Below are 72089 nucleotides of genomic sequence, written 5' to 3'. Positions count from 1 at the left end.
AAGTGACATCAGGAAAATGGGTTGTGTCTTTTTCCCACCAACTGGCAGCCACATTCTCTACAGAGGGAGCCAGCCTGTCGCCCAGTGCAGCCTGTAAGGTAGGAGCCATGGGAGGCCTGGCCCTTCTACCTGCCTAGGGAGGCAGGCGGTTCTCATCTGGTCATGACACCACCTGAGGGTATGACTCTGGGCTATTCCATCCCCTGCTTGAGCCTGTCTCACCACTGATAGGACAGAAGGAGGGGTGAACCAGAGGATGCTGAAGGTTCCCCTGCAAAGTATGATTGCAAATCCAGATTCTGTGCGTAGTGCAGTCAGTGGTTTGGATGCTGGGGAGCGTCCATAAGACACCAAGCAAGATGGAAATCAGCATTTTGCAAGCAGAGGTGTTAGGTAAAGGATGGTCAGAGGAAAGGTATTGTTTGGGTTCTCAGTTTCTCAGAATAGGTTTCTGTCTCTTCTAGCTCCTATCCTATTGTACATATACCCTGACAGAGAGTGAGAAGAGACGCTGGGCTGTTGTCTGACATTGGACCTTTTGGATTGCTAGAAACACAAATTTTTTTTTTTTTTAGTCTCTAAGACCACAGTCCAGAAAGGGAAGTGATGCACCTGGGCCTGAGGGACTCCTATCCTTCTTTGGATTTACTGGACATAAATTTCAGTCTCTAGGACCAGCATCCTCTCATAGCCAGAAATCAAATGAGCAGTGCAGGGTAGTGGTTAAGCACTTCAATCTGCCTGGGCTTAGACTGAAGCTCTTCTACTTATTAGCTTTGTCCCATTAGCAGGTCTGTTAATCTGTCCAAGCCTCAGCACTCCCAATTGTAAAATGCGGATAATATATGAAACTACCCCATAAAGAGTTGCAGATACTAGAGTGTTCAGTAACTTTTAGCGATGATGACGATGTCACAGCTTTGCCATTCAAGCCACCAACAGTCTTCCTAATCTTTAGTCTAATTGTTACAGGTTGGTTTCAAACCATTCAAAGCTGGTCACATGGGAGGTTACTCTGATTGACTCACCCACGAGCCAGTCAAGAGAAAGGGGGAATGAGGAGAGGTAGGACTTGGAAGAAGATGATGGCTTCTCACTGCAATCATGTCTACTAACAGCAGAGCAGCATGCATAGAAGAAATTCTGTTTTTGCAAATAAGATTGTAGGTATCCACTACAAGATTCGGTAGCAAATTCCCTGTTAACTAACAAAACCGCCATTTCAGGATCTCTCACATCTGAGTATGCTTGTAAACAAGGCTCTGGGTGGGGCATAAGCAATGTATTCACAGGGCCATAGGTCTGGTGAAAGTAATACATTTAACCTCAATAGATTAATATTGCTGTCTTTTTCCCATCTGATTTCCCCTCCATCATACCTTCCTCTGGGTCAGGTAATATTGGAGTGGCTGTGAGCATATTTAGTATCTGGCTAAAGGGATGTTGAGTTAGGGACACATTTATTTTTAGTTTTGTGAAATAAATTTATGTCATTCAGTCTCTTTCATATCCAGTTAAGCTATTGATAGCTCACTCCATGCAGGAAGAGTTTCCAGGAAAATTGTCACTCATTTAACTGACTTAGCTGGCATTATGACTAAAAGTACAAGGCCAGAGATAGATTCTTAAAATGAATATAACCCATGGCACCCAGCACCAGAAATATGTGGTTAACCAAGGAGGAGAAATAAAGTTTGAAAAATACAAGGAAGACGCTTATCTGGAAAATATCTGATTCCTTCAAGCTCCCAGAGCCTCATAGTTTGGATGGTTTTAAGCACACATGACAACTTGGAATTTAGAGTAGGAGTAATGAAGCCTGCACATGATAAAACTGTTTAAGTCTTGCACTGCAGGTGACATCTCGACATCTTAAAGGGTCTAGCAAATATTTTGGAAATTCGGAAGACATAAGATGCAGAAAGTTTATCCTAAATGTGGGTGTGTAGTTGGCATTTAAAAATTTCATTTTCCTAATGATTAATGACATTTTCAAGTGCTTATTCCTCATTTGTACATTTTCCTTTATGAAATTTCTATTCTAGTCTTCTGCTCATTAAAAAAATGGGTTCCCTCACTTTTTATTAGTGAACTACACATGATCTTTGTGTATTCTGATGACAATTAAATTATTATGAACATTTTCTTCCAGTCTACTTCAACTTTTCTAATGGTGTCTTTTGATGAACAAAAGTTTTAAATTTTATGAAGTATAATTTATCAGCTTACTGTTTTCTAATGAGTGCTTTCTGTGCCCCATCTTGGAAACCTCTACTGATCTCAAGATTGAAGTATTCCCTTTTTTTTTCTTTTTTATTTTATTTTATTTTATTTTTAATTTTATTTTATTAGTTGGGGGCCAATCACTTCACAACATTGCAGTGGGTTTTGTCATACATTGACACGAATCAGCCATAGAGTTACACGTATTCCCCATCCCGATCCCCCCTCCCCCCTCCCTCTCCACCCGCCTCCTCTGGGCGAGTGCTCGGGCCTGGTGCACTGGGAGGACAATTTTTTTTTCTTTAGGAAACTTTATAGGTTTAGCTTTTTCATTGGGCTTAGACTCATATCAAGTTAATTTCGTATAATCTGTATGAGACAGGGAGTAAAGGTTCATTTTTCCCCTCCATAAGGAAATTCAACTGATTGATCACTATTTGTTGAAAATATTTTAATTTCCCAATTAAACTACACTAGAATTTTGTAAAAAAAAAAAAAAAAAAAAATCAATTTCCATATTAGGGATGGGCTCATTTCTGGCTTTTTTATGCTTTTTCATTGATCCCTTTGTTGCTCTTGACATCAAATACCAACACATCTTGTTAATTCTAGCTTCTGAGTGAGCCTTGAAGTTAAGGGATGTAAACCCTCAAACTTTGTCTCTTTTTTTTAAAAAAATTAGTTTAGTTGTTATATGTCCTTTGAATTTCCGTATAAACTTTAGAATCAGATTGTTTATTACTACTTAGAAAACCTACTGAAATTTGAGAGGGATTGTTTTAAATATATAGGTCAAACTTGGGAAAACTGAAATCTTAACAATATTAGCTTCTGGGTCCATGAATATACAAGATCTATTTCTTTAGATCTTTAAAATGTCTCTTAGCAAGTATCTATTGCTTTGATCACAGACCTGACATATACTTTTGAATTTATTTTTAGTGACATCATACATTTTCGCATTAGTATTTTGTTTCCAATTATTTAGGGGAGGGAAGCATTCAGTTTTTTACCATTAAGATAATTTTAGCTATTGTCTTTATTTATGGATATCCCTTAGTACTTTAAAAAAGTTATGTTGTGTTCCTGGTTTGCCAATAATTTTTATCACAAATGGGTGTTGAATTTTGTCATATGGTTTTTCTGTCTATTGAGATGTGACCTTATGTTTCTCCTCCTTTATACCGGTAGTATGGTGAGCCAAATGGATTGATTTTCTGTGATAAACCTTGCTTTGTCACAGCATATTATTCTTTTTATATATTGCTGGATGTGATTTGCTAATGCTAAAAGGATTTTTGCATCTATGTCTATGAGAGATAATGGTGTGTAGAGTGGGGTTTGCTGTTGCTATTGTTTTTTAAATGTCTGTCTGATTTTGGTTCAGGGATAGTTGGCCTCATAATGAGTTCGTAAATGTTCCCACCTACTTTATATTCTTCAAGCTTTTGTATCATGTTATCTTTTCTTTTTTTTTTTCCTCCCTTGTGTCTTTGACAGAATTTACCAGAGAAGCTACTCAGGCTTAAAATTTTCTTAGTGGGGAAGTATTTAATTTCAAATTAAATTTCCTTAATATATATAGGGCTTTTTAGTTTTTTTAATTTCTTTTTGAGTCACATTTGACAACTTGTGTCTCTTAGAGAACTTATCCATTTCATTTAAGTTGTTAAATTTCTTGACATGTAATTGTTCATGCATGCGTGTGTGCTAAGTCGATTCAGTCATGTCTGATGCTTTGCAACCCCATGGACTGTAGCCTGCCAGGCTCCTCTGTCCGTGGGATTCTCCAGGCAAGAATACTGGAGTTGGTTGCCATGCCCTCCTCCAGGGGAACTTCCCAACCCAGGGATAGAACCTGAGTCTCTTATATCTCCTCCAGATTCTTTACCACTAGCACCACCTGGGAAGCCCATAATTGTTTATAATATGCCATTATTATCATTTTAATGTCTCTAGGCTACATAGTGATATCCTTTCGTTCCTGATACTAGTCAATCGAGTCTTCTTTTTTTCTTGATCAGTCTCGCTACAGATTTATAATTTTATCAATCTTTCCAAAGAACCAGCTTATAGTTTCACTGACTTTGTTTCCTATTTTTCTGTTCTCCTACTTCAATGACTTTGCTCTTACCTTTCCCCCTTTCTTTCTACTTACCAGGATTCTTCATTTGCTCGTTTTTGCATCGCTTCTTTGTTTTATTTATTTATTTATTGGCCGTTCTGTGTCTTCACTGTTGAATGGACTTTTCGCTAGCTGTAGCAAGCGGGGCTAATCTCTCATTGAGGTACAGGGGCTTCTCATTGCAGTGGCTTTTCTTGTTGTGGAGCACAGAATCTAGTGCGTGTGGGGCTTCAGTATTTGTGGTTTGAGAGCTCAGTTGTTGCAGTTCCCAGGCTCAAGACCACAGGCTCAGTAGCTGTGGCACACGGGCTTATTTGCTCCTCGGCTGTGGGATCTTCCCAGACCAGGGGTCAAACTCGTTTCTTCTGAGTTGGCAGGAAGATTCTTTACCACTGAGCCACCAGGGAAGCCCTCCGTGTAGTGTAGCTTCTTCGTGTGGATGCTTAGATTATGTGAGTGCTTAGATTTTCTATTGAAGCTTATTTTATGTTTCTGATGCAAATAGTAATGTTATGCTTAATATCATTTTCCATTTGCCCATCTCTAGCATATAAACATTTTTGTGTATCAAGCTTACATCTTGCAATCTTATTAAATTCACTCATTATTTCTAATAGGTATGTTGTGAATCTCATAAGATTTTCTATGTAAACAATAGTATTATTTGTGAATGAAGATGGTTTTACTTTTCTTGATCCAGTCTTTATAACTCTTATTTATTTTTCCTTCCATTGCACTGGCTAGGACCTCTGGTATGTGGTATGTCTGCATGCTCAGTCACATCTGACTCCTTGACCCCATGGACCTGCCAGGCTCCTCTGTCCATGGGACCTTCCAGGTAAGAATACTGGAGTGGATTGCCATTTCCTTCTCCAAGAAGTGACTAAAACTTTCTTTCACTTTCACACTCCAGGCTTTTCTGGTGGCTCAGACAGTAAAGAATCTGCCTGTAATGCGGGAGACCCAGGTTCAATCCCTGGGTCGGGAAGATCCCCTGGAGGAGGGCATGGCAACCCAGTCTGATATTCTTGCCTGGAGAATCCCATGGGCAGAGAGTCTGGCAGGCTACAGGCCATGGGGTCACAGAGTCGGATATGACTGAAGTGACTTAGCATGCAACATGCATGTCAGCAAACATGCCAAGCTCTTTTCACTCCACAGGGACCTTTGGTACCCCTCTCTTGGGGTGGCTTTTCACCAACTCTTTGCTCGCTGATTCTCTCATTTTGCACCAGAAGTATTGGCTCCATCGGAGGCATTCATGACTACCAGGATTAGATTCATCCCACTCAGCACGTAGAGGTTTCAGAGTGCTATGATATGAGCTGTCGGTGTCTCCACTGTTACTTGTGGCACAAATACCTCGTTTAGTTTTACGCAGAGATTTGTTTCAGATTGTCTGCTGTTTCTCTGTTCTTTGATCTTGTTTTCTAAAGTGGGAAGCATAAATTACTCTCCCAAAAGATGAGGTCAGTGTGTTCAGTTGGGAACACAGACAGCTGAAAGAGAAGGCTGCCCTTTTATGTGGTCATTGCCAGGAAAATCTCCTCCAAACCACTAAAAATAGTCATATTATATATTCCAGTCTATGGAGTAACATCTTTTTGCTATCTTGCCAAGACTAGGGAAACAGTACAGCAGTGATTTCTTTATAAATATTGATAGAAGAGTTTGGCATAGAATATTTAAATTATATCTACGACAAGGCACTTGGTATAAATGCCTAGAATGTGAATTGTAAATGTAGTTATAATAATGTTTACAAACAGTGTTTCCAAATTCTATTCTAACTTTATGCTGATAAATAAACTGTGGATTTAGTTTTGGAATTGAAAACTTAAAAAGAACAGCTATCGGCCCTAACAGTGAGTCTAGCCGTGCTGGTGTCTACCAAAAAGACCAGCTCTGAAAGGGGGAGAGGAAACTGGAGGGAGGATCTAGAATGAGACACCCAAATTATCTTGCACCCAAATCATTGAAGACATAATTAGGATTATATTAATATATTTCATATATAAAAGTGTTTAAATTTAAAATACTTTCCAATTATATTTCATAAATGGAAAATATTTTAAATTTAAGGAGGAATAGTAAGTTCTGGGGTGTTACTATCTATGCTTGGAGACTTTATTCAGATATCATTGCCTCTAAAAAAAAAAGTGCTCATACAAAAAATTTGTCTCAAGGCCATACAACTAGTAAGGAATAGAACTCTTCAACTCCTTACACTTTTCAATGCAAGATCACTTTGCAAGAGGGGTCTAGAGTGTCACGTTAGAAGAAATGGTTGGTTGGGACTATTTCCAACCAAGCAGTGCCTAGGACTCCACGCTCCCAATAAAGAGGGACCCATGTTCGATCCCCGGTCAGGGAACTAGATAGATCCCAAAGGCCACAACTAAAGACCCTGCATGCCACAACTAAGAGCCAGTACAGCCAAAGAAATACATATTTTGTGGTCATTTATTTATTTATTTGACTGCATCGGGTCTTGGTTGGTTACTAAGGTGGTTACTAAGGCTGATTTCAAAGGAGCTGAGGAGCCCTGTACTCCGATGTCTTGGGAAGTAAGACTCAGTAAGCACCTTCTGGGTAAAAAGCACCATGCCAGGCACTGGACACACATGAGCCATAAACCTGATCAAGGTTTTGCAAGACAGCATCCTAGTTCATAGATAAGAGAGCTGAGGCTCCCAGACGTGAGCTGGGGCTCCCAGATGTGAGCTGAGGCTCACTGTGTAAGAGCAGCAGAGACCAAGAGCCATGGCGACCTCTTCCAGCAGCCACGACTGTGACTCTGTCTCCTGGAAAAGCAAAGAGCCAGCAGAGGAAGGATGTGCTCGTATCTGACTGAGACTGGAGGCTGGTCTCCATCTGCTTCATCCATTCCGCAGAGACTCTTCTGAGCCTGGCCTGGAATACAGAAGCTTAGAGTACAGGGCACATTCTGTCTGCACGGAAGAGTTTTAAAATTTCCCATTCTCCATACTGTTCATAACACATTCACATACATACCTTTGTCTTTCTAATGAACACTTCTAATTTTCTTTTTGAGTAGAAGACAGAGCTAAAATTTCAAATTACTGAAGAAGAGCTGATTATGCTTTCATTTTAATATAGGGCTACTTCCAAGTCTCCAATACTTAGTTTTTCAATTAAATAGACCTTTGCATCATCCCGGGTGAAATGAATCACTTAATATTGTCAGGAAAAGGATTCTGAAACACCGCTGAATCTGATTTTTGTGTCCTTATTGTTACTCTTTAATGGGAAAAGATTTTTAAAGGCATGCTTTTTAATTGCTGCTATTAATAGCTAATGGGCCTCCCTGGTGGCTCAGAGAGTAAAGAATCTGCCTGGCATGTGAAGAGACCTGGGTTCGATCCCTGGGTCAGAAAAATCCCTTGGAGAAGGAAATGGCAATCCACTCCAGTATTCTTGCCTGGAGAATTCCATGGAAAAAGAAGCCTGGTGGGCTACAGTCCATGGGGTCACAAAGAGTCAGACACGACTGAGCTAACTAACTATTAATAGCTAACTATTAATAACTATTAATAGCTAATAGAAGCTTACATTCCTTAGTTTCTAAAATGCTATTACATAAAAATGTAATCCCCTGGAGTAGGAAATGGAAACCCACTCCAGTATTCTTGCCTGGAAAATCCCACGGAAAGAGGAGCCTGGAAGGCTGCAGTTCATGGGATCACAGAATCGGACACGGCTGAATGACTGAGCACACAGCACAAAAACGTAATCTACACACCAGCATTGAGAGATCAGATTTATTAAATTCATGACAGGAAAATGAAACATTCTTTCAGAAATATTAAGGATCCATCTCAAGATCAATAGTCAATCAGTGGCAGAGTTGGGACTCAAACACAGATTTTCTGGTTTTGAGCCCTAGCCCCATTTCTGAAGGTCATCCTGGCCCTTAAAATAAATGAGAGAGTGGTCCCTGATGAGGAATGAGTGACAGATTTGGTGCTCATGCTTACTGCTCAAATACCCACAGGCGATGGAATTGTCCACCAGCTTTTCTGGAGGAAAGTGTGGGAGGAAACACTTTATTGCCCAGCTCTGGTGGCCAAGCCCACATCAAACCAGATTGTCCCACTGAAGCTGAGTTCACACATCTCTTTAATACAGAGGCAGAAGCTTTAGAACTTCAGAACCCCGAGTTCTACAGCAGAGTCATCAGAACTAAAAACACTAAAGTTGAACTCTTTAGAACAGAAAGCAAAGAGACCAAGGAGAAAGCAGGGCCAGTCTGATCAGGTAATGTCTCAGAGGCCAGGACAATAGAGGCTCAGATGGTGAGAAGGTAATACAACCAGGAGAAGGACAAGCACGTTGGGCTGTGTCCCCTGATTCCTATTCAGAATTATAAATACCAGTCGCTGGGAACTGACTAAGGGGTTAGCTAAGTTAACGATGTATGAACTCCAATGGAACCTATTAGTTTATCCTGGAATATGCAGGTTTGTGAAGAAATGTTTGAAGTCCACATTTCCTGGGCTGGAGGTCCCAGAGATTCAGAGACCTGTAGGCATTCCAGGAGCCCTGATTTGTGGCTGGTCCATACCAGCGGATCATCGGTTTGTGCTTTTGAATTTTCATGATAGAAGCATCTTCCTGGTTTAGAAAGAGATGTCAGCTTACAGGTCAGGGAGATGTGAGGAGCAAACTTTGGATCACCTCTGCTTGGTCTAACTTTGATTCCTTTAGTCCCAGTGGGTGCTGCATGCTAAGTCGTTTCAGTTATGCCTGATTCTTTGTGACCTCATGGACTGAAGTCCGCCAGGCTCCTCTGTTCATGGCATTCTCCAGGCAAGAATACTGAAGTGGGTTGCCATGCCCTCCTCCAGGGGATCTTCCCGACCCAGGGACTGAACCCACATCTCCTACGTCCCCTGCATTGGCAGACAGGTTCCTAACCATTAGTGCCACCTGGAAAGCCCAGTCCCATTGAGTTAGATACTAGTTTAAAATGCTGTCCTTTTATTGCTGACTAGCTACTTCCAAGTACCTTAGAACCATTCAGCTGTTACCCTTTGGCTTCCTGCTGTCTGCTGAGTGTAGGGAGTGGATGGGATGCTTTGAATGTCTGAATAGGACGTTGGGTTGTGCTGTCCTCCAGCAATTAGGGGCAGGTGGCAGAGGTGAATGCCCAGGATTTGGAGCCAAGTCTCTGCATACCTGGCAGGCTGCTGTCCCAGGTAGGGAGAGGCATGCTGCAGAGACATCCAATCATGACTCTTACCTAATTCTGCATTCCCCATTATTGTCTAATAGAAATAGAGTAAATAAGCACAACTCTTAACAATGAGTCTTGTAGTAAAAAATTATATATTCTGTGATCTTATTTCTCATGGCAACATGCAGCCATTCTATGAAAAGCATACCCCAGTTTTATACAACTTGTTTACAAACAACAGAAAATATTAAGTCTGTCCATTCCATCTGCTTCCCACAAAAGGAAAGAATCATTATGTAGTGAGGTCAGAAGGTAGCCCGGTCCACAGGGGCATCTTTCTGGGGCCGGCTCACATAGAGGTCCTTCCTTTAGGAGGTGGGGCTACAGGGCACTCCAGGAGATCTCTCAGAAGAGAAGGCAGGAATTTGGCCTCTGCAACTTTCTCTTCCCAAAGTGTGACATGATCATAGCCAGTCTGGGTTCCCAAAGTAGCTGCTAGGAAATTGTTTAAAAAGCCAATGAGATTGTCTCTATGAAGAACAGTGAAACAAGGAGGTGGGTGGGCTTTCTGGTGTTCTGCAGGCAGTTGACGGGAAAAGGGGAGCCCTTAGACTATAAGCATGGGTGATGTCAACAGTGGGAGACGGTGAGCTGGGGCCCTGGGACTTTGAGGGGGAGAGAAAGGGAGAAATGAACAGAGGACGGGAAAGAAGGAGAGAGAGGAGAATGAGAGGGGAATGTGGGAGAGAAAGAGACAGGTAAGAATAGTTCCCACATTAGAAACACACGGGTGTTTGTTAGAAGCAATGTGAACGTAAGTTTTGATCCAGTATTTCTTGAGTAAATGGTACTCACTCATACCCAGGGGCTTCCCAGGTGGCACTCACGGTAAAGACACCTGCCTGCTAATGCAGGAGACATAAGAGACATGGGTTCGATCCCTGGGTTGAGGAGATCCCCTGGAGGAGGGCATGGCAACCCACTCCAGTATTCTTGCCCTGAGAATCCCATGGACAGAGGAAGCTGGAGGGCTACAGTCCATGGGGTCGCAAAGAGTAAGACACGACTAAAGCGACTTAGCATGCACACACGCATGAACAATGACATGGGGGTTTAAGTGACATTCTTTGGCTGCAAAGGTGAAGCTAGCAGCTTCTGGAGCCCCGGCCACATGACGTCATGGTCCCCAAGTCAAATGAAATTGTTATCCGCTCAGTCATGTCTGACTCTTGGAGATCCCATGGAACCTGCCAGTCTCCTCTCTATGGAATTCTCCAGGCAAGAATACTGGAGCGGGTAGCCATTCTCTTCTCCAGGGGGTCTTCCCAATTCAGGGATCGAACTCGGGTCTCTCACATTGCAGGCAGATTCTTTACCATCTGAGCCACCAGGGAACCTCTGCTTAAGTCAATTCATCTTTCCAGGCCACACTTTCTGTATCAATAAAAATGAGGTTAAAGTTCCTGATGAGACTTGGGAGGCTATTAGCACCCCCTGTTGACAGATGAGGAAAACTGAGGCTCAGAGAGCTGGTCCTATCGATCATACAAGGCAGATGGAAGTCAGGCCCAGGCTGTTTCTGGCCATCGACAAGCACCTTGCGGCCCCCAACCACCAGGGGCACACTGCCACGGGGTGCCTGGCCCTTCCCTACCAGAACCCAGGCTTTCTGAGTCGCTTTCTGGGGTAGAAGTCAAAGGCATGGATTCAGCCATGCTGGCCAGACCAGCTCTGTTGTGACCAAGGAGAGGCAGGTGCAGTGGGAAACTGTGTGATGTAACTGGACTGGCCCAACGCCGCCAGCAGAGCACAGACCCACAGCCTGGACCACTCAAGGCCTGGGGATGGCACAGAGATGCGGACAGGTCTGATTCTGCTGGTTTCGAGCTGTGTGACCTTGTGACCTTAGAAAACTCGATCAGCCTTTTTGAGCCTTTCTCCTCATCTTCTAGGGCTTCGCAGGTGGCTCAGTGGTAGAGAGTCAGCCTGCCAATGCAGGAGATGTGGGTTCTATCCCTGGGTCAGGAAGATCCCCTGGAGGAGGGCATGGCAACCCACTCCAGTATTCTTGCCTGGGAAATCCCACGGACAGAGGAGCCTGGCAGGCTACAGTCCATGGGGTCACAAGGAGATGGACACACACTTCATCTTGTGAGACAGGGTCAGCATGGACATCTCACGGGTTGCTGTGAGTGTCCCTGAGGATGGGTGGGAAGTATCAGCCCTCGGGCTGGTCATTTGGGTTTTTGCTACTAATGCCAAGGTTGGGCTCGGCACACCAAGCCCCAGGGCCACCGGCTGCCTCCCCATCACGTCCCCACGAGACGCCTTGAGATCATGGAGGAAACTCTGAGTTTGCCCAGTCCGTGTTCTCGGGCTTTGCTAAATGAGGGCAGAAATGAAAGGCTCTCTCTGCAGGAGACAGCGCTGCCACTTGGGTCAGCAGTCACTGAACGGGAAGCTTTATTTCCAGGCTGTGGATTAGGACAATGTAGAAGGACCATCGGGGAGCTGTTGAGAGGATCGGAAAGGCAGTTTTCCCCCTCAATAAATTTCAAATTAGTACACTTGAAAAATCACCAGGGCTTCCACAGCCCAAACAAAACACTTTCAGTGGAACAGAGTCACAATCAGTTTTGTCCGCTTAAAAAAAAATCAGGACCTCCCCGGTGGTCCAGTGGTTAAGACTTCACCTTCCAGTTCATGGGGTGTGAGTTCAATCCCTGGTTGGGGAGTTAGGATTCCCAACCAGAAAAAAAAACAAAAACCCAGAAAACAGGAAAAACAAGCAAACGTAAAACAGAAACATCACTGTAACAAATTCAAAAAACTTTAAAAATGGTCCACATCAAAAAAAAAAAAAAATCTGAAATAAAATAAAACAAAAATACGTACAGGTAGAGGAATGACATGAAGGTTTAAAAATACCCGGATGCTGGAGGAAAAAGGAAAAAAAAGGACGTCGGTAGATTTTTTTTTTCCATTGCACCTTTATTGTTTACTCTGTTCACGGTTCAGAATTCTCACACAGTCTTTCTAGAACCACACGGAACCTGTGAGATGGTCCCTCCCCCAGCAGTCCATGATATGTCTAAGCAGCCTCCTCTTGGGCCTCCTCCTCAAGTCCTTACATGTACAACGTTCTGCCAGGGTGCAAGGAGTTCCCAGGGGTTATTTATTCATGGGAGGGAAGGAGGGCGGGGAGCAGAGCTGGCCCTCAGCAACCCATCGGTGAGCATCCGGCCCCCAGGGCCCTTTCCCGGCCAGTGCCTGTCTCCATTCCCTCTTCTCCCAGCATTTGAAGCCCCTCACTGGGCTAGGGAATCAGACAGCTCTGGGAACTTGCGTTCTGACTCACCGCTACCAGCTACCTGACCTCGGGGAAGTTTCCCCATCTGAGTCCCCCTTTCCTTCTCTATGATGTAGGACAGAGACTCTCCCGTTCATTTCCTGTGAGCATTCAATGACTGAAGGAATAGAGTCTGGCACAGTGCCTAGGACACACTATGTCCTGAACACACATCAACTTCTGTTCCTCCTGGTGGGGAAGAGAAGACTCCTGATGAGGGCCAGGTGCTAAGGGCATCTGCTTTAAAAAGAGCCTGGTCCCTAACACAGACCAAGAAGTGACTCTCTAAGGGTGAAATTTCAGACACCATGACATCAGAGGGAGAGAGACCTGGCCGTGATCTCCTGGACATCATTCGACTCCACCTAGGTAGCCTGCTGCTTCTTTTGCCCACAGGCAAGGCTGGCGCTGGCAGAAGAATGCTAACCTTCTTTATAAGGCCATGCCACTGCAGCCAGTGAAAGGCCCCATCTCAGGGAGGCAGGAGAACAGGGCACATTCATCCTGATTCAACTGTCCCTGCCAGGGAGGAAGTCGCTTCATGTGGGTGCAAATCAGGAGCCTGAAGAAATGTAGCAATCTTTTGGGGTGACCGTTGCATCCCCTTCTAGTGTTCCTGAAAAGTCACCTGTTGCAGGGGTGTCCTCCCAGCCTGAAACAGCCAGGTGAGCTCTTATGGTGGGGGGAGTCCAAGTGTTATTTACACCCCCACCTACTTTGCAAAGGCTCCCAGGAGGCTCACGAAGGGAATTATGCTCCTAACACTGAGCTTTCCCCCCCCTTGTCCTTCCCACCCATCTTTCATGGAATGTGGCCATTAAAATCAAATCTCATCGACAAATGGTCACAAGAATGAAATAATGCTGCCAATGAGAAGCTGAATACTCCATCCTATAGTTGATCCATAGATGTAGCTGCGCCCTTCCTCCATGGTATTCCTTGTAAAAAAATTTTTTTAAAGCTGATCTATATCACTCAGCCCTGTTCATGCATAATTCTCAGTAAGGATACAGTACATCCAAAGTCCACATGCCTACGACCGTTTTACATCTCCAGTATAACAACAAAAAGTCGCTCAATGGACAATCTTAAAACATGCACCAACCAAGATCACAGCTGGTCTTACGGGAAAATGTCCTCCAGACCGAAAAGCACGGGAGGGAGAGAGAAGGGAAACGATTCCAAATGAGAGAATGAGGACTAGAGCGATTACACAAAATAACAACTACAGTCTAAGGTAGATACAGCAGGTAAAACCAAGGAAAGCTGTATGGATCCAGGAGCGCCTCTCCAAATATTTGGTTCATGCTAAAAAATAGAGCACATTTATTAAAAATATATATTTATAAACCTTGATATGAACAGATACACACATCAAGCCAATGGAAAAAAGAAAAAATAAGTTATCTCCCCAGTATCAAATAGTTAGACACTTTTGATGAATGGGATGCTTGTTAAGGATTGTCCCTGTGGTTTTTTGGTACCAAACAGTTCATCGAATTAGGAGGAAACACATGTCCTGGGAGAGAGGCCAAGAGCTGTGTCTGCTGTGAGCTGCATCCACCCCTGTTCCTCTTTTTGAACACGTGACATCCATCAGCGACCTGGGATAACCCATCTCTGCACCCGTCCACTCAATGATGGTGTCAAAGGGCGGTCTTCCAAGCGTCCTTTCAGGTCCCCTGCCAACGACGTTGAGTTCCTTGCTGTGTGAATGAGTTTTGGTGGATTCATTGTGCTTTAGTGTCTGCTCCTCGCAGCAGGGTTGGTTGATTTTGGTGACCCTTTATCAAGTTCGAAGGTGCATCTGATCGAGCGGTGTGTGTCGGTCAAGGCTGCTTGTTGGCGCAGTGTCCAGTCACTGATCTGCCAACACACAGGACTCCTCCTGTCTTTTGGCCATCCCGAGGCCTGAGGACCCGCTGGGCCATTCACAGAGTGGTGTAGATGTATACAAATATGATAACGATCAGGTTCAGGATGGTCCCAATAATCCCCAGCATCGCCAAGACACTCTCTTCTTTACTCTCCTTTTCCTGGCCTCCCCTGTCTTCGTCATTTCCACCCGTGATTACCATCTTGGTGGCAAATGTCTTTATCTTCCTCCCCAGACTAACCTGCAGTTGGAAAGAGGCAGCACAAAAAAAATGACGGTTTATAAGCATCCTCTCCAAAGCCTGGCAGACTGGGTGGGGGAGTGAGTTCATGTCTGGGGACGAGGTCTTGGGTGGGCCCAAAACGCTCATGGAGAAAACCTTGGGACGCACTGCTCTTTGGCCATGGAGAAATGGCAGGGCATGGCTGATCAGTTCCAAGGATGAAGATCGTGATATTGGCGTAAGGAGCTCACCCCCGGGGTTCAGCTTGGCCACCACCCACTCTACTGGGATTCTGTTTTAGTCCTTTCCCTTGAAGCAGAGACAGCTGCACAGTCGTCCAACAAAAGCACGTGGGCTCTCCCACAGCAGCAGGAATTTGACACGCGTTCACGTACTAGATCCCACCCTAGACAAGTCCGGTCCTGCACGTGCATGAAGTGGGCAGGCCGGTGTCACGGTCATACTGTACTTTAAACACTGGCCACCCTGCGAACAAGGGTGACCGAACATAGGGAAGGCAATTTACTGAGACCAGAGAGGATGGAAACGGGGGACGGGGAGAGCATCATAAGAATCCCACATCACCACCAGTGGGAGCACACACTGGTCAAATCATTCTGGAAAGTTCCCTGGCATGACCCAGAGAAACAAAGAGATATTCCCCAACGGGGCTCAACACCTGACCTCCTAGGTGTTCATCTTAGAGAAATCTCTGTACTGTGAACTTGGAGATGGTGACAGAAATGCTCCTGAAGGCTTCAGCTGTGACGGCAGAGGACCAGAAGTTACCCAAACAGGCATCAAGAGTTGAAGAGACAGACACGTGGCTGTGGCTCCTACGATGGACGCATCCACACCAGAGAATATGACACGGCAGTGAAATGAACGCACAGCGGCTACACGTGACGGTGTGGATGAGGCCCCATCTCATATGAAGAAGCGTGGTGCGGAGAACGCCCACAACACGTGTCAACTCATAAAGACTCAACCAGGGCACAGCAAACAAGTACATTTAGACACACACACTTTGGCGTTTGTAAAATGCAAGAGAATGACCAGCAGAATTCAGGAGAGTGGCTACTTACAGGAAAGGACAGAGAGGGAATCCCCTCGAAGGAGCACCGAAGACCTTCAATATGCTGGTCATTTTCCATTTGTGAGGCTGTGCGGGAAAAATGTGGAGGTTCGTCCTTTCAACTGTTTCAGAGATTGCCTGATGTATATGATATATTTTGTAATAACTAAGATATTTCTATTTATTCTTTAAAATCATAAATATGACCATTCAGGGGGCCTGGGGAGCAGCTGAAGCCTTCTTTTCCACTGATGACTAATCCAAACAATGTGGTGGGGAAAAAATGACTAATGAGTATGAGGTGGCAACAGCAATAGCCTGTCCTACTTGATGAGATGGACAGGGACCAGGCCTGGCCCCTGGCTGCACCTCTTCTATTAGAGAGCTGTGTCTTTTCAAGCTAGAAGGCCTTTCAGGCTCCAGAGTGGTGACAATTCTTTTTTTCCGTCAACCTGACTGAGTCCTGAATCCTGAGGTGCCCAGACATTTTTAAAACATGATTCTGGGTGTGTCTGTGAGGGTGGTTGCTGGATGAGACTGACATCGGAATCGGTAGATGAGCAAAGCAGACTGCCTTCCCCAGTGTGGGTGGGCCTCATCTAAGCAGCTGAAGGCCTGAATAGCAAAAAAAGGGCTGAATGAGAAGGAACTTCTCCTGCCCGACTGCATTTGAGCTGGGACATCAGCTGTTTCCTGCTTTTGAATCCAGACAGAAACCTAGGCTCTTCCTGGGTGTTGAGCCTGCCAGCCTTCAGACTGAAATGAAACCATCAGCTCTCCTGAGTCTCCTGGTTGCTGACTCACTCTGCAGATCCCAAGACTTGGGGGGTCTCCATAATCACATGGGGCTTCCCAGGTGGCACTAGGGGTAAAGAACCTGCCTGCCAATGGAGGTTAGATGTAACAGACACAAGTTCGATCCCTGGATCAGGAAGATCCCCTGGAGGAGGGCATGGCAACCCTCTCCAGTATTCTTGCCTGGATAATCCCACGGACGGAGGAGCATGGTGGTCCAGAGCATTGCACAGAGTTGGACATGACTGAAGTGACTTAGCGTGCATAACGATATAAGCCAATTTCTTATAACAAACCTCTATCTCTCTTTCTATCTATCTCTGTCTCTCTCTCATTGGTTCTGCTTCTCTGAAGAACTCTTAACAAGTCAGTTCAGGGGTCAAAGGATATTTCAGGACAAACATATGAGAAGAATCACAAAAAAGGACTCCAGGAAGGCAGAGAGGGTGGCTGCCAGGTGAGACGCCCGCACATCTCTTCCTTCCTCTGGGCACACGAGCCCCTGCAAGGGCCAGGTCACACCTTGGGAAGCTAGTCTGGGTTCAGGACACAGTGTCTGTGGACAGATTTCTGTGTGAAGACCCAGGGAACTGACGCAACAGGCATATGTGCACAAATGAACAAGCGTGTGCCTTAAAGGGAAGTCTCGTTCCCTTCACAACTTTGGTTTCCTTGACAGACTTAGAGTGGGTTCCCACCACCCTAAAGTGGTCAGGGCAAGACTTCATCTTTTCAGAGCTCTCCACTCTGTCCTAGCCAATGGAATGAAACTTCTTGGAATAACATCTGTATACAGGATGTAACTTCTAATTAGAATTGCTTTTTAAATGAAAAAAGTAGCTTTGTCTAGGCAAAGCAAGGCTGGATATGTTTGGTTTTCTTTCTTTTTCTTCCCAGTACAGTTTTTTTAATGATGTGTAATACCCAAACAGAAAGGCGCACAGACTTTACACATACTTGATGAATATTCATACCTGTTAGCTGTCACCAACATCAAGAAACAGAACCTTCAAGTACCCTAGGAGGCTCACTATTCCATTCAATCCTGTTCCTCCTGCCTCTTGAAAACCATTGCCTTGATTTCTAACATCCTAGGCTAGTTTTGCCTGTTTATGGATTTTATAGAAACAGAACCATACAGGATGTCCTCTTTTGAGTCTTTCCCCCTTCAATGTTATGTTGCTGAGACTCACCCATGTGTGTGCAGCTGTAGATTGTTCACTCGCATTGTGAACAGTACTCCATTATATAAACAGACCCACTATGTATGCATTTATTTTACTGCTGATGGGCATTTGGGTTGCTTTCAGTTTGAGGTCATTATGCTGTTCCGAACATTCTTTTACATTTCTGCTGGCAACACCCATATGCATTTCCCCAATGTTTTAAATGAAATTATTCACATACAGCAAAAACAAACAAACAAACAAAAACTTTATACTAAGCACCCATACACTCAGCAACTAAATGTCACTATTAGCATGTTACTATACTTGCTTTGAGTCACTCACCTAGAGCCAGACATCCTGGCGTGTAAAATCAAGTGGCCCTTAGGAAGCATCACTACGAACAAAACTAGTGGAAATGATGGAATTCCAGCTGAGCTATTTAAAATATAAAAGATGATGCTGTTCGAGTGCTATACTCAATATATCACCAAATTTGGAAAACTCAGCAGTGGCCACAGGACTGGAAAAGGTCAGTTTTCATTCCAATCCCAAAGAAGGGCAATACCAAAGAATGCTCAAACTACTGTACAATTGCAGTCATTTCAAATGATAGCAAGGGTATGCTCAAAATCTTTCAAGCTAGGCTTCAGCAGTACATGAACTGAGAACTTTCAGATGTACAAGCTGGGTTTCAAAGAGCCAGAAGAACCAGATATAAAAATGCCAACATTTGCTGGACCATGGAGAAAGCAAGGGAGTTCCAGAAAGCCATCTACTTCTGTTTCATTGACTATGCTAAAGTCTTTGAGTGTATGGATCACAACACACTGTGGAGAATCTTTAAAAGATGGAAGTACCAGACCACCTTACCTGCCTCCTGAGAAACCTGTATGCAGGTCAAAAAGCAACAGTTAGAACCAGACATGGAGCAATGGACTGCAAAATTGGGAAAAGAGTAAGGCAAGGCTGTATGTTGTCACCCTGCTTATTTAATTTATATGCAGAGCACATCACGTGAAATGCCAGGCTGGATAAATCACGAGCTGGAGTCAAGATCGCCAAAAGAAATATCAACAACCTCAGATACGCAGATGATACCACCCTAGTAGCAGAAAGCAAAGAGTCTCCTGATGAAAATCAAAGAGGAGAGTGAAAAAGTTGGTTTAAAACTCAACATTCAAAAAATGAAGATCATGGCATCTGGTCCCCTCACTTCATGGAAAACAGAAGAGGAAAAAGTGGAAGCAGTGACAGATTTTACTTTCTTGGGCTCCAAAATCACTGTGAATGGCCACTGCAGCCATGAAATTAAAAGACACTTGCTACTTGGAAGAAGGAAAGTGATGACAAACCTAGACAGTGTATTAAAACACAGAGATATCACTTTGTCGACAAAGGTCCGTATAGTCAAAAAGTTACGGTTTTTTGCAGTGGTAAAGAATCTGCCTGTCAATGCAGGAGACACTGGAGATGTGGGTTTGATCCCTGGGTTGGAAAGATCCCCTGGAGTAGAAAATAGCAACCCACTCCAGTATTCTTGCCTGGAAAATTCGATGGACAGAGGAGCCTGGCTGGCTATAGTCCATGGGGTCGCAAAGAGTCAGAGATGACTAAGAACACACATCATTTTTCTAGTAGTCATGTATAAATGTTTCAGTTGAACCATACAGAAGGCTGAGCACCGAAGAACTCATGCTTTCATATTGTGGTGCTGGATAAGGCTTTTGAGAATCCCTTGGACTGCAAGGAGATCAAACCAGTCAATCCTAAAGGAAACCAAACCTGAGTATTCATTGGAAGAGCTGATGCTGAAGCTGAAGCCCCAATAATATGGCCATCTGATGTGAAGAGCCGACTCGCTGGAAAAGGCTGATTCTGGGAAAGATTAAGGGCAGGAGGAGAGTGGGTGGCAGAGGATGAGATGGTTGGATGGCATCACGGACTCAATGAACATGAGCCTGAGAAAACTCCAGAAGATGGTGAAGGAGAGGGGAGCCTGGTGTCCTGCAGTCCACAGGGTTGCAAAGAGTCACACATGATTTACTGAACAACAGCATTTGTTTTCTCAGATACCTATCCCTGGATCTATCCAGCCATCTTTTTGGGGTGCATTTCAAAGTAAACTACAAATATTATCTATATCAGTCGCTCAGTCATGCCTGACTCTTTGCGACCCCAGGTACTACAGCCCGCCAGGTACCTCTGTCCATGGGATTTTACAGGCAAGGATATAGAAGTGGGTGGCCATTTCCTTCTCCAGGCAAATATCATCCCTTTAAATACTGCAGCGTACAAGTATTAACTAGATTCAATGTTTGTTTGCAATGTTTTCTTTTGATGTAAATCTGTGCCATTTCCTATTGGCTCCATCCACCTAAGAGGACTGCTAGGGTATAAGGTATAAGTGGTTGTATCCACTCACTTGTTTCTGAGTGCGAGGCTGGCCCCTTCTTTTATCTTGGTGATTCCATGGCCTTTTCATGAGGTCACAAGAAGGAAAAGGGACATCCGCTCCCTTCTCTGCCCTGAACAGACATCTACCCAAGCACCAGTTATCTTTCACGGGTCTCCTGTTTCTTGCAGTTCCTTTCGCTAGACTAGAGACTAGTTCCTTTACCTCTCCCTGAGAGAGCAAGCTTCTGAACCTCCAACCCCAAGCACAGGGCTTGGCCTGGACCAGGCATTCAGGTAAGGGCACTGCAGGAATGTGTGAGTGGGTACTGCGGCGGAGGGGGCAGTGGAGGTTGGGGGGTGAATCTGGCCATCCCCGTCTCCGCAGGGCAAGGAAAAGATCACCAACGTCGGTCTAAAGAGACACAATTAGTGCTGCCCTTAAAACCCAACACCCATCATCGCGGTCACTCAAGCAAAACAAAGTGCCAGTCACGGAGGCTGCTTGGTTTCAAGGCTTAATTTAGCCTCTTCCCCGAGTTAACCGAGACAGCTCTGACTCAGGAGGAAGTGGAGGAGAATAATCAGGTCGACTGTGTTTACTTTCTGAGGTCTCTGCAGCAAACCGAGAGCCCAGAAGAGGCCTTCTCCGACTCCCAAGAGCTGCATTCCCAAAGTCTGCCTCCAAGCGGCTTGAGTCATCAGCCTGAAGTTCCCCAGAGAAACCTCGTTGGGGGTGCAGCCGGATTCCCAAGGGAGCCACTGAGGGTTTCCTCGGAGACAAGTGATTGGAACACGGTTTTCCTTGGGAAGAACTGTCTGGCCAGGGAGTGGAGGAGAATGAAAGAGGTTGGGAGATTAGCTGAAAACTAGACCAATGACAGAGATGGGAGGGGAAAATAAAACCAAAATAAAACAGAAAGGAAAGGTGGGGCCTAGGCAACGTCTGACGTGAGTCCAGCTGCACAGGTCAAGTTCATTCATTCAATCCCTCACTCATTCCTTCCTGCCAGGAGCTGGAGCGGGGAGAGGGGAGTGAGAGTTAACTGCTAATGGGAAAGGTGTTTTTGGGGGGCATGATAAAAATGTTCTAGACTTAAATTTTGGTGATGGTTGCACAATTCTGAATTGTATACTTTGAAGAGGTGAATGCGGTGGTTTGTGGATTTTATCTCAATAAAGAGGTTTATCTCAAAAAGAGAGCATTTGCAACAGTAGTGGAAACATAAACTACCTAAAAATCAATCTAACAAAAATATGTAAAATTTTTTGAAAAGAAAAGTTTGCAGACATAAAGTTGCACCTACGTAAGAAGGAAGACACACCATCTCCAAGGAGTGTGAGAGTCAATATCTAGAAAACATGAGTTCTTCCTAAGGTGATCTATATACAGAGCTACTGCAGTTAAAATTTCTACAGGGTTTTTGGTGCTTCCTAGCAGGCTGATTCTAAAATGTATATCAAAGTGCAGAGAGATAATAATAGCCAAATTATTTATTAAACAAAAATAAAGAAGGGGAATTTGCCTAATAAGACGTCATGAATTATTATACAGCTTTAGGAGTTAACCCTTAGAAAGATAAGTCAAAAGAACAGAAATAGAGCTACACATACATGGACACTGCTCATCACTGGGGAAAATGGGCTTCTGGATAAACAGTGCTAGAATAATTGGGTAACCATATAGAAAAAATCAAACCAAATCTCACCAGTTCCAGGTGGATTACAAACAACTGCGAAAAGGAAAACTTAAGAACTTTTATAAGACTGTATAAGTGAATATCTTTATGACCTTGAGGCAGAGGATACATTATTGAGACCTAACAGTTCAAACTATAAAGAAAAATAGTAATAAATTCAAAAACATTAAATTTAATACCTCTGTTTATAAAAAAAATCATAAAGTTAAGCCATAATCTGGGATATATATATATACACATATGTGTATGTACTGTGTGTCTATCATATACATACTATATACACTGTATATCATACATATCATATTAGTGTCACACCAGTAAGAAAATGATAAAACTCCCAGTAGAAAACTGGGCAAAAACCATGTTCAGTCACTTCTCAAAAGAGTAAGTAACCATCGAGAAGCTAAACCTCAGTAATCAGAGAAATGCAAATTAAAATACAATGAGAAAAAAAAATAATAAAATACAGTGAGTTACTACCCAACAGCCATGATGGACAAGAGGTGAAAAAATCAGAGAAAACCATTCAATACTGACAAAGGCTGTAAAGCAACAGGGAGGCTTGTTCACCAGCTTCGGGAGTACTGGGGCCTTCCAGATGGCTCAGTGGTAAAGATCCTCCTGTCAATGCAGGAGACGCAAGAGACACAGGTTCAATTGCTGAGCTGGGAAGATCCCCTGGAGAAGAGGATGTCCTCCCCATGGACAGAGGAGCCTGGTGGGCTTTGTCCACGGGGTTGCAAAGAGTCGGACATGATGGAGCGACTGAGCACACGCAAAAGTGGAACTTGGTCACTGTCACTTTGTAAGGCAGGATGCTATCGTCTTATAAAGATGGATATGCTCAGACCCTGGTGACCCACCATCCCACCTGTGGGCACACACCTGGCTAAACCTGCACCAATGGCCCACAGCGGCCAAGCATCTTGACAGAGAGCAACGTCAGTGTTAGCAACATGTTGGGAACAACACAAATGTCCATCCACAGTGGCCTGTCATATATTCTGTACGGCGTGAAAAGGAGTGAAATGCTGCAGGCTGCAAGAATAAATCACTAATACAACGTAGATTAAAAAAGTAAGCCGCCAAAGACTACACAGAGGATAGTTCCATCTATATAAAGTTCAAAAACAGGGAAAACTGAGCAAGTTGTTTAGAGGTTGAGTGAGTGAAAGTCTGACTCTTTGCCACCCCATGGACTTAGATAGTCCATGAAATTCTCCAGGCCAGAATACTGGAGTGGGTCGCCTTTCCCTTCTCCAGGGGATCTTCCCAAGCCAGGGACTAAACTCAGATCTCCTGCATTGCAGGCGATTCTTTTACCAGCTGAGCCACCAGGGAAGCCCAATAATACTGCAGTGGGTAGCCTACCCCTTCTCCAGAGGATCTTAAGCCCAAGAATACTGGAGTGGGTAGCCTATCCCTTCTTCAGAGGATCTTAAGCCCAAGAATACTGCAGTGGGTAGCCTACCCCTTCTCCAGAGGATCTTCCCGACCCAGGAATTGAACCATGGTCTCCTGCATTGCAGGCAGATTCTTTACCAGTTGATCTATCATGGATAAAATTACAAAGAAAATCAAGAGGATAATAAACCAAAAGGCCAGGGGAGCAATTACTACCAAGTAGAGAGGGGAGTGGATGGGACTGGGGACCCCTGAAGTACTGGTAATATTTCTTAAGTGGGGAGGTGGGTACATGGATGCTTGTTCTTTACACCTTACATTTTCTAAATAGACTTTTGATATCCATCCAAAAATTCACACAATTAATTGATGAATAATTATTTCAACTGAATACTTACTAATGAAACAAAGCTTATAATAAAAACAAATTTATAATTCATTAAAACAACTTAAAAAAAAAAGATCCACAGGGTTCTAAAGACTAGAAGTATTGAATGCTATGTAAATATGTATGTGTAAATTCCAGGAGGAGCACTGTGCTCTGTAACCAGGGAGAGGCCACCCTCTCTGCAAAGATCAAGGTGATGTTATGGTACTCTGCTCAATGTTATGTGGCAGCCTGGATGGGAGGGGAGTCTGGGGGAGAATGGATACATGTATATGTATGGCTGAGTTCCCTTGCTGTTCAGCTAAAATGATCACAGCATTGTTAATTGACTGTATCCCAATACAAATTAAAAAAAAAAAAAGATTGTGCAAGGCAACAATACCTCAGGTTTTGAGAAAGTGATATTCACTGGGAAGAAATGACAAGTCTGCCCTCAAACGATCTGACATCCTATCTCGGCTCTGTGGTTTACCAGCTGTGTGATTTGGGCAAGCAGCTTCGCCTCTCTCAGACTCAGTTTCCTAATCTGTAAGGCGGGGGTTAATATTTAGCTTGTAGGACTAAATAGGATGGCTATGAACTGTCTGGTTCAAGGACTGGCAATTACTGAGATTAAATGATGATGATGTGGACGGTGACTGGGACTTGTTCTTGTGGCCCCATGAGCCTCCTTTCCTCCGGCTAAACACTGCCCACCTCTAACTGGTTCATGTAGTCCCGCCTAATCACGATCCTGCTCCTGGAAAGACCCTTTCCAAAATCACAGCATTTACGAGGAAAACGGTATTCCACGAAAGGTTTTCCCAGCCTGGTGGGGCAGGGCTATCCCCTCCATCATTCTGGGGCAGCACACCCATAACGCTGCCCAGAGCCACACTGGCTTTGGAGTCACCACCCCATGCCATGGAATCGTGATGCTACAGAGTCACGTGGATGTCTCCCTGTTCGAGGGAAGTGAGTGTTTGGAAGCCAAAGGCAGGACTGAGTATTCTGACTCTGTCACATTTCAGCAGGCTGACTTTTGCCCACGGAGCCAACCTGTGAGGCCATCTCAGCTTCCAGAGGACCCCTTCTACCTACCCAGTCCTTCTCCTCCATATTCAGACCATCCACAAACTGGACATGCACACCCTCCATGCTGTTGTCTAGACGATTCATGTCCCAATGTTTGACCAGATTTCCAGGGTAATGCTAGCATCATTTGCATCACAAGTCATTTGACTTCTATTGTTTGCTTTCTCCTTCTATGCATATTTCTCTATCTTTTTTGAAAGATGCCGTGAAGTCCAGCTAAGACTTCTAGGTCTACCAGGCCAGTGACCTTGCCAGAGGAGGACATGGCTGAACAGACGCAGTCCTAGGGACCCACACCAGGTCCTGGTGCCCTAGGTCCCCTTAATTCACTTGCAGGGTCCCCTTCTCTACACTCAATTTCTCAGAGCTGTTTAGTAAGTCACAGATCTTCCTTCAGCTGCCACTTGGCAATCAACAGCAAACAGGGAATGAAAAAAAAAAAACTCACAGAATTATGAAACATTGCACAGCAGTTTAAAATGAGGATCAAAAGACCAAGTGGCCTAAAGGCAGATGCCCCAGCTATGAGATGGGGGAAAAAACCACAAGATATTGCAATTCAGTCCCACTTAGGATTCCAAATAATAGTTTTAAAGCCTCACTAGAACAGGAGAAAATGCCTGGGGGTAGAATATTTTGAATTTTTCTGTAATGTAGCTGATTATGTTATTTTAGATGTGAAGAGCTGACTCACTGGAAAAGACCCTGATGCTGGGAAAGATTGAAGGCAAAAGGAGAATAGGGCGGCAGAGGATGAGATGGTTGGATAGCATCATCGACTCAACGGACATGAATCTGGGCAAACTCCAGGAGATAGCGAAGGACAGGAAAGCTTGGAGTGCTGCAGTCCATGGGGTCACAAAGAGTCAGACACAACTTAGCGACTGAACACATGTTGTTTATATTCCCTGATATTCAAAACACATATATGCGTAAATAAAACCATGAAGACTCCAAGTGCTACTGTCTTTCTAAGAGCCTTAGAAAATTCACTATACGAGTGAAAAGCCTTCTCTGTGACAGTATCTCTCTGCTGGGTGAAGGAAGTGGGGGGGGCGGGGGCTGGAATTTGAGCTGGGAAAGGGGTGTGGCTGTATGTGGTAATGCCAAATGTTAAAAGTTCTGACAGTGTTTTTGTTCCACCAGAGATACTCAGGCAACATGGAGCTGGTTTTGATACCCTTTAATTCTAGCAGGAATTCATTTTTCAAAATACTGCCAGTCTTGGGACTTAATCTGTGCTCCCCAACATGCTGAGAGGTACCACTCATTCCAGACAAGGAGAGGAGAGATTATTTCATTCAAATTCTTTCCAGGACTCGCTGACCACCTTCCTAGGAGTGGCTCTGGCTCAACTGTAATTCCCAGTGTTTCTCCATCTCAAGGACATTTTGATATTGTTGGGGGGAGGAAGTTTCATTCCATCCTATTTAACAAGGATGAGCTTTTGCCTGGACATTCGGAAATGCTGGATGGCAAATCCAGGGGATGATGCCAGAGCATTAAAGAACCACTGACATCTCCCTAGAGAACAGACCTTAGTGGTCCCTTAAAACACAGTATTCCCTGGGGAACCCATGGACCAGGATTCCCATCAGTATCCTCCAAGCATCCACAGAGCATCTGCCAATGGAAGACCAGGTCCCTCGGGCATCTTGTGACCCAGGGAGGGGGAGACACAAACATCACTATGGTGATGTGAGCCCTGGGCACCAGGGAACACACAATGGGGGAGTCCCCACTCACCTGAGAGGCCTGCAGGGAATTCTCCCAGGAAGATGGGAGGGAGCTAAGCTGAGACCCGAATGGCTAGCAGGACTAGTTCAGCCCATCTAGGGGAGAAAACTAGGCATTAGGAGATTGGCAGGTGCAAAGAAAAGGTGAATGTGTGAAAGGCTGCACGCAGTGAGTCTGGGTGATGAAGTATCCCAGGGAGTCTGGGGAGAGCTGAAGTCTCAGGGGGAAGAAGAGGCCAGAACAGGGGCTCTTGCAAACCACACAAAGAGTTTTGGAATTTATTCCACAGACTGTGCAATATGTACATGGATGTTCATTTCATATTTATTATCTCAACCATACATATACACTATACGTGAGATGGGCTTCCCCAGTGGCTCAGCAGTAAAGAGTCCACCTGCAATGCAGGAGACACAGAAGACGCAGGTTTGATCCCTGGGTCAGAAAGATCCCTTGAAGGAGGGCATGGCAGCCCACTCCACTATTCTTGCCTGAAGAATCCCATGGACAGAGGAGCTTGGCAGGCTATAGTCCACAGGGTCGCAAAGAGTCAAGACCCGACTGAGCATGAGCAAGCACAAGCATACATGAGACACTTCATGAAAAAATTTACAAAACCCATGTAGCTCCTAAAATCAGACCCCAGTAAGTAAAAAATGGTAACCTGCTCTCCAAGATGAAATGTTCGGACCAGGTGGCCTCCAGCTCTGCCTCAGGAAATCAGCCGGGATGCGCTGTCCGAGGGACGAACACCCAGCCCCCAGGCAACGTCCTCTGCGGAAGCTGGGCAAGAGTTCTCCAGAGCACACACTCCTGCCCACGTGCCCACACCCAGGCCAGGCGGCCCCAGAATAGCCTGTGTTTCATCAGATGCTACTTAGGGCAGATGGCAGCTTGGACACACCTGTGAATTTACCCACGTAGGGGTTCCAAAGAGCCATCGAAGAAAGAACATTTGTAAACCACTTAACCTGCTCAACAAAGGTTTACAATTGCTATTATTATCATTAGTGAGTCCAAGTTTGTACCGCTCATCAGAGACAAGTTGCGGGGACAAGGAATAGCTCCGTTAATTGGAAAGCTGGCAGACTGAGAGGATGGTGGACTCATGTCCCAAAGAACCATCCTGCCCGAGTTAGAACCTGGGCTTCTTTTATACCAAGAGGGGAGGAAGTAAAGTCAAACATTTCTTGGTTCTGGTCAGCCTCCAGAAGGGATGTGCTAGCTTCTTCCTTCCTGCAGTTATTCACAGGTGGGCCTGGCCAGGAGGTTTCCTATGAGCTAAGCAAAGATATTTTAGCTTAATACTCATTACCTGGGAGACAGGGTTCCCAGAGATGGGCCATTATGTATAATGTAAGCTTATGGGCATCATCCCTTTAGTGATTAACTTGTAATAAAATACAAAGGTTCTCCTTTATTACATCATCATTATCATTGTCTTTTACTAACTGACAAGATATTGCTGGATCCAGCTTTGCATGAGACCCGTCATGATGTGACCAGTAACCACTTCTCTAACTACCCAAGAAGATAACAATTGTAGCTGCTAATTATATTGTCATCCAGCCTGTCAACCACTTGAAAATATTCATTAAGCACCTACTCTGTGCCAGGCCCTATTTGAGAGTATTGGGATACAGCAGCAGCAAAAAGAAGTGCTTGTTCCCTTTAAGAGACACGGAGTGGAGACTCAAAATAGTTACTGAACACCTACAACATGCCTGGCACTGCCCTAGGCACTAGGGATACGGCAGCGAATAAAACAAAGAACTCAAAAACTGAGTCAGGATCGACCCAGCAGCCAAAGTACTGCCCACCCCCTGCCTCCCTCTCATGCCTCTCACTCCGGTTCTACAGCGCCCTCCCCTCAACTCCCGCCGTGTTCTCTAACCTCAGCGCATCTGCCCGCTCTCTTCCCAGCTTGGACAACTGCCACTCATCCATTCAGGTTCGGCTCACTCGGCAGCCTCTCTCCAAGGATCCCTTCTTGATGTCGGGAGGCCCACTGCAGACTGTGTTTTGAGCATCTCCGGTCCTATTCTGTAACCATTGCTTTATCTGGGTCCTTCCCTACTCAGCTCCTGAGTCTGGTTCATCGCCGTGACCCAGCCCTCGCCCACTTGGCCTGGCGTTCTAATGGTGTTCAGTGTACTGAAATAGCAAGTGAGTGAATGAATGAAAAGATGAACTCAAGGGAGGCTGGGGAGGCCCAGGGCATCTTTCTTCTCTTGTCTGCCATCTACAAATGGTGACACCGTTTGCACTCAGGAGTGAGCAATGGACAGACTGGGACCAGCCTCCTACCTGCTCCTAACCTGGGGAAGAGCCTGGGAAAATCTCTCTGCACTCAGCTCACCCGTGTGATCAAGGAGAGTGTGGGTCCAGATAATAAGATATGGGGGCCCTTGGCAGTAGATGGGCTTGTTTTCTTTCCCACCTTGAAGTCTGATGAAAGGGAGGCTTAGTTTACTACGTGGAAGGTAAGAAAAGTTTAAATACTGATATAAAGAGAAAAAACAGCTCCCTGTACTAACCCTTAAGGGTAAATTAATCAGTCTTTCTCTCACTGAGATGACAGCACATTTTTAGTTTTGGGAAAAATGAGCTATATTAACCTAGACTTTCCTGAGGTCATCAGGTAGCCCCAGGGCAAGATTGCTTAAACCCAGCAGTGGAAACAAGACACACCCCCACCAGCCACATCACATCCACCTGCCTGCCACTCCCTCTGGGCCATGGACCCCCCTTGCTAGGAGAACCCACTCCCAATTCTCAGAAGAGGCAGGAAGCAGGGAAAGAGGTGGGGACTATGAGGAGCTGGATCTGAGTTCCAGTTTGGCCCCCAATGAGCCGTGTCACCTTAAATACATCATCCTGTCTCCAGTCCTCATCTGTAATCAATTCAAGATGGACACAAACCTTGACTTTCAAGAAACAAATGTTTTCCAACAGTTGAGGGTAAAGCTTACTGGAGGGAAAGTTGGCAACACCCAACAGAACTGCATGTGCATTTATCTGCCAAGCTGGCAAGCTCACTCCTTGGACAGAGCTCTGAAGATAATGCCCAGCACTGCAAAAATATCCATGCAGTTTATTCAATTGCAACATCATTGGAAAATGCAAAAATGTGATAAGCAACCCAAACACTCAGACACAGGAGAGGAGCTGAATGAACTCTGGTATAGCCACATGGTGGAGTACTACGCAGTTGTAAAGAAGGGCAAAAGAGTGATATGAACTAATTTGGGGACCATTCCAGGACACACAGTTAAATTAGAAAACCAAAGAGTGAGAGTGGAATGCTACAATTCATTCAAGAATGAGGCTGCAAGATATACAACCCGCTCATCAGTACAGAAGAAATACAGAAAGACTAAATTAGAAATGAAAGAGATGGGCTACCTAGAGGAGGTGAGAAGGGTCGAGAGCAGTCGAGGATGAGATCAGACTGGCAGGGATAAAGAGGGAGGGACATGTCTCTGAGTATGTCTTTTGGCTCAGATCTGACGGAAAAGCACTGTGATGTTCTATATGACCTTCATATACACACAAAAAAAGCAACTAAAAGCAACCAAGATGTGAGAGGAACCCAAAACAGAATGTCAATGCTAACAAAAGGACCAAATTACTACAAATAGGTAATATAACCACACTGAAGAAGGTGGGAAAGAAAAGCATTAACTTGAGTGGCTTTGGAAAACCATAATTTGAATGTGTAGCATAGCACTGAGGACAAAAGGTCGGTATACAAGGGCAGTCATCACTTAGTAAATGCATTTCTCACAGGGATGTGGGTTAGCAGTTCTGAAACTACTCTATATTGGAGTTAAATAAATGTATCTGAGATCATGAGAACTGGGCTTCTCACTGCTGGAGAAAGGAATTACAAATAAGGAAAGGAGAGAAGGTTAAGTGACCCTTGTGCTGTTGGACTGGAATTAGAGCTATCAGGATAGACTTATGGTTTTTAATACACATACAGGTAGGTGGATACAGATGAGGATATATTCGTGTCATATATTCGTCGCCATGTAATTCCCAGCTGTGTCCCTGGGAGGGTCTAAACGCAGCGACACCTCAGTAGCAATGAGCACACCCAACACCCAGTTCTTGGTTTCTATATGCCATTCTCCAATGAAAGGAACCAGGACCCTTGGAGAAGTGGCTTGCCTCAGGATTTGGGAAAGGAAAATACACGATCACTTTGAATATCTTACGACTTGAAAAAATAAAGAAACGCTCACACAAAAAATGAGTGGGGCTGCTCAAAAACACAAGTGCAAAACAGAAGGTGTTCCTAATATGAGGCCAAAGCTGGAACAACACAAGCAAGAAAATAAATAGCCACAGTAACAAGTCATAGCTTATAGAATAATGCCAATATCCAGGGGTCTATATAGCTACAAATAATCACATAAACAAATAAATGGGGGAGAAGGGACGGTTCTTTCTTACAGTAGAATTCCAAGTAATAAAAGCAGAAATAAAGAAGGAAATATAAGATTATCATTAGGCAAAGATTATAGTAATAACTGTTGTAGAAAAGACCCCTTGATGGATGCTAAAAGTAATGGGTGAAAATTTAGGGAAAAACAGCATTTGCTTAGTCTCCCGGGTAAAGTACCTCCCTCCAGACATCTATTAATTTGAAAGGAGAGATAGGAACTTGACAGTGGAGAAGCCTGGCAGACAGTACCTTAAACAAGTGACCAAGGTCAACATCACCAGTGATGAGATACGGACACTATGAACCCCTGATAGGAGGCACCAAGGAGGACACAGCATCACCTCTGTGGGATCCCGGCCAAAAATGGACCACCTTGGTCCAAACCTGACAGAACATCGCACAAACCCAAACTGAGGGTCATTCTACAAAACAACTGATCAGTACTCTTCAAAAGGGCCAAGATCGTGAGACGCCAGGAAAGACAGAGCAACTGTTACAGATGGGGGGACGAAGGAGCCAGGACAATTAAGGAATGTGGGATCCTGGGTGGGACGCTGGAACAGGAAAAGAACCCTCATGGGAAACCTGCTGACATCAGAGTAAGGTCTGAGGTTTAGCTAGTAGCCATATACGATGCTCTCTGCCTGGGTTTGCTCACTGCACTCTGCCCATGCAAGATGTGAATTTGAGGGGACGCTGGGGGAGGAGAACTCTGTGCTATTTCCGCAACTGTCCTGTAAGTCTAAATTAGTTTTTTAAGAGGTAATGCTTAGCATCATCATTCAGGTACATCACAACTGCTTCTGCCAGCTCACCAGGCCTTTGCCAGGCCCTACAGAACTATTTGTGGCATCTGTGTGTGCATGCTCAGTCGTGTCCGACTCTTTTGCGACCCCATGGACTGCAGCCCGCCAGGCTCCCCTGTCCATGGGATTTTCCAGGCAAGAATACTGGAGTGGGTTGCCTTTTCTGTCTCCAGGGGATCTTCCCGACCCAGGGATCAAACCCGCGTCTCCTGCATCTCCTGCACTGCAGACGGATTCTTTATCGCTGAGCCACCTGGGAAGCCCTGCTAAAGTGTCAGTCACTCTGTGGGGGCTGGGAAGGGCACCAATCCCTGGTGAAAGGAGCTCCAGAACGGAAGGGAACTTGCGGCACACTTTAACGTCCTCAGCCAGGGCTGCAGTCCTAAGGGGTCCACAGTCAGCCTCTGCAGAGCTCCCAGACTGGGTTGCCCCTCAGTTCCCCGACTCCTCTCCAGACACCCCAGCCCCCTACAGCGCCCTGCTTCTCAGAAGCACCCAGGACTCAAGGCCTCCGCCTCTCAGGGGCTGAGTCTCAGGGCCCTGGGTTCCGGTCACTTCAGATTCTGCATTTCCGGAGTGACAACGGGGGCTGGCCGGCACCCACCTGCGCTGCACTTAGAACCAGGCCTCTGCCTGAGCGCAGCTCCCAAAGTTCCCGTCTGAGAAGCCTGCTCGGCAACCCTGGGCCTGGGCTGCTGTCCTTCGGGTCCGACCCCATCCTCCAGAGGAAGACTGCTTTGCTCCAGAAGCTGACTGATGGCTGGCGCTCTGCTCCTGAGGCCGGAGGGGTCAGGCTGCCTCCTTCCCGAATCCAGCCTGTGCCTGCCTGCCCCTCGGCCCTGCCTATCTTGTGGCACGCATAACCCACTGCCCAGCATCCCACAGACCCCCAATCCCAACCGCTTGCCAGCCTCAGTCTGTCTGCCAGACCACCTTTTCCCAGCTCCCCAAAGACACAGGTCCTGGCCAACCACTCAGGCCGAGCAGCCATTCTCCAAGTATATCAGGCAGGACCCCAGGTCTATTCTCAGGCAACTAGCAGAACCCACATTACATGGGAGTGAGCCGTCAAACACACTCACAGCTCACAGCATCTCTTCCCCAAAACCCTCTTCCCCAGCTGTGGTGGGTCACAGATGACCAAACAGCTCTACCCTGGAGAGGCTGGCATCCGTGTCCCCTCCCTTGGGGTGATAGCATACAGTTGGCAGTGACCCTGTGCCAGTTTTGGGGTCCAGCCTTAAGACACTGGCAGCTTCCACTTCCTACCCTCTGGAACACTGCACTCTGGGGGAAGCCAGGTGCCCTGAAGGAAGGTCAACATCCCTAGGACTGCCCGCTGCAGAGAAGCCCAATCCTGGCCCGTGGAGAGGAACGAGGAAAGAGAGGCTGAAAACCCCGGCTGTGCCAGCCACCCCACCCAGGTACCAACCGTCTGTGCGAAGGAACCTTCCAACAACATGACTCCAAAGCAGGAGTCCTCACCCGGCAACTGGCCCACCAAGCCCAGTCCACCCGCAGAGCCTTAGGAGATAATAACAACTTCTGTCTCAAGCCACTGAGTTCTGGCTGGTTGTGCAGAGGATGAGACGGTTGGATGGCATCACCGATTCAATGGATATGAACTTGGGTGAACTCTGGGAGATGGTGAGGGTCAGGAAGGCCTGGCGTGCTGCATGAGGTCGTGAAGAGTCAAACACGATTTAGTGACTGAACAACAATGACAACGCAGCAAGAGATAACCCTGGCTGAAAGAGGCTTTTGTTTGCAATCCTTCAGGAGAGAGAGGCTTGTCTTCTTCAAGTAACAGCAAGTGATTACAGCAGAATTTGACAGTTAAAACAGGCAGACAGAGTCTTCTGGGAGAACAGCAAAGATCATGAACATCAATTTTCTCGTCTCTAAAGTGGGTGTCATAATTCCCCAGGGAGTCGGATGAGAACTGGGTGACCGAGCTGGCTGTATCTGAGATTTGTGTCCAATGTGTGTCATTGGGTGTGTATCGGGGGGTTTCATTCTGAAATCCACGGATCTGAGTTCAAATAGATCCAGAGACCTAGCAGGGACTCAGGGTGTCGAGTCTGGCTGCCCCTCGCCTGGACAGTCCGCTTGGCTAAGCCATCATCGCTTGCTTCCTGCTGGCCAAGGGACCTTGGCCACACTGAGGGCAGTCGGGGGGCATGGGGTGATGGAGCCCTTCCCAGGGGCCAGGCAGTGTTCTGGGCACTTCACATCCATGGACAATTTTAACCCTCAGAATAATCACAGAGGAGGAAGTGCTGTCATCACATTTTAATCCAGCAGCAAAGTCAGGCCAGTGAGAGGAACGGACATCCCAAAGCAGGTCCCACAGCTGGGAGGGGTCAAGAGGCCCAGACACACATCTGGCTTTAAGCCTACACTCCCAAGTACCCCGTTCTATTGCTTCCTGGCAAAGGGCCACACACCTCCCTCCCTCTGTTGATCTCTGAGCCTCAGTTTTCCTGGTGTACAGAATACGACGAGAACACCTACCTGCCAAGTGTCGTGCGGATTAATGAGAACTCACCTTGGTGCCCAACACACCTCTCTCCCCCTCTCCCCACCACCACACTTTGTGGGTGAAGGTCGCAAATGAAGGCTACCCCTGCTCCTTGGAAGAAAAGCTATGACAAATCTAGGCAGCACACTAGAAGGCAGGGCATCTCTGTGCAAACAAAGGTCCGTATAGTTAAAGGTACAGTTTTTCCAGTGGTCATGTATGGATGTGAGGGCTGGACCATAAAGAAGGCTGAATACTGAAGAACTGATGCTTTTAAACTGTGGTGCCAGAGAAGACTCTTGAGCATCCCTTTAGACAACAAAAGAGATCAAACCAGTCAATGCTAAAGGAAATCAACCCTGAATATTCACTGAAGGGCTGATGCTGAAGCTGAAGCTCCAGTACTTTGGCCACCTAATGTGAAGAGCCAACTCACTGGAAAAGACCCTGATGCTGGGAAAGATTGAGGGCAAGAGAAGGGGGCAACAGAGGATGAGATAATAGGATGGCATCACCGACTTAATGGACATGAGTTTGAGCAAACTCCGGGAGATAGTGAAGGGCAAGGAAGCCTGGCGTGCTGTAGTTCATAGGGTCACAAAGAGTCAGACATGACTTAGCAACCAAACAACAACAACTGAGAAAATGTATGTTCCTTAACCTCCCCAAAAAATCACACAAGGGAAAGGACAATCCTTTTAAGGAAACTCAATATGAAGATCTTGATTGAATGAGAAACAGAAGAAGCTGAAGTGCCTGTGGAGGAATGTGGACCCCTCCTCCTGCAAGGGACATGGAAGGAAAAGTCTCTATTCTTTGCCCCCCACTCCAGTCCAGGCTGAGAAGTTTAACTAGCATATGAAAAGGATGTGACCAGAAAGTCCTTTAAAGCAGGTCCCCAAACCTTCGGGATCTAATGCCTGATGTAATGATGATAGAAATAAAGTGCACCATAAATGTAATGAATCATCCAGAAACCACCGCCACCCCACAGTCCATAGAAAGTTTCTCTTCCACAAAACTGGTCCCTGGTGCCAAAGAGGTTGGGGACCACAGCTTTAAAGAAGTGAGTTCCTCACCCCATCTCCTGATTACCCAGCACTTGCGTGTCCCCATTTCTCAATGCTCCTGGGGGAGGTCCTGGGGTTTCTGGAGGACACAGCACAGTGCCTATAACTGAGATTTCTTAGTACTCAGGTTTTGCTGAGCAAACAGCTCAGCCAGCTAGCTGTGGATCAACAGCCCGTATTTCATGAATATTTTTCTTTGGAGAGTTGTACCCATCAACATTTCACTTTCTCAGGAGCATTTGCATTTTAATGTGAATTTTTCCTCGACACGACCAGACAGTTGGGTGGGTTTTACCATCGACTGAGATACCAAAATCCCATCTCTGCATATGGATTCTCCAAGGGTGTCTGTGTCCTGGCTGGAAATAACATCCGTCTGAATGATAGCTTTTCTGAAGAAGCCACTACTGACATGCAGAGAGAAGTAAGGGTTACAATTTTGATCCAATGCGTGTCTGAAACTAATGGGGAAAAAATTTTTTTAATGGATTTTGCTATCAGGCCTCATCCTCCGCCAAACATATATAATATAGCTCCTGCCTACCTGTCCAAGTTCCTCCTACTTTCCTCAGTCTTTCCTGTACCAACTGCACCCTCAACCCTTTTGGCAAATACCACCCCAGACCCTTCGCACTTGACATTTCCTCTATCAGACACTTTGACCAAACTTTTGTGCTGACTTGCTCCTATAGTATTCAAGTTTTGCTCAGATAGTCTGCCATCAAAGAAGTCTTCCTGTCTACCCCATCTGTAAAGGTCCTACCTCTTCACCTTTCATTCACATACCTACTTTATTTTCCTCAAAGCACCGGTCATGACCTGAAAGAATATTATTTTTTTATTCTTCCTCCTCTTCCTCGCTTGGAAGACTAGCCACATGAAGACAATCTTGTCCTCCAGAGAAGCCCCAGTGCCAAGAACAACGTCAAGTGAATCGAAGAGACTCCATGAGTTGCTTTAAATAAATGCGCAAGTGCCCATTTTCCAGACGAGAAAGTTGTGGCGCACTGGGGGTAAACGGTTTGTCCATGACAGCAGGATCCAGGGGCATCAACCCTTACACTGTCGTGAGGCCAAATCTATCAGATTAACTCCTACAGTTTATATTTGCATACCTTCTTTCTTTTTTAAATTATTTATTTGGCCACATCAAATCTTAGTCGCGGCATGCAGGATCTTCGTTGCATTATGCGGGACCTTTCGTTGCAGTGCTGAGAGTCTCCAGTTGCAGCATGCAGGCTTAGTGGCTCTGGGGCATGTGGGATCTTAATTCCCTGATCAGGGATCGAACCCGCATCCCCTGAATTGCAAGACAGATTCTTAACCACTGGACCACCAAGAAAGTATCTATATTTGCATAATTTCTATTTCCTGACTCAACCCAAGCACATTGGCTCCCTTGACATCTCCAACACCGACACCAACTACATGGGGGTTGGTGCTCAGGCAACATCTGCAGAAAGAAGTCTGAATGCATGAGCAGGATTCCCTGTCTGTGATTCATACGTGGGAGAGGAGACGGGAACACCAAGGGTCTTCCCATCTGACCACTCCCTGGTCACTCAACCCCTATTCTAATATCTTCCCCACAGCGATGCCCAGATTTCTGCTGGAGCATCTCAGGGCTGCAGGAATCACCGCCTCCCATGAGCAATCACTCTTGCCAGAACGTTTTTCAGCCAGCCAGACGATAGCTTGGTCTCCTTTCTCTACTAAGCACATGCCTTCTAGAACTCTTCCTTGAATCGCTTCCTACCCATCTCAAATGTTATGTTAGAAAATAAAAGAGAGAATCAATAACTGATCGCTGGAGATAAAAGGCCGGGGGGTGGGGGGGTAACACACTCTTAAAAAGCTAAAGAAGGCCAAAAAAGAGAGAAAAGGGTATTTAAGGAAAGCACTTGTAAACTATGCGCCCTCAGCCCTGTCTATCTGCACATAAAACAGACCAGAACTTCCCACTACAAGACTGTCTGTCCATAAAATGGGGATGTGGGCCACATGGGTTCACTGCTTCTAAAGTCAGTGCTGCCCCTCTTTTACTGCCTTCTGTTAGATGCTGACAGGTAGTCAGAAATCCAGCACCACTTGCCCTTCTGGGACTATTCTCTGCCTGGGACCCTGAGCACCACGTCCTACATGCGAACAGCTGACACGGATAAGCACTGTGTCCAGGCCACCCACTCACTGCCTAGCACAGCCCTGTCTGCACCAGGCAGCCTCTGTCTGCACCCTCCATCCCACAGACTTACAGCCCCCCAAGGGGAAAGAGGGTGGGGGAGGGATAAATTCAGAGTCTGGGTTTAGTAGATACAAACTACTACCTATAAAACAGATAAACAACAAGGTCCTACTGTATGGCACAGGGAACTATATTCAATATCCTGTAATAAACAGCAACAGAATAGAACATGATAAAGAATATATGTATGTATAACTGAATCACTTTGTCATACACCAGAAAATAACACATCATCATAAATCAACTATGCCTGCGTGTTAAATCGCTTCAGTCATGTCTGACTCTGCGACCGCATGGACGGTAGCCTGCCAGGCTCCTCTGTCCATGGGATTTTCCAGGCAAGAATACTAGAGTGGGCTGTCACGCCCTCCTGCAGGGGATCTTTCCGACCGACCCAGGGAGAGAAGCTCCATCTCTTACGTCTCCTGCATTGGAAGGCGGGTTCTTTACCACTAGCGCCACCTGGGAAGACCCCAAATACTCCAATTTAAAAAATGGGAAAATAAAAAGGAACCCAAGGTTCCAAATGGCAGACTCCTCCGCTGCCCTGGGCTCTGCCCGCTGGGGCCCAGCGACCCTGGAACAGGACTCTCCCCTCTGCACCTCTGGCCCTGGCTCTTGCTCTGTCTTCTGCCAGTCCTGCCGTCCTCACCTACTAACATTCAGCTCTCACTGTGCAAAGGCTGAGACTCATGCTGAGGGCAAAGACTGCCCCCCGCCCCCCGTAATTAGCACTATCCTACGCTTACAGAAAGACTTCATATACATCTGCGGAATAAACAAAGACTGTCAAGGAACAGACAAAAGCTCCTGGTAAGTACTTCCATCTCAGATCCCCTGTGATTTGAGGACCTTGGAAGCAGCTGAAGGGATCCTGTGAATTTCCTTTAAGTTACTGTTTCTGTTTCCTCTCCACAAGTCAGAACATTCTAAAGAGAAAGCTCTCACTAGGGGAAGAGGAGGGTAAGTGAACTAAGGTACCCATGGTTAATGTTTACTCCATGTTTTCACGATTTTGCACCTTATCTGGAGTCATGAACCCCTTTGAATTCTTCCCTATGCAGGCAGAAAGCCCTGGGCACCAAAGAGTCCTTCCAGGGGGCGCTGGTACACTGGTACACTGGGGTGCCTACGTGGCCTCCTCAATGAGAGGGTCTCCTGTCCTGAGAGGGAGGACCCAGGTCTTTTCTGGGGGTTGCGGGGAGCCTGGGAGTGGATTCTGCAGGCCTCCCACCTGGGAAAGGACACGGGGTCTGGGAGAAGCAACCAGCCCAGGACTGATCTGCACGTCCCCTGACAAAACCACAGGACGCAGAAGGAACTCAAGCAGACCTCCTCCTGGGGCAGCAGAGACAAGTGCATGGGAAATCTGACCCCAGTCAGAAAGGAAATGAAAGAAAAGGAGAAAAAAAAACAAGCATCTGCACCTGTGCAGAGTGTGGGAGGTGTCCCTGTCCAGCTGTGTGACTTGAGGCTGGTCACTCCCCCTTTGCAGGTCTCTCTGTCCCCATCTTTAAATTAAGTGAGGTGGATAAGATACCAGACAATCTGTGGGGCTGCTTCCAGCTCCTGCATCCCATTATTCAATAGCCTCAGTCGGGAAATATACGAGAGAATAGATTGGGATCAGAAAGCCAGGCACCTGTTGAAGCCATCAGCATCTGCCAGCAGAAATAACTCTTCCTCCTCTGCCCAGAAGCTGGGCCAATTGCTCTCCCTGGTATTGCACAAGGCATGCTGCATCTCACTGACGCTCTTGACTACCCTCAGCCTCTTCTGCTACACTCGGTAGGATGAGAAATGCGTCTTACTTCCTTCTGGATGGCCAGCACCTAGCACAGGGCTTGACACGCTGTGGGCACACAATGATACTTGATGGTTGGGGCTCCAGCAAATCCCCTGGAGGGCTCACAGCACCCACTCTGGTGGGGACTGCTGACTGTCTCACCAAGTCCAAGGTCTCCTTTTCCCTGGCACACAGCCAGGCTTCATTTCCCATCCGCCTTGCAGTGAAATGTGGCCATGTGACTGAGATCTTACCACCGGATGCAAGCAAAGTGATGCATGCCAGCGCTTTGGGAGGTGGAGCAGTCGAGCTGCCCTCTTTGCTATTCTTCCAGGCTGGGACAAATGGCGACAAGGTCTTAAGAGTATGGAGAAGTCCAAGACGGGGAAGTTGGGTCCCTGCGCCGCTGCCTGGAGGACAGGTGTCCTCCCACGAGCACACCCACTGGACTGTTTATGCATGAGAAATAAACTTCCAGTGTATCTGAGACAGTACATTTTGGGGTCATTTGTTATGGCCCTTCTGTTTGCCCTAACATTCCCCTGCCCTTTTAAAAATGGAGAAGAAAACTGTTGAATTGCAAAAGGGGAAAGTTACAGAAAAGCTGATGCATTTGCAACATTTTGTTTGGAACTGGTTGTTTCCAGGGCTCTGAGGCTCGAATCTCTTGTCCGCTTATTGACACGCTGATGCCACCCTTCTCCCACAACCTACTATTAGCAGAAAATGCCAGCGCTCCAACAGTCAGCAAAGTGAATGAGTCTGGGCCTAAAATCAATCAAGTCTCTTGAAAAACAGGTACTGAAGACCTGCTCGTTATAAAGCACTGGGATGGATGCCCTAAATTTGCTGTCTGTGTTCCCAAACCCTAAATCAGTCTGCGTGGTCTGGGAGCCACAAGTACAATCAGCACAGTCAGAGGTGGCGGAAGAGGATAACTGACATTGACAGAGTCCCAGAGCTTCTAGGAAGGATGGAAGTCAGAGGGCAGGGTATCCAGACATAAAAGATACAGACCTTTTTATGGGATGAGGCCGTTAGTCCTGTATGAAAAGAAACACTCAGCTACCAAGAAACAGTTTCAGAGAAGAGCAGATCAGAAATCACAGGGGTGGGGTGTACCAGCTGTGTTCTTCCCCCTTGTGTGACCTTGGCCAGTTCCTCAGTCTTTCTGAGTCTGATTACTTATCTACCAGGGAAGAAACTTACAACAGCTACTAGACTTTTCTCAACTCCAGATAAACCTGCACATGAGCCAATGAGCAACATGAGAGAAAGATCCAAATAAGCAAACACAACAACTGACCTTGGAGGAGAGAAATAACTCATGAAAAAGTGAAAGTGAAGTTGCTCAGTCGTGTCCAACTCTTTGCGACCCCATGGACTGTAGCCCACCAGGATACTCTGTCCATGGGATTTTCCAGGCAAGAATACTGGAGTGGGTTGCCATTTCCTTTTCCAGGGGATCTTCCCAACCCAGGGATCAAACCCAGGTCTCCCGCATTGCAGGCAGACGCCTTAACCTCTGAGCCACCAGTGAAGCTGGGTTAATAACTCATGGGTTAAAGCAAATAAAGAAATAACAATTTTTAATTCATATCCCACCACTCAGCATAATAATAGTTATGAAACAGAAATAGATTTCCTACCAGGAAAAGGAGCAGTCAGAGAATAAGGGATTTAATACTTCAGCAAAGATGCTTTTAAAAAATAATTTTAAAAGATGGACTGGAAAATGAAATTAGCAAAATCTAGAATAAATAGCAGAAAGTCAAAGAAATAAGAAAATATGAGGGAAAAAAATGTAGAAATACCTTGATCCATTCTGGAAGGTTTAAGAGCCAATAAGTAACGGGTTCAGAAATGCAGAATGGACACAAATGGGAGATATGTTAAAAAAAAATCAAATATATTAGGATCTCCCAGAGCTAAGAGACTACGTCTTCAGTTTACAGGAGTCCATTAAGTATCCAGAGCAATGAATGAATGAAGAGTATCCTCATGTAATGCATAAATTCAAAGGGTGAGGAAAAATTGCTAAAATCTGCCAGGAAAGAAAAGCAGGAAATAGACTACATGAAAGCCTTTGACCATGTGGATCACAACCAACTGTGAAAAATTCTTAAAGAAATGGGGCTTCACTGGTGGCTCAGAGGATAAAGAATCTGCCCACAATGCAGGAGACCCAAGTTCAATTTCTGGGTTGGGAAGATCCCCTGGAGGAGGGCATGGCAACCCACTCTAGCATTCTTACCCGGAGAATTCCATGGATGGAGGAGGCTGGTGGGCCACAGTCTATAAGTCACAAAGAGTCAAACACGACTGGGTGACTAACACTTTCACTTTCACATTTTACCCGTCTCCTAAGAAATTGTACAGGTCACGAAGTAACAGTTAGAACCAGATATGGAACAACAGACTGGTTCAAAACTGGGAAAGGAGTTCATTAAGGCTGTATCCTGTCACCCTGCTTATTTAACTTATATGTAGAAGTGCTGGGCTGGATGAAGCCCAAACTGGAATCAAGACTGCCAGGAGAAATATCAATAACCTCAGATGTAGATGATACCACTCTAATGGCAGAAAGTGAAGAGAAACTAAAGAGCCTCTTGAGGTTGAAAGAGGAGAGGGGAAGAGCCAGCTTAAAATTCAGCATTCATAAAACTAAGATCATGGCAACCAGTCCTTTATTTCATTGCAAATAGATGGGGGGAAAGTGGAAACAGTGACATTGTATTTTCTTGGGCTCCAAAATTATTGTGGACAGTGATTGCAGCCATGAAATTAAAAGACCCTTGCTCCCTGGAAGGAAAGCTATGACAAACCTAGACAGCATATTAAAAAACAGAGACATCACTTTATCGACAAAGGTCCATATAGTCAAAGCTATGTGTTCTCCAGCAGTGATGTACAGACGTGAGAGCTGGACCTTAAAGAAGGCTGAGGGCCAAAGAAATGATGCTTTTGAACTGTGGTGTTGGAGAAGACTCTTGAGAGTCCCTTGGACAGCAAGGAGATCAAACCAGTCAATCCTAAAGGAAATCAACTTTGAATATTCACTGGAGGGACTGATGCCGAAACTGAAGTTCCAACACTCTGGCCACTTGATGTGAAGAGCCAATCCACTGGAAAAGACCCTGATGCTGGGAAAGATTGAGGGCAAGAGAAGAAGGGAACAACAGAGGGTGAGGTAGTTGGATGGCATCATCAAAACAAGGACAAGAGTTTGAGAAAACTCTGGCAGATAGTAAAGGACAGGGAAGCCTGGTGTGCTGCAGTCCATGGAGTTGCAAAGAGTCATAAACGACTTAGCGAGTGAACAACAATGACAACAGAAAATCTACAAGGGATCTGGAATCAAACTTCTCATCAGCAAGGTAGAAAGCTCCAAAATCTTCCAGATTCTTTAGGAAAACGATTTTGAACCAGAAGTCTGCCCTCAGTGTGAGTATAAAATATAGACATTTTCAGACAGTTTACTTTCCAAGTATCTTTTCTTAGGAGACCCCAACCCAGGAAAGCAACAAAGGGAAACCCAGATGATCTCAAGGGAGCAGACATGCAGAGGAAGCAGCCTGCTTCAGGAACAGAGAGGGTCTTGAGAGGACAAAAAGCAAAAACAAAAAATTGGGAGAGGCTTAACAGAGCAGGTGGTACGAAAAATAGGGAGAGTATGAAAAAATGAAGATATGATAAACGCAGATAAAGCAAGAAGGAAAAAGAAAGGCAATGAGAAATTCCAGTGAGGAGGAGAAAACAAAACACAAAACCCTGCATAATAAGATCATGATCCAAACAAAAATATGGCATGATTTTAAACAGTGGACGGAGTCTCAGCAAAGAGAATCCATCTGGCCTGTTATGGAATATCCTGTCATGACGGACCCAAGGGTTGTGGAGCTGATCTTTGGAGGAAGCAATGGAATCCCAGGACACAGATTAACCAGAATCAGACACTTCTGATAGAGCAATTACTACATCAATGTCACCTGCTGTTTTTGACTTTTAGAGTCAAATTTACAACAAAGCATATGGCAGAAAATACAGGACAGGAGGTAAATATAAACAACCCCAATGTAACATCAACCATATAAGCCGTGCGATTCTGAATCTGAGAGGAAAGGCCGGAAGAATGGAAAGACACCGACAACCTCAACTTCCAAAATGCGGAGACGGAAGCATCATGAAAGGGTAACAGGGAAGACATTTATATAAATAAGTAAAGAAAAGCACTGGAGGAGCTGTTTGAATCTTACTTGCAAATAGTATCCCCCCCCCCAAACTTACTTATTTTTATTTGAAGGAAAATTGCTTCACAATACTGTGTTGGCCTCTGCCCTGTATCAACGTGAGTCAGCTGTAGGTAAACAGTGTCCCATCCCTCTTTAACCTCCCTCCCACCTCCCACCCCTTGCCACCCCTCTGGGTTGTTACAGAGCCCCGGTCTGAGTTCCCCGAGTCACATAGCAAATTCCCATTGACTGTCTATATTTTACACCTGGTAGTGTATATGGTTCCGTGTTTCTCTCTCCATTCATCCCACCCGCTCCTTCCCCCTTCCTCTCCGCCCGTGTCCATAAGTCTGTTCTCTGTGTCTGCGTCTTCACTGTTGCCCTGTAAACAGATTGATCAGTACCATCTTCCTAGATTCCATATATTTTCGTTAATATACGATATTCGTTTTTCTCTTTCTGACTTACTTGGCATATACCCTGAGGAAACCAAAACTGGAAAAGGCACACGCTACCCCAATGTTTATTGCAACACTATTTACAATAGCTAGGACACGGAAGCAACCTAGATGTCCATCATCAGATGAATGGATGAGGAAACTGTGGTACATAGACACAATGCAATATTACTCAGAAAATACGTTTCTTAAAGTTCCCAGGCTCCCCAAAGTCTGCAGACTTACTTTGTGTCTGTATTATTTGGAAAAACAAATAACTTTCTGTTGATCGAACAACAACTTTCTTTTGATGTAACGCAGAAGCAGAGAGCTGCAGAGTTTGCAGACAGTTTAGGGGTGTAAAAAGTAGTCTCCCTCTAGCCTTCTCTCTGGGAAGTCTTCCTCACCAAAGACTCCCCCCGCTTCCCACATTAGGCCCCTGATGGTACCTTGTAAGGATTCTAAATCATTGCTAAAATGCCATAAGTCTCACTTTGCGGAAATGTGAGGATTAGCGACCCATGACTCTGACATGGGGGCTGACTCCTGGGACCTACTGTGAGACGATAATGGTAACTGTCTGGCAAAGCACAGTTGCCTGGTTGACTTCATCATCCCAGTGCCTCATCCTACGGCAACTCTCCAAAGCCCTGACCCTACACCCATGAACACATATGCACCAAAACCAGGACCACATATGGGCTCTGCTGGGATCCAGTTCTGTGGACACAGAGCTAAGCTGGGGTCCAAGACTTCTCCCATCAGATCAAACCTGCATGCAAACCTGTCTTTCCTGACCCAGGTCTGATGTCCTGCTCCTCTCACTGGTCCCTGCCAGGTCCCAACACGTTTTTGCCTAGAGCTGGCTTTCCTAGGTGGTAAAGAACCTGCCTGTCAGTGCAGGAGATGTAAGAGATGCAGATTCGATCCCTGCTTTGGAAAGATTCCCCTAGTGAAGGAAATGGCAACCCGCTCCAGTATTCTTGCCTGGAAAATCCCATGGACAGAGGAGCCTGGCAGGCTATGGTCCATGGAGTCACAGTCAGACACGACTGAATTGACTTAGCACACTCCCCTCCCCAGTTCTTCCTGCCCGGACTGCCCTCTTTCATGTGGCTGATTCTTGCTTTTCCTTTAAGATGCAGCTCAGAGGGCCCCTCCCCAGGAAACTTCCCTGAGGAGCTTATTCCGGTTTCAGTGCTGGTCCGAGCTCTCAGCATCATCTAGAGATGCCGCTCTCTGACCTGACTCCCAGAGGGGTGAGCCTGCCTCGTCCAACTCTGCCTTTGGCTTCAGCCCAGTGTCACTGGGGAGATACTGTCGGGCGAGGGCACACATGGACGATCGGTCCACCCAATGGGGATGCCACACCGCGCCCCGGGCACTCAAAGAGAGCTCTCCGAATGAGGATGCTTCCGGCCTCTGGATCCTCCCATCCACCTCCAGACCTTGGCTGTACACCCCTCCACCCCCATTAGCGGCTTGCTGGAGGGACCGGCGGGCAGGCTCCTCTCTTTAGAGCTCCTGAAGCTCCGCAGTGGTACAAAAAGAAGCAGGTCAACTGATGGAAAAGTCTGCTCTTTCAGGCACGGCCTTTGCGATTTTTTTTTTAATGTAAAAACCTAACAATCTATAGACCTACAGCTCAGCACCTGCAGAAGGTCACGGGCCCGATGCCAAGTCTTCTTCCTCTGTTGACCAGGAACAGTTGATACTCAGAAAAAAAATGTTTTGATGAGCATGAAAGCCAGAGGCCCCGCAAACCCCTGAACCTCACGAAGCCAGACCGCCTCTCTCCCTCCCCTCACCTCAGGCAGCCCGGGGAGGGAACCCAAAGCCTGCTGGACTCCAACAGGACATGACTATCTAAACTGTCTAATTCATTTAGGGGTCCCCAACCCCTCTTTGCACAGACGTGGCACAGAGCGTGTGCTCAACGACAGCTCATCAGCGGGCACTGCGGCGCCTAATCCCAAGCAGACAAGTTCTGGCAAAAAGGCGTCTGTTTCACCCCAAAAGGACACCAAGTCCAAGGACATGAGCTTTTTTTCCCTGAAACACTCCCCCGTCCCACTGACCCTTTCACCAGTGCCCTCGGCCATGGACCCGGCGCGGGGCCACCCGGCACAAGCTGCCCCTCTTCCCTCTTCCAGAAACTTGCCGTTTCCCTGAGCAGAGTCTGCCCAGTCTGGGCGTGGCAAATCGGCTCTCTGCTTTTGAAAAATGTATCTTAATTTCTTAATTTTTGGTTGCGCCCTGCATGGCATGGGGATCTTAGTTCCCCGACCAGGGATTGAACCCACGCCCCCTGCAATGGAAGCGTGGACCCTGAAGCACTGGGCCGCCAGCAAAGTCAACCGGCTCTCTGGTTTGAGTCAACACAAGGGTGTCTGGGCACCAGGCACTGTGCCAGACCCACCACACCATCACGTCTGCAAGGTGGGGCCTCAGGCTGGAGGATGGAGCAGGCCCAGCAGGGGAGCCACGGTCAATCTGGTCTCGCACCTCAGCCTTGGAGGCGGTGTCCGTGGGAGCTTGCTCAAGTACTGCTGTCCCGGCCCCACTGCAGACCAGCTGAATCCTAATGCAAAACAAAAAAGACCCTGATGCTGGGAGAGACAGAAGGCAGGAGGAGAAGGGGACGACAGAGGATGAGATGGTTGGGTGGCATCACCGACTCAATGGACGTGAGTTTGAGCAAGCTCCGGGAGGGTCGGTGATGGACAGGGAGGCCTGGCGTGCTGCAGTCCATGGGATCGCAAAGGCATGACTGAGTGACTGAACAACAAATGCAAAATGAGGAGGCTGACATCAGGATTCTCCAGAAGGTCCTAGCAGGCAATTGAGGCTGCGGACTCGGGACTGGGCCCTCTGCCTTGGGCAACAGGTCTTCTCAATGCACCTGGCGCTCTGCTGGCTGCTGGGGGAGCCTGTGGTCTTTCAGAAACAGCCCTGCCCTCAGGGCGCATTCAGGCAGCTTCTGCAACCAGGGCCACACACCGAGGGGGAAGACAGATCCAAACTGTCAGAGCTACAAGGAGCTAGGGGAGCATGGCCCTTGTGCTTAGGGGCTTGGGCCACTTGGATTCTTCCTGGTGGCCCCTCTTCCTTAAAGGGCCAGGCAGGCGGTACCTTCAGGTCTGCCACACCCATGCCCACCCAGCTTGCCCCAGACTCCCGTCTCCCAAGACCTAAGTTCCCATCCTCCAAACCTAAACATCCCAGGCTGCCCTCTGTGCTACCAACAGGACAGACTGCTCCTGCCCAAACTCCCTTCGGCCCCCACCCTGGGCCCTCCCTCCTCTTGGGCCTCCTCTGGGTCTTGGCAGAAGATCCCTTCTAGAACTCTCTAAAGGCTCCCAGTTTTCCTGGTGGCTCAGCAGTAAAGAATCCACATGCAATGGGAACGATGCAATAGATTTGGGTTCAATACCTGGGTTGGGAAGATCCCCTGGAGGAGGAAATGGCAATCCACTCCAGTATTCTTCCTGGGAAAATCCCATGGACAGAGGAGCCTGGTGGGCTGCAGTCCATACAGTTGCAAAGAGTTGGACATGACTGAGCGACTGACCACACACACAGACACACACGCACACAAACGGTCCCTGCCTATCCTCCTCTCTCTGGTCTCCTCTAGTGACAAGATGTTCCCACCCTTGTGGTCACAGCTGCTGCAGATTTGATGGATCTAGAGCATCAGGCATGTCCATGCTTCCACTTGCAAATGCAACAAGTTTACGAAAGGGCCAACTCCACCCACCCCCAATCCCTTCCTCGGATCTGTTCCCACCCATCCCTGCAGCCAGATGGTGAGGAGCCGTCGTTGACAATGCTCTGTTCTTCAATCAAGTCCTGCCACTTTCTCCTCAAATATTTCCTACATTATGACTAGAGTTGACATTTCTCAAGTGTGGGGTTTTAATGAACATACACCAGCTCACCGCATCCTGAAGCAGCCCTGAAGTGCGCACAAAGCGAAGAGATTCACCCACGGGTATCTCAGGGGCCCCCAGTGCCTGCCACGGGGTGACTGAGTTTGTAAATACGTGGCAGATCCCATGCATCCAAAACTGTGCCGGAGGGAAGACAGAACTGGCCAGACGTGCCTGCTCTGGAGATGTCTGTGAACTGGTGGGGAAAGACCCAGATTAGCTCGAATGTCTAAGCTCTGAGCCACCTCCCCAAACACAGCTGCCCCTTGGTCTTCCTGAAGTCAGAAGCACACCCAGACCGAGCAAGGCGCCAGGTGCCGTCTGGAGCCCTGGAGAAGGATGCTACAGTCAGCCGGGCCGCCCTGCATCCTCAAATACGCTGTGTGCCCATGCTGCCGCCCACTCACTGCATCCAGGCTTTGGCAGCATCCCACACAGATGCCCAAAAGGCACAGCCCGTCCCCATGAGCTCTAAGCTGGCAGCAGCTGACTTCTTGCCCCATCCTAACAACGAAGCCAGAGGACTCTCCAGGAGTAGGTGCCAAGTCAACCTGAGAAGCGGACAGGTGAGATCCCACCCTTGGGCCAGAGATAAGTGACAACTCATAGAACCTTCTGGTTGAAGACGTGGTCCTCTAGAGACCCCACCACCCAGGCAGCCTCTCAGAAGATGGGGTGCATTTTGTTCCCCCAAAAGATACAATTCGACAAAACAAGTTCAAGTCCTGACCACTGGTACCCGTGACCTTATTTGGGTCTCTGGAGATGTACCCAGGTTAGGATGAGGCCATACTGAACTGTTGTTGCTTAGTCACCGAGTCGTGTCCCACTCTCTGTGACCCCATGGGCTGGAGCCCACCAGGCTCCTCTGGCCATGGGATTCTCCAATTAAAAATACTGGAATGGGTTGCCATTTCCTTCTCCAGGGGATCTTCCCGACCCAGGGATCGAACCTGCGTCTTCTGCATTGGCAGGAAGATTCTTTACCGCTTGAGCCACCAGAGAGGCCCCTATATTGGTTAGGATATATCCAATGCCTGGTGTCTTTATAAGAGAAAAGAAACCATTTGGTACAGAGACACTCGGTACACAGGAAGAACATCATGGGATGGAGGCAGACACTGGAATGATGCAGCTTTGGCCAAACACCACCAAGGATTGCCAGCAATCACGAGAAATCTGCAAGAGGCAAAGGCAAGGTTTTTTCCTAAAGTCTTCAAAGGGAGCATGGCCCAGGTGACACCTCGATTTCAGACTTCTGGCCTCCTGAATGCATTTCTGTTGTTTTAAGCCATCTAGTTTGTGCTATTGTTACTACAGCCCAGGAAACTAAGCACTCAGCAAGGACACGGGACAAAGGAGCAGCCAGATCAAAAAGCCCCGCCCACGTGCAGGAGCTGTGCATAATCACAGGGCCGTGAACGTGGTAGAAGTCGTCTGTGGGGTAAGACCTGGCAGTACAGAGACCCTGGTCCACGTTCCTGCTCCACCCGTGTGACCCTCTGGGCATGCTCCCAAGGCAGTCTGAGCCTTTTTCGTCACCTGTCATTTCAGGCCATTAAGCTCCACCCATCCACCCAAAGAGCTGCAAAATTCAACTGGGCCCGAGATGGGCTTTATGAACAAAATGGTTGTATGAATTACAAGACTCTCATGGGAGAGCTATGACAAACCTAGACAGTGTATTAAAAAGCAGAGACATCACCTCGTTGACAAAGGTCCATATAGTCAAAGCTATGGGTTTTCCAGTAATCATGTACAGATGTGAGAGTTGGACCATAAAGAAGGCTGAGTGCCGAAGAATTGATGCTTTCAAACTGTGGTGCTGGACTCTTGAGAGTCCCTTGGATAGCAAGGAGATCAAACTAGTCCATCCTAAAGGAAATAAACCCTGAATATGCACTGAAAAGATGATGCTGAAGCTGAAGCTCCAATCTTTGGCCACCTGATGTGAAGAGCTGACTCACTGGAAAAGACCCTCATGCTGCAAAACATTGAAGGCAGGAGGAGAAGGAAGAGTCAGAGGATGAGATGGTTGGATGGCATCACTAACTCAATGGACATGAGCTTGAGCAAACTCCAGGAGATGGTGATGGACAGGGAAGCCTGGAGTGCTGCAGTCCATGGGGTCGCAAAAGAGTCAGGCACAGCTTAGCGACAGAACAGTAACAACAACATGGAAGAAAGTGGAAGTTGTTCTAAAAGCCAGTGGTTTTCTCCAGGAAGGGAATTAATGTTCCAAGTCTACGTTTCTCTCAAGGCTGCCCTCTAGGGAAGTGAACCTCAGTATGGCTTTCTCACCAGGATGCATTTTCAAAAATCAGTTGACTCATTTGAGTGTCTCCGCATACTGAAAACATTTGCTCTATTTAAAAGTGTTTTTCAGCAAGGATTTCTCTTTTGCAAATGTTGCTTCCACCTCCACGTTACCAATCGGGCTGTCTTTCTAAATCACAGACTGGTTGGTGTCACTTTTGGGCACCCCACGCTGGGCGGGTTCTGACTGTCATGGTTCTCCAGGCTCTCCCAGGCCTGTGTCCACATTCCTGTGTCCATCCCCCACCTGGGGAGCATCCTTCCTTCCTCAGGCCAACGCTTCCTTCTCATCCTTCAAGGGCTGACTAAGTAAACACCTCTTCGGGGAGATTTCCAGGGCAGCTCTGTTCGTCTCTGAGCAGCGTGTTCATTGTGCTAGTTCACTTATATCACACGCTTACCTCTGTTATAGATGGGACCGTCACCTTCACCCAAAAAGACTCTTTTTAAGGAGTCAATACCTAGAATCAAATCTCACTCCTTTCCGTGCCATCTGTGCCACTCTGGACAAGGCTTTGAGCTTCATTTTCTCCATCGCACAAGGTGGAGGCAATAGCAGTGACTATGGGAAGCTCGGAATTAAATCATGCATGTCAGGCTCTGAGTCCAGTGCCAGCACATGTCACTATCATTAAGTGACCTCTGAGGCTTCCCTGGTAGCTCAATGGTAAAGAAACTGCCTGTAATGCAGGAGAGGCAAGTTCGATCCCTGGGTCGGAAAGATCTCCTGGAGAAAGGAATGGTAACCCACTTTAGTATTCTTGCCTGGAGCGTTCCAAGGACAGAAGAGATTGGCAGGTTATAGTCCATGGGGCCCTAAAGAGTCAGACACAACCGAGTGACTAACACTTTCACTTTTTTTCACTTTCAAATGACCTCTACAGGCTCCTTAATGCCCGTGGGTCTCCAGTGTGAGTCCACAAACAAGATAAGGGGGACCCATGGGCATTAAGGAGACCAAGATCTTAGCTGTCTCTGGCAAAATGAAAAAAGAAAAAAAAAGAGCACTACATGTTTTTTGGTTAATTAATTAGATTTAATTAAGTGAATTAATGAAAAATAAATACTCTTTGGAAATTCCAATAGTAGAGTCTTCCTATTTTTTTTCCTTAGCATTCATCAACTGAGGATGGTAACAAGGAGCAGATCAGAATTTGGCAATCTCATGCTGATTCCTTGATTAAACAAATTTCCCCACCCGTGGACATCAAAAGGCTGGCAACTGCAATCCTAAACCATGAAATGGGGAAGTGAAACCTCCCCTCTGCACGCGCTTCCTGGGGAACCATCCCAGTTACATGTAAGGACAGACAGCTCTCCCCGGCATGTGACCCCAGTGGCCCAGCCACAGATGCTTAGATGAGAAGCCTCCCACCCCCAAGCCAGGCCACTCAGCCTCTCTCCTGGGAATCTTGGCCCCTAAGGAGAGGGAGTGAGTTGTGAGAATCATGTTGATATAGGGCTGAGGCTACCACTTGGGGATGACCACTATTGAGCCACAAGCTCAGAGGATCAGAAGAGGAAGCCAGAGTTGAGAAATTCGAGCAGGAGGGAGGTACCAGATGGTGAGACCCCAGGCTCTGGATGGGGGGAAGGGAGACGTCCTGACAACTGATGATTTTTCTGTGACTGTTTCTCCTTTGTGAAGCCAGACTGCACTTCTTGTTTCGGTCTCCAGGACATGCTGATTCCTTATCCACAATCTCCTAGGGCTTATAATAATTCACATGTTGATTTTTCCGTCTTTCCACCCCTCTGGGTTCCATGAGGGCAGACACCGGGTGGGTCCTATTGGGACAGAGCAGTTGCTCAATGAAAAATCTCTGGGTGGATGGCAGGATAATGATAAGCCTGCTAGGGGTGGGGCGGGGGGTGTCTGATTCCTGCCACCCCATGTGCCAATCAAGATGCAGGACTTCCCCGGGAACATCCCCGAGAGAAGTCATCTCTCTGCGATGTTACCTCTCCAAATCTTCCGGGAAAACAAGAAGTGAGAAAGCCAGAAACCAGAACCAGACAGGAGTGACTGCTCGTGGGCTTATGGGGAAGAAGCCCCTGCCAAGTTCCTTCTCACAAGCAAGGTCCATCCCCAGTGAAGGACCGGGTCAAAGAGGTGGCTCAGAGTCATCGGAAATGTTCTGTTCTCAGTCCTGGTTCCAGCCCAGAGGATGTAAGACAAGAACCTAGGGCATCATGGTCCAAGGGAGGAGAATGGCCTGCAGAGCAGGGACCAGAATCGAGTGAGAAGTAGGGCAGGTGTGGGGAGAAGAAAGAGTCAGAGGACACGGAGGGGTGGGAGGGCGGGGGTCAGGAGAGAAAGGAGGCAGGGAAGGAGGTGCAGGCAGGTCTGACTTCTCCATGAGATGCAGCAAACACAGGGCTTGGGACCCATGAACACGTTTCCATCTCTTTTAAAGCGAGAAGGAAAAAAAAATGCACTTTGTACTTAGAAGAAAATGTTACAATATATAATATAAAAGTATTCCTCGTGACATTAATTCAATCAGGAGAGACAACTTTTAATACTTTTTGAGGCAGAAAGGCCCATGGAGGCAAAAGAGCCAGTGAAAATGAGCAGGAGGCCCGTGTGCAGGGGAGAGGCGGTGAGGGGATGAAAGAGGAGGCGAGGAGGGGTGATGACACGTGGTCTGCACCAGCGCCTCTCTGAACCAAAGAGCAGACATCAGACTCTTAGCAGCTTTGTCTGCGTCTTCAGGGAAGATGCCTAGAAGGCGGACGGGAGGGTGCAGGGCTTTAGGGAGCTCCAGTTTCCCGCAGAGCAAGGTGGTCAGTGTTTGAAAATGTCAGCGGAATGACCGGATGTGCTCAGGGTCCGATCGCCTGAGTCACACCCCACTTGGCCGCCAACCACAGGCCACCACCTGCAGAAGCCACCCAAGCTCCCCACGGTGGCTTAAAACGTGTCCCAAGCTCCTCAACGTAATTCCCTTCAACAGGGGCCCCGATGCGGACAGCCTTAGTGATCTGTTTCTAAGGGACAGCTTACGCCAGAAGGGATGGTGTGAGTTCCCAGACCGTGAAAGGGAGATACAGACAGCCCTCCCACCCCTCGGCGCCCTCCTGGGACATGTGCACTGGAGCCCTGAGCCACAGTGTAGGAAGTCCCAGCTGGCCCAGCCTGCCTTGCTGGACACACCATGTGGAGGGCCTGCCCAGAGATCCAAGGAGCCTCAGCTGTGCCAGCCCCTCCCCCACACCCCCAGGCTGTGTGCATCCTCCTGGCCCAGTGCCAGGCATGGAAGTGAGGAAGCTTCTGGATGATTCCAGCCATAGCCACAGCCTGACTGTGATCTTACATGAAGCCTTCAGCAAAAACCATCTAGCTGAGCCCAGGTGGCCCCTACACTCCTGAGCAAAAATAAAGGATGCCTAGTGTTTAAAAAGCTACTATTTGGAGATGTTTTATAGGCAGCAATCTCTAAGCCTTAGTTTCCCCATCTGTAAAATGGGAATGAGAAAAGTAATTGCTTTCTTGAGCTGCTGCTCAGATTAAACAGTCCATGGAAAGACATTTAGCACAGTCTCCACCCAGACTAAGCACCTAGGTATGTAAAAGCTATGATTATCATTGTTGTTATTACAACCATTATACAGAAGAGAAACAGGGCTTGAAGAGACTAAAGCAAACCGCACACACAGTGACTTAGATGCCGCATGGTTTGACTCTGAAAACAGGTTCAACTAAAACACGCCTGCCCCCTGGAAGAGGCTGTGACAGGACTCAAAAATCTCATGGACGGGACTTCCCCGCTGGTCCAATGGTGAAGAATCCGCCTGCCAATGCAGGGGACATGGGTTCCATTTCTGATCCAGGAAGATCCCACACGCCATGGACAACCAAGCCTGCACTCCACAACCAGAGCCACACTCCTAAAGCCTGTGCTCTGCAACAAAAGAAGCCACACCAGTGAGAAGCCTGAGCGCCACAACCAGAGAACCGCCCCCACTCGCCACATCTAGAGAAAGCCCGCGTGCAGCAATGAAGACCCAGCACAGCCATAAATAACTACGCAAAGGCACTTTAAAAAAAAAATCTCATTGAAGAACTGCCATTCCCATCTGGGAGGGGCTAGGTCCTCGACCAGAAAAGCAGAGAGACTAAAGTCAGGCATTCGAAACATCTTCAAAATAATCACCCTGCCTATCTGCATGGCACTCAGACATTTTCCAAAACATTTAGCCTCCCTCCACAAGAGGATAATATTTTTTAGCTCTGCTCTCTTCTTTCATTAAAAATAAGTATAAATAAGGCAGTGAAACCTGTGAAACTTGCCAGCAGGTAGATTACCTCTGTCCCAAACTGCCATAACACACGGGCCTCCCAAGATTATTTATCTAATACATATATTCAAACAAGTTTGGAGGTAATAACCTGGCAAAGTTTGCAAACAATTCCTTCACGTTCCTGAGGGCTGTGACGGATGCATTTTATGAACGGGAACTGTACTTATATATCTGCCTAATAAAGCCTTGAAGGTTTTACTGTTGTGAAGTCAGCCGGCAGCACTGCCATCAGTCAGCTCTCACGCATTTGGGAGCACCTACTTGATAAGGCGAAACACAGCCGGGAGAGCCGGGTTGCCACAGAAGCTCATCAAACAAGCCCCTTTTCACACAGCGCCCCTCACTCAGCCCCTAAGAGGCCTGGAGTCACTCCAACGCTGAGCGAACTCTGTCCGTGGTGCTGGACACGCAGCAACAGAGACACAGATGGGGATACCAAGGGTGCTTTGGACTAAACTCGGGTACATCCAAGGAGCTTGGAGAATCTGGGCGGCAGGATTTCCTGGATGACTGATGGGGCTTTTCCGGATACCCTGAGCTCCAAACAGACCGCAGCCTCAGTGCTACGCATGCCCAGATCCTGAGAAACATTCTAATTTGCTCTGATACCATTCTCTCAAGTCACATATCCACACAAGCTGCAGAACTGCAATGAACCACAAAAGGGCCAGAGACCTAGGGGCTCACTCCCAGCCCCCTCCAACTGCAGTTGCCCAGAATCCTGACTCTGGGCCTGGCTTCCAAGAGGAAAGGCCACAGAGCAAAGAGAAGGCCACATCCTTTGTGACTGGTTGGGGGCAATGCAGTGTGAGTACAAACTGTCCACTTCCAAGTGGACTTGCGCCAACCCTGGGCACTGGCCAACTTCAAAGATCATGACCGGCTCCAGACTGATTTGATGCCCTGCTGGGCTCCAGTCCCACTGTGTGACCTTGGGCCCGTTGCTTCAACTCTCTGGGCCTCTATCTCTTGACCTACAAATGGGGCCTTTGAGAAGGTGGAGCTGTGTCCCGTCCCCCAGCCCAAATTCTCGGACAGTGAGCTTGCCAGCGGACAGCAGTTCTTCAAACTGCCCATGATGCTCTGCCCTTGGCATGATCTGGCAGTCAGCCTGCCCTAGGGAAGGCTCTTTTTCCAGGGCCAAACTCCCCAGAAATAGCTAAGAATTTGCCTGCTGGCCTATAGGACACGCTCTGTATTTCCCTCTGCTTCTCTTAGCAACAAAAAGGTGGAGGATGGAAGTGGCATAACCATATTCACTAGTGACCCCTGGGACCCTCTGCCTTATGCCCACCCCACCGGCTCTGTGGAAGTCACCCGTCCTGCCAAGGATGCCAATTTCAAGCCTAACGATTAGACCGGCATGGGCTTGGGTTCCTGACACTGACCCTCTTCCCGTGCATTGAGTCTGTCGCTGGGGGGCGCTCAGGGAGGCCGGCCGGTGAATGCATGCCCTGGATTCTCTCAGCTGTGGATGTAGATCTGGGAGCATCGTTTTTAGGCCAGGAGCAGCCTGAATGCGCTTGCAGAGGCGCGGGGAGACCCATGGCTCAGTGAATCAGGCTGGGACACTGCCCGCTCCATTTCCTGCTGGCCGGAGGCCACGATGGCTGGGCAGCGAGGGCCGCACTCAGCGGCTACCTTGCGCTCCCTCGGAGTCCAGCAGGGTCGGTGGAGCTGGGGTCTGGGCAGTGGGGCCAGACTGTGTCTATCCCTCAACAGATACAGAGCAGTGGCAGGGGGCAGGTCACAGTCACGCTCATCCAGTCACACTCATCCCTCAGGGACAGTGTCTTCTTTTTCTATGTCTGTGTGTTCTACACCTTCACTGTAATATAGACTTTACAAAGGGCGCGTGAAACAGGATCACCAGATACCTTGTTATACATTGGTGTGTTCTACACACCTTCATTGTAATATAGACTTTAAAAAGGGTGCATGGAACACGATCACCAGCTATCTTGTTAAAAGCCACACCCTCGCTCAAGCACTTCCCATGGCTCCCATCACCTGCGAGACCCAGCCTTCCAGACACACTCCCATGGGGCCAGGACTGACTCACCTGCGCTCCCGCAGCCCGATGCTACAGCCTTGCACCACCCGCTCATCCACCCGCAACGGCCCAGTCTCAGCACCTCTGCTCTCCTCCTCCCTCACGCCTGGAATGCCTCTGGCCTTCATCTTTGCTTGACAAATCCCTACTTGTCTCTCGAGACTCATGGCAAATGCGCACCCCCCCCCCACCTTCCCCCATCTAGACCCACCTCTGCCTTCTCAGGGCACATCAACCACTCTAATTAGTTACAGGTAGTCACACGTTACCCCAACCATCTCTGAGTCTCCTGAAGACAAAGAGTATCTTGCCTGTCTCCATCCCCACACCATCCTTCCTGATGGGCTCTTAGTGATAGCCTGGTCCATGTGTCTACTACAGGAACGTGCAAGGTGGATGCTAAGAGTGAACATCCTTCCTTCCACGAGATTCAAGGAAAAGCACGTACCATGGGCAGGACCCAGAAGGGTCTGAGGTTTGCATGGCCTTTTTCAAACAATATGCTGCCAGGCAGACTGGCTTCAAGGGACCCTGAATTAATGCTGTGTGTTGACTCATCTAAGATCATCTTTATATCTTCCATCTCTATACCAGGTCACGCACTCAGCTCTGCTTGGAGACAAATCTTACAAAGTGGTCCATCTCTCCCTCCTACTCAGCACACAATATTTCTGAGTGCGGTTTGCTTCACACAGGCCCCAAGAAAGCCACTCTGATAAACCTTCCATCTCTTCCACGGTAGAAGACAGAGGCCAGAGGACTCCAGCCCAGGCCTCACTGTTCCATCTGCACGAAAGCAAGAGCCAGAGTCAGAGACGGAAGCAAGCAGGCCCCAGAGCCGCTGCGTCTCCCGTGTATGGGGGGCCTGCGATGATGCTTGGACAAAGCTGGTGCTCTGGGCATGCTTCTGAAGGAAGAGAAGGAGGGACAGCAGACCCGCCCCCTGCCCCCCCGGGATTAACTGTGGCTGAAGAAACATCTCGCCCAGTGGAAGGAACGGTCTCAGGGTATTTCTAGAAAAATTCCTCTGGAAGAGAACTCCAGATCCACTTCGATGATCCCATCTGATGAAGAATCACCCTGTAATACGGTGCTCTGAGTTAAAGGGCTGCTCCTAAAACAACTTGACGTGGCAGAGGGCCTGGAAGCTGAGACTGGCCCCGTGAGCGTGACAGCGTCACCTGGAAAAGGTTTCAAAGCCGTGGGGGCATGGAGCATGGCAGCTCATCAGGGCTGCTCCCCACCTGCTGAGCCCCCTTCCTCCCCAGCCCCCAGGTCCCGTGGGCTCCTGGAGAGTGACAGGGCTGCGGGCAGCTGTGAGGGTTTCAGGAACAGCCTGGAAGCCAGTATGCGGCTAGAAGCGGAGAAGCAAGGGGTGGGGGCAGGCGGGGCCCGACACAGGGCCAGGTCATGCAGGGTCCTGGACACTGTCCCTGTCAACGCTCTCGGGGACACTGGCAAGCTCCGAGCAGAGAAGACCGCGATCCTTTAGGAGGCTCCCTCTGGGGCCGCTGGAAAACAAACTGTCGAGGGTGGTGGGGGACCAGAACGAAAGCTTCCGAGAGAGATGAGAGCGGCCAGGGTGGAGGTGGAGAGACAGGTCAGCATGAGTCGGGCGCCGTATTCTAGGTGTTTGGCAGCAGGAAGGGGCATGAGTGATCAACAACCTGCAAGAGCTAGGGGTTCTCGCTGGCTTATTGCTCCCGAGATAAGAATTACCAGGAAGGTGCTAAAAATACAGATTCTGGGTCCCCACCGTCTGAGGCTCTGACTCAGTAGGTCCACAACAAGGCCCAGGAATCTGTATTTTAGTAAGCTCCCCAGATGCTTTCATGGAAGTGGCCCCTGTATCCCACTTGGGAAAAACCCTACATTATGACTCAGTCTTTGAACTTGACAGCCAGGGGAGGGTCGGAGTGGGATGGAGGCTTGTCCCCAGGTGCCCAGGTGAGATGACAGAGGGAGCCGGGCTAACAAGCAGGCCCCCTGACTCCCAGGCTGGGCCCTCCTCACTGGCTTCCTCGCTCCACTGCGGATGGGCAGTGGTGCCCTCCCAGGCCTACACGATCCATGCACAGATATCCTGCAGCTGTCCATCATCTACCAGTCTGGCCCCAATGCCCAGCAGTGCCTAGACAGAGCTGGTGTACAACAGATCTTTGTTCAGCCATTGATGATCAACACCTGTCCGATGGGAGAATGATGGGGGCGGATCTCAGTGATCAAGCAGGACCAGAGAGGCACAGAGGATGGAGGAGACGGCACCACTCCTGGACAGATGGACAGAGCAGCTCTCCAACTCCACAGGGATGTCCTGGAGCAGGCCAAGGACAACCAGTCCCCGTGGAGAAGCAACCTCAGCAGCTACAGAGATTTTCAGACCCATGTTATCTTGGTAAAACTGTGAAAAGCCTCAGCCTTCCCTTACAGTGAACAACAAGTGTATCCTTCCACTCCTGCCTTCCAGGTGGAGAATGCAGGCTTCCATGTCTCTCTTTAGAGTTTAACGCTGCAAAGCCAGGCTAACTCTCTTAGAAGTTTTCATTACAACCCTCTCACCGAGTTAACAGGAACATGTGCTCATAAACTGTTTCTAGTTTAGGCATGATGCTCTCAAGGCAAAGAGAAGACTTGTCAATATCAATCATTAAAAGATGGTGACTGTCATTACCATCTAGCTTATGAATTTTAAAAAAATCAAGACTCTTTCAGTGGGGAAGGGGGCTCATGTTGAGGCCAATGTGACTTGCGTGGTTTATCTGTGACAGAATGAGACAGTCTTGGTCAGGCTCCCAGACTATATTAGCAGATACAGGCTCAAAAGCTGGGATGACGGAAAAACAGGAAGCCCTGGGCATTCCTTATGTGTGCTTCTGCTTGGAGGTGCTAAATGAGGCATACAGAGAGGCTCATCACAGTTTATTAAGAAACTGAAGCAAGTGAGAATACACAGACCCTCCCCAACACCCTAGCTGAGCTGTGATTCTGGTTTCAACGGTGCTGAGTGCAGAAGCATTCAGCCTAGCAAATACTAAGACAAGTCCTCGAAGTCTACCAGAAGGGTTTGCAAAGGTGCAGGCTTTTTAACCCCATGTAAGATTTCATTTACACTTGTCACAAGTCACATATGAAGATGGCATGAGACATCTAGAATTCTCGAGTAAATTTATTCTGTGATTCTCGATGCTGGAAATGGATGTTAAATCATTTCTACTTACTGGGCCCCACATAGCTGTTCATAGAAATCACCAATCAGAGGCCAGGGGCTTTACTGCCTTCTTGCCTCACCCCCCAAAGCCTCTGTATAGCCACTTTTGCATTCTCTGTTACTGAATAACCACAAGTACTAAAATTCTGGCCCAGAACTGAAGCTACCAGGAATCTGTTCACTCAAGGTTTGGGTGCAAAAGGTAAAATCTCTATTGGTCTCACTGGGGACAAGTCATGTAATTTCTAGTTCACCAAATCAAAAACACTGTGCTGGCTGCTAAGATATTTTGGTACTTTACCGACGACAGATGAATCACAAAAAAGTTTTTCAACTCATTCTCTCTGCTTTTTCTCATTAATTACCTATCACAAAACTCGAAGCTCTTGGCACATAAGCTGTTTAGGAATCCAGAAGAGATGGAGGGAGGGTCCTTTTTGTTAAGACATCACCTGCTCTGATGTGGGCAAGGCCAGAATCAGTTCTGGAAGGAATTTAAACTGCTGGTGAAGAAAGTCAGCTTGAGTATCATTGCTAAAATGTAAGGATGGGTGGTTTCAATGAGCTCCCTTTAGCATCTGTAAACTTGTGCATTGCAGATGGGATTCTGGAATCTCCTGTCCTGGGTATGGATGACACTCTTCCAGATCTATGAAGCTATCAGCAAAGACGGCAGCAGCTATACTAACGTGGGTGGACTTCTGCAGGCTCCACCAAGTCCCTGCTATGACTGCATCTCTATTCCCGGGCTTGAAAAGTTCTTGAAACTGACATCCCCTCCTCCAAGTCCTGGAAATTCTTAAGTGCTGGAGGTGGACCTTTAAGTTCCTGTATATGTTCCTCCTACTTCCTTCTCTCCTTTGTTGTCTGGGGGAGGATTAACCCGTGTGGCATCCTGGAACCGGAGTCACACTCATTTAGGAAGCTTCTGTTACATAACTTTTAGTCCGTGTCCCTTTTTGTGAGGTGCAGGCTGGCAATGCCTTTCAAAATATCCCACGTGTCAGCCAGTGATCGCTCCCAGGGTGACATGGGACCTACAGAGCTATTTTAGCTTCCCCAGAAGAACCACCAACTCTAAACTTTACAGGGTAACACTCGACTTATTTCTAATTATCCTTCAAATCTAATACATTTGACACAGAGTTCAAAGAAATCCAACGTCTTGCATGCAGAAGTCTTTCAAGAACTAGATAGCTCCCCCCACCACCACCCATGTTACCTACATCAGAGCTACACGCTCTCTGTGTGACATGGTGCTACTTAGAAATTCGACAAGAAAGACACAATTTGGTTTCCAGACACACGGCAGCACCCGTGGAAATGAAGTCTGAGGGGCAAGGGTGGGGCGGTGTTTTCAACCCCAGCACTTGAAAGCGTGCTTTTTTCTGCCATTCCACAACTGTGAGACCCTGAGTGATGCACTACAGCTCTCAGAGTTCTGGCTCTGAATCTAGAACAGGGGTTCGTAAGATCTACTTTGCAGCAGAGTCGGGAGGATTCAATGTGTAAAGACTGGTGGTTCCTTTCTTCCACCCTCTTTATCTGACAACAATCGCAGCTTCACTAGGAATGCTGACCTCTGACCGCAGACTGCTTAAGTGTGGCAAGCCAGCCTGCCCAGGGAACCCGGCAAAAACACTACTGCCAAATTGAAGAACTTCTAACCATTTCTCAGCTTCAGCTGAACTCAAGGCTCTAATTAAAGTACTTTCCATTTTCAAAACAAGTGCAAACAGTAATTACACACTTCCCCTCCTACCTTCCAGGAACAGCCTAAAAAGACTACGGAGAAACCTCCATGGCCCCTGGACCTCGAGCTACACAGTTAGATGTGACATTTCTCCTACTCCATGGACCCAAATTACGTAAGGGCTCCTGCGGCTCCTGGCACAGGGACCCTAGAGAGGGTCCCGGCTCAGCCCTCTCAGATGCGTGCCGAGACTCCACCCCGCAAGGCGCCCTGATGGGGAAACTGGCATCACTGTTTTGGAGATGAAAAGTTGTTTCATCACATACTCGGGGTAGCGCTCCCCCTTAGGATAACCAATACAATTTTTTATAATGACCCGTTCTTTACTGTTTATACGGATGTTTAATAAGGAAACGTTATGTAACCTTAAAGCACAGAGCATTCTGGAGCTATTAATAACCAGCTGCATCTAGAGTCCGAGGACTCTTCGGGCTTAGAGTTGGAGCGGACCCCCTGGCACTAAAATACACACTAATATCCAAAGACACAAACATACACACTCACGGCACGGGTGTAAATGAAGACGCCAAGAATGGGGATGACTTGTCCAAGGTCACAAAGCCAATTAACAACAGAGTCAAGAATAAATCCCGGTCTCCGGGCCTCTGGAAGATGTTTCTCTTCTCTACACCTCCCATAGGTACCTATGTACATCCTTAACCCTGTACAAGTGCCACAGTGTCCAAACTGGGTTCTCACAACGCAGGGGCTAACCAGCCCTGATCAAGAGCTCCTGGTCTAAACACTCCAGTGAGAAATGGGACACTCACAAGGAAACATCTTGTTGTCATTCATTCGTGATAAGACCCCTCCTGCTCTCTCAACAGAAACATGAGGCACTGAAATATATCTGAACATGAGGCCATCATAGGTGTGGTGTGGAAGAGGTCTGCTTTAGAGATCTTCCAGCAAAGAAGTGGGTTTAAGACAAAGCAGAATCGAAAATGGATTTTGTTCTCAATCGCACACTTTCCCACCAGGAAGGTTAAAAAAAAAAAAAAGCAAAAAAATAAAGAACAGATGAATTGAAAACTATAGATGAGGAACAAGGGTAACATTTTCCTGTGGAACTTGGCTTTGGGTAGCAACAGCATGATATATGATATAAAAACTGTTCTCTCATAATTACATTATCATTTTCAAAAGTAACTTCATGAAAATTGTCTCTCTGCATTCATTTTTATTCAAAACCTCACCCGTTAGACATGAGGCATTAAAACACACAATGGTGGGAGATTAATATGCCCACACAAGACGCATTACTTGCCATTCACAGACCCTGCGAGCTTGTCAAAAATAAAAGCTTTGCTCTGGTTCTGTGAACAACAAACAGTTATAAAACCCACTGGGAGCTTAGTTTCTGGGGAAAAAAGGTGGGACGTGCCTGCTTCATTGGAGATTCAGTAACACTTTAAAAGGTTCATTAATCCAGATCTTTAAAAGACCTATGACAACTCCATTAAGGGCCCATAGGTCAAGTTGATGAATTTAGCTATAATCAACAGGCAAAGACTAAGTCAGGGTCTAAGCAGCCTACTGGCCCGTTTCGTGCGACAAATCCTCTGAATACCTGCTGAGGCAAGCGCCACCATTCGCTAATACAATCAGCAAACAGTGCAGAGAAGAGCATCTAAAAATCACTTTATTTCCTGGTATTACTGGGTTAGTCGGAGAAGGTTTTACCTTGCAACTATGATGGATTCCTTCTGGAAAGAACAGGCAGGTTCACCAGCTGGCTGCTTTCAAGCTGCTGGACATCCAGTCGACGTACTGTATTTCATCAGTTCTCAGAGATCAATGTCATCTCTCCAAATGCAATGCCTAACCCACCCCATAACCCCAATCTGGCACCCTGGGACGTTTGACAGCCATCACGCTTTAGCCCAATAAATAATCCACTAAAGCACAGCCCGGGCTTCACCTCCTGTGGATGCAACCTGAATTTTACAGCTCCCTCGGGCACCACGTCCTCCTCTTGGAGACCAACAACCTATTCAGTGTGGAGCTATCCGTCCAAACGTATGTGTCTGACCAGCTCACACACCCCAGCTCTGGCCTGTGACCCACTCTCCTCCCTCTTGAAGAATCATTTCATTGGAAGGGATCTGACGGTTCATCCAGTGTGACTCTTGACATTTTACTATCAGGGAAACTGATGGCCCTTCCTTGGCCTGACACCAGTACCATCCAAGTCCTGTAGACAACCAAGTCCAACATCTGCTGACTCAACCGATTAAACAAGCCACTCAGATCAGGACCACACGACTCTGTGCGGCTTCCCCCTTGAGGGTCACTCTGAGTGCACTTAAACAGACAGTTAAAAGCGACAAAACCAGAGAGTTGGGAGCAAGCAAAGGCTTCCGAGCTACATGAAAACCCCCTCTCCTTTTCTTCTGGATTGGGCTGTGGGAAGTTCTGCTGACAAGGAGGGCTGGCAAACACGAGCCAAGATGAAATTTCCAACAGGGCTGATTCCTACACCGTGGCCATCTGGGATCAGTCTGTTAAGTAACCATCTCCAAGACTTACACAACCAGGGGCAAGAGCCTTGATGAGCCCTCACCCTTTAGAAAGGTTCAGGACTCAGTGCTGAGGCCAAGCATGTGCTAGGCACATGCAGCACCGAAGAGGCACACAGGAGGATCCAATGCCCACCTTTGTCCCCTTTAAGAGGTCTGGGAGAAAAAGAATAAAAGAGAGAAAGCACCCAGGGGAACATCTCTTCCTCCCACCTGAACAGAAGGGGCCGAGCACTTACAGTTCACATTAAGGCTGAGCAGTTGCATGACGGAGGGAGGGATGAAAACGTACATGCCACCAGTGATTTATGTCATCCGAGCAGATACTCATCAGCACAAGTATTTTCACACAGGCGCAGCAACTCCAGACAAAAGCAGGTAGCAGGAGAGCTGGGACAGGTGTGTTTGTTACAAAGCGATCAGCTCTCCAGGGAGCGGGGTAAAGAGCTCCCTGGTTGACGATCCCTGGTTTGCACTTCCGGGCCCTGTGACCTTGATTAAGTCGTCAACCTTCCTGGGCCTCAGTTTCCTCATCTGAGCCAGAGAAGAAGGGGAACCCACTTCCTCGGGTGGTTTGGAGGCTCCCTACCCTGTACAGCCTGGACACCCTTTTCCAGGTCACTATACATGAGTCGTCTCCTTCCCACAAATGATGAGGCAGAACCCAGGTTGCCTATGTCATTATTTCGACCAAACAGGTCTCCTGCCTGCGTGTCAAGCCCGCATTCACTTCCCTGATGGCCCAGGGATTCACCAGGTCTCGAAGGCAGCCCCGGCAGTGTTCGGCCTCCAGGCAGGGCTTGGGGAATGATGGAATATAGGGGTTCAATCGGAAGCGCCCCGGGCAGGCTCTGGGTGAGTGGGGGCCGGGCAGGGGCTCAGAGGCAGTCTCCGGGGTCCCAGGCAAAGGGGCTTTGTTCCGGTGGCGGAGGGCCTGGCTTACCCAGCAGCGCATCCGGAGGCGGGCGGGGGGGCGCGCGGGGCACGCAGCAGAGCCACAGCCCGGCCGGAGCCCGGGGCGCCCGAGCCGGAGGAAGGCGAAGAGGAGGAGGAGGAGGAGGAAGAGGAGGAGGAAGACGAGGTGGAGAACCAGGAGGCGGCCGCCGGCTCCCGCCTCATTCTCCCGGGCACCGCCGATCCGCTGGCCGCCGCCGGCTGGGGCTGGCCGCCGGGCGCCGGACCCCGTGCGCGCGGCTCATGTCCCCGTCCGCCGCTGGCAAGGTGTGCGCGCAGCCGGGTTGTCTCCGGGCGGCGCCCCGGGGCTCCTCATGCCCCGCGCGGGGCTCGGCAGGAGGACCTCGGGGAGGCGGCGCGGAGGAAAAGAAAGAAAGAGAGAGCGTGAGTGCGCGCGGAGCTGCGCCCCGCGGGTCCGGGGGCGGCGGGCGCGGGGCAGGACCGCGCCGCCCCACCCACCGCGCCGCTGCGCCCGGCTCTGCGCGCCCGCCCGGTGGGGCACGGAGCCCCAGAAACTTTAGCACATGGCCGGTCCGGCGGCCGTTCCCCACTACCCCCTCCATCTCGCTCCCCCGTCCCGGCCCGGGTCCCCGAGAGCGGCTTACCGGCGACGACGGCGATCGCGGCCGCGGGGCGCCCACCCTGCCGCGCGCGGAGCTCTGCGCACCGGCTGGGAAGGAGGGAAGGGCTGGCGGCGTCGGGGTCCCTGCAGGGGAGGGGCACCTCGGCGGCGACCGGCCGCGCGGGTTTAAGGGAGCCGGGGAGGCGGGCGGCGTGCCAGCCCGGGTCCGCAGGCCCGGATGGGGGAGGGCCCGTGCGCCCCCCGCCCGCGGCGCCGCTGCTGACGACGCGCGCGCGGGTTTCCCCGGCCCGGGGTCTGCGGAGCCAGCCCCCGTTACTTAGCGACTCGCTCCGGGGAGCCCACGCTGACGCGCGCGACTAGCGGGGCTGCGGCAACCGAGCGAAGGGGAGGGGAGGGGAGGGAAGCTCCGGGGCGGGGAGGGCGGGTGGCCGCGGCCGGAGCTCCTCCCTCCGCCTCCCCTTCTGCGCTGGGGAGGGGGCCCCGGGGAAGACGTCCTCCAGCCCAGGCCTGGACGAGGCGGGGTGGGGGAAGGCCCGCACCGAGCCGGGGCGGATGGGGAGGGGGGCGCCGCGGAGATGCGCCTCCTCCTCGCTAGGGCTGCAGCAGCAGGTGGCGGCGACGTGGCCCGTGGAGACCCGGCGCCCGCAGGCGCGCGGACAAGGGCCGGGTCGGGCCGGGCCCGACACGCGAGGACTGTGGCAGCGGGCGCGTGGGTGTGTGCGACACGCTCCCACCCACGTGGCATACTTGGGGGCCTGGGGACGCGGGCGGAGGAGGAGGCTCCTCCTTCCTCTGGTCTCTCCGTTCTTCCTGGATTTTGGCTCCTGCGCTGCTCTGACTGTCTCTTCCTCTTGGAAGCCTGGGTCGCTCAGCTCGCTGCTCTGAGCTCCTCCTTCCTTAACGCCCAACAGATGACCCGGGATGTCGGATGTCAGGAACAGCTTCGTGGTGTTCAAACCAAGTCCGGTGTTGGAAGCTCCCCACCCTGCCGCCTCCCTGTATCCAGTTGCCCACATTGGGGGAGGCCCCTTTAATCTGACTCGGAGTACCTTCCTATTTTGAGATTTGGGGCCCCTCCAATTGCCTGCATTATGCGGAACGTGTCCTAAATTACTTCCCACCTTCCACAAAATTGTGTTCCTCCCCAGACCTGGTGGCTAAGTGCTAACATCTAAGGGGCACCGTAAATGTGAACACGCGTTAGCTGTAAGGGTACAGCCTGATCCTCTGGGAGACCCCCAAAATTCACCCCAAAGCCAGGGAAAGTGGGCAAGAGTTTGTGAGAGTCCTCATCGCAGGCAGAAACCTCTTTCCCGGGTGAAACAGATGACTTGTCCAGGTCCGCTGGGTGCCTCAGAGCAAGCAGAGCCCGGACCTCCCGATGTCCAAGCACCCACATCCCCACTGCCCCTCTTTAGAAGCTGGGTGCCGGCAGCCTCACCTCCTTCCTCCTCGGAGGACCTCTTATTCCTGCCGCCTCACCGCCTGGACCAAGCTCACACCCGCCTTTCACCCTACTGGCCTCTCTGGTGTGCCTGCCTGAAGAAAGAGGCAGCTCACCCACAAAGGAGAAGGGGTCTCCCTGTCCAAGAAAGCGCCGGCATCCTAGCAGGGGCCCTCACCAGGGCAGATCCCACCCCTGAGGGGCTTTAGAAAATACCATGGCCCAAGTGGGTTTTGTTGGCCGTGTGACAAGACTTTTTCCAGTTATTAGTATTACCACCATCATCATGAGTATTATTGAGATGCCAGTAACTCTTGTTGAAAAACCCTGCAAACCCATTCTGTATCTTAAGAGACAGAGGTCCAAGGACTTCCCTGGTGGGCTAGTGGTTGAGAATCAGCCTGCCAATGCAGGGGACACGAGTTCAATCCCTGGTCCGGGAAGATTCCACATGCCGTGGAGCAACAAAACCTGTGTGCCATGACTGCTGAGCCCATGTGCCTAAGAGCCCACGCTCTGCAACAAAAGAAGGTACTGCACCGCTACCAAGAGTAGCCCCTGCTCACTGCAACTACAGAAAGCCCTCACATGCACAGTGAAGACCCAGAACAGCTGCAAATAATAAGTAAAAAAAAAAAAATCATAAAAATGGAACAGAGGTCCAAAGGCAACACTTTCTGAGAAAACCACTTTGCACCGCAGCCCATGTCCCACAGTTGGGATCCAGCATCTTCTAGTGCAATCGAGAGCAACATTCCTGAATTTCCAATCAGTTTTTATGGGTGGTGGCAGCCTGGCAGCTGGTCTACAGAAACTCCAGAAGGACTGCTTCCTGGTGCCATATTGGCATCTGGCTCTTTCTTCAGCCTGGACTTTGCAATATGCAGCTCTAATTGGACATCTGATTTGGTCAGGGAGCCCAGTGCTAACAATAAATACAGGCTCCGAGCTTACATTCCATGCACAGCCTGTACCAGCCCCCGCCCTGTTCCAAGAAATAAGGCAGCCTGTGGGGAAATGTGATTTGACAGTATGAACATCTCATTCACTGTTCACAAAGATCTGAAAAATAATTGGCTTGTGTCAAAGTCAAAGCCAGCATGTCCATCCTTTACAGTGTGTGTGTGTGGGGGGGGGGGGGGGGCAGAGGGGAGCAAGAAGGCAACAGGCAGGACTTCCTCTGCATCACATTGTTATTCCTCACGCTTTTCTCAGTAAAGGTGGGGAATATACGAACACGTTGGGGTTGAGGAAGCTCGTGAATCCCCAGGACCATATCTTTCTAGGATGTCCATCTGCACTGCAGTGCAGGAACTGCTCCCCCAAATTTGTCAGTAGTGTCCCCTGGAGGTCAGGCAGAATGCTAGGCACTAAGGATGCAAAGATGAATTAGATAAGCCCTCTGGGTCTTCTTCAGGACATCTATAGAGGGCTTAACTAATGCCACGTATTAATACTAAGGGTCTTATCTACAAGAGCTCCTTTTAACCTCATTAACCCTTCTCTGCATGTGTGTGCTTCAGTCGTGTCTGGCTCTGCCACTCTATGGATTGTAGCCCACCAGGCTCCTCTGTCCATGGGATTCTCCAGGCAAGAATACTGGAGTGGGTTGCCATGCCCTTCTCCAGGGGATCTTCAAGGGGACCTAAGGATGGAACCTGCATCTTCTGTGGCTTCTGCATTGCAGGCAGATTCTTTAGCATTGAGACACCGGGGAAGCCCCGACCCTTCTCTGAAGGATGTTCTATAAGGTTATATACATTCCCTAAAGTCAAGCAGCTGGCAAATGATTGGACTTGGGAGTTGCAACCTGGTCTCCCTGATCCCCAAGTCCATGATCCTAACCATTTCCTTACTTTATCTGCCAGGCTAAAGAAAACTGGAAACAATAATATAGAAAATGCCTACTCTACATTTAATATTATAAATAAAGTGTGTGTGTGTGTGTGTGTGTGTGTGTGTGTGTGTGTGTGTGTGTGAAGTCACCAGGATTGTTCCTGGAAGAGTCAACTCTCAATAAAAGCGAACTATCGCCATCAATTCTGTCCTTTATTATGCCCATCTTTGCATGAAATGTTCCCTTATCCCTAATTTTCTGGAAGAGATCTTTAGACTTTCCCATTCTATTGTTTTCCTCTGTTTCTTTGCATTGTTCGCTGAGGAAGCCTTTCTTATCTCTCCTTGCTATTCTTTGGAACTCCGCATTCAAATGGGTATATCTTTCCTTTCCTTCTTTGCCTTTCACTTCTCTTCTATTCTCATCTATTTGTAAGGCCTCCTCAGACAACCATTTTGCCTTTTTGCATTTATTTTCCTTGGGAATGGTCTTGATCCCTGCCTCCAAGATAATGTCACAAACCTCCGTCCATAGTTCTTCAGGCACTCTATCAGATCTAATCCCTTGAACCTGTTTGTCACTTCCACTGTATAATCATGAGGGATTTGATTTAGGTCATACCTGAATGGTCTAGTTGTTTTCCCTACTTTCTTCAATTTAAGTCTGAATTTGGCAATAAGGAGTTCATGATCTGAGCCACAGTCAGCTCCCCGTTTTGTTTTTGCTGACTGTATAGAACTTCTCCATCTTTGACTGCAAAGAATATAATCAATCTGATTTCGGTGTTGACCATGTGTAGAGCCTTCTCTTGTGTTTTGAAGAGTGTGTTTGCTGTGACCAGTGCGTTCTCTTGGCAAAACTCTAGTAGCCTTTGCCCTGTTTCATTCTGTACTCCAAGGCCAAATTTGCCTGTTACTCTAGGTATTTCTTGACTTCCTACTTTTGCATTCCAGTCCCCTATAATGAAAAAGACATCTTTTTGGGGTGTTAGTTCTAGAAAGTCTTGTAGGCCTTCATAGAACCATTCAACTTCAGCTTCTTCAGCATTACTGGTCAGGGCATAGACTTGGATTACTGTGATATTGAATGGTTTACCTTGGAAATGAACAGAGATCATCCTGTCATTTTTGAGATTGCATCCAAGTACTGCATTTCAGACTCTTGTTGACTATGATGGCTACTCCATTTCTTCTAAGGAATTCTTGATCACAGTAGTAGATATAATGGTCATCTGAGTTAAATTCACCCATTCCAGTCCATTTTAGTTTGCTGATTCCTAAAATGTTGATGTTCCCTCTTGCCATGTCCTGTTTGACCACTTCCAATTTGCCTTGATTCAGGGACCTAACATTTCAGGTTCCTTTGCAATGTTGCTCTTTACAGCATCAGACTTTACTTCCATCACTGGTCACATACACAACTGGGTGTTGTTTTTGCTTTGGTTCCGTCTTCTTCATTCTTTCTAAGGGAATGTTTATGCAAAGATGGGCACAATAAAGGACAGAAATGGTATGAACTTAACAGAAGCAGAAGATATTAAGAAGAGGTGGCAAGAATACATGGAAGAACTATACAAAAAAGATCTTCATGACCCAGATAATTACAATGGTGTGATCACCGACCTAGAGCCAGACTTCCTGGAATGTGAAGTCAAGTGGACCTTAAGAAGCATCACTATGAGCAAAGCTAGTGAAGGTGATGGAATTCCAGTTGAGCTATTTCAAATCCCAAAAGATGATGCTGTGAAAGTGCTTCATTCAATATGTCACCACATTTGGAAAACTCAGCAGTGGCCACAGAATTGGAAAAGGTCAGTATTTATTCCAATCCCAAAGAAAGGCAATGAAAATAATGCTCAAACTACCATACAATTGCACTCAACTCACACACTGGTAGGTAATACTCAAAATTCTCCAAGCCAGGCTTCAACAGTACATGAACCGTGAACTACCAGATGTTCAAGCTGGATTTCGAAAAGGCAGAGGAACCAGAGATCAAGTTGCCCACATCTGTTGGATCATTGAAAAAGCAAGAGAGTTCCAGAAAAACATCTATTTCTGCTTTATTGACTATGCCATGGCCTTTGACTATGTGGACCACAACAAGCTCTGGACAATTCTTCAAGAGATGGGAATACCAGACCACCTGACCTGCCTCTTGAGAAATCTGTATGCAGGTCAGGAAGCAACAGTTAGAACTGGACATGAATCAATGACTGGTTCCAAATCAGGAAAGGTGTCCATCAAGGCTGTATGTTGTCACCCTGATTATTTAACTGCTATGCAGAGTACATCGTGAGACATGCTGGGCTGGATGAGGCACAAGCTGGAATCAAGATTGCCAGGAGAAATATCAATAACCTCATATATGCAGATGACACTACCCTTATGGCAGAAAGTGAAGAACTAAAGAGCCTCTTGATGAAAGTGAAAGAGGAGAGTGAAAAAGTTGGCTTGAGGCTCAACATACAGAAAACTAAGATCATGGCATCTGGTCCCATCACTTCATGGCAAATAGATGGGGAGACAGTGGAAACAGTGACAGACTTTATTTGGGGGGGCTCCAAAGTCACTGCAGACGGTGACTGCAGCCATGAAATTAAAAGATGCTTGCTCCTTGGAAGAAAAGTTATGACCAACGTAGACAACATATTAAAAAGCAGAGACATTATTTTGCCAACAAAGGTCCATCTAATCAAAGCTATGGTTTTCCCAGTAGTCTTGTATGGATATGAGAGTTGGACTATAAAGAAAGCTGAGCATCGAAGAGTTGATGCTTTTGAACTGTGGTGTTGGAGAATACTCTTGAGGGTCCCTTGGATTGCAAGGAGATCCAACCAGTCCATCCAGAGGAAATCAGTCCTGAATATTCATTGGATGGACTGATGTTAAAGCTGAAACTCCAATACTTTGGCA

General features: G+C 47.8%; 1 protein-coding gene across 1 annotated transcript; it reads right to left on the bottom strand.

The window, feature by feature from the left end:
- Positions 1-12552: 12552 nt before the first annotated feature.
- On the bottom strand, positions 12553-66763 carry TUNAR (TCL1 upstream neural differentiation-associated RNA). The gene is made up of 4 exons (XM_065906468.1): positions 66641-66763; positions 65916-65980; positions 65300-65653; positions 12553-15011 (listed from the first exon to the last, which is right to left on the bottom strand). The coding sequence occupies exons 3-4, from the start codon at positions 65309-65311 to the stop codon at positions 14826-14828; spliced, it is 198 nt and encodes a 65-aa protein (XP_065762540.1). The 5' UTR covers positions 65312-65653; positions 65916-65980; positions 66641-66763; the 3' UTR covers positions 12553-14825.
- Positions 66764-72089: the final 5326 nt, after the last annotated feature.

The sequence above is a fragment of the Muntiacus reevesi genome, chromosome 15, assembly GCF_963930625.1.
Source record: "Muntiacus reevesi chromosome 15, mMunRee1.1, whole genome shotgun sequence".
Classification (NCBI taxonomy): domain Eukaryota; kingdom Metazoa; phylum Chordata; class Mammalia; order Artiodactyla; family Cervidae; genus Muntiacus; species Muntiacus reevesi.
This window is presented reverse-complemented; position numbering and strand designations above follow the sequence as displayed.